The sequence below is a fragment of the Xyrauchen texanus genome, chromosome 35, assembly GCF_025860055.1.
Source record: "Xyrauchen texanus isolate HMW12.3.18 chromosome 35, RBS_HiC_50CHRs, whole genome shotgun sequence".
NCBI classification, from domain to species: Eukaryota; Metazoa; Chordata; class Actinopteri; order Cypriniformes; family Catostomidae; genus Xyrauchen; species Xyrauchen texanus.
The window spans coordinates 34,335,446-34,407,534 of NC_068310.1; the positions used below are offsets into that span (position 1 = coordinate 34,335,446).

The window sequence follows — 72,089 nt, forward strand, 5'->3', positions numbered from 1 at the left end:
TGTATAATCTTCCTCGCCTGTACTGCACACACAACAATCACATACACAGTTATGTTTCATGATCTCGCATTTACACACTCAGAGATGGGGATCTACTGTCTCCTTTTGATCATTCTCTTCTCTTTCAGATTATAGGGTGAGAGCCCGTCCCCTTGGTGTCCCATCCCACAAACAATCTCTCCCATTAGGAACAAGCCCATACACAGACATATCACTATCATTTGTTCCTTGTTTTTCAATGAAAGAGCACACACATTATCATCAGCCCTGATGGATGTTGTCTCCTTTGGACTTTGTGTATGTGTGAGTTTGTATCTGATGAATTGGATAAGGATTGCTACATTTGCGATGTAATCAAGAGGTTTGCATGGGTTTTCCAGAACCAGGAAAACCATTCCAAAGTCCTCCAGAACTATGAGTGAGTTTCAAGGTAAGGACTGTCAGTAGTTATGTGCTAAGTAGGCCTGTCGCGATGATTAAATAACCATCTGATCGCTGTTATTTGATCTAACCGCAGTTATTTGAGACAACTGTGATTATTAGGCATTCTAATTCCAGTCACATTTTAATGCCCAAAAAGGGGAATTGAAAGCAAATATAATGTATAAATGCCATGCACAGCGCATTTGTGTGTCATTCAGTTGAACTCCGAGTCAAAACGTCACTCAACTGCACCACGGACGTCAACCAGCTCCTGTCCGGAGAAGCGCGTGAAGCGCTCTGATGCACGTGCTGTCAGCAGAGGCTCGCGCCAAACTCCCGTGAAATATAAACAAACAAGTATAAACTGTGATCGTGAACGCAAAGCGCTCCGGTTTGACTATGTACGATCGTGTACACGCAGTGTAAATGATACAGTGCCACAGATGAGACGATGCATGCTTGCTCTATTTCTGTGGAGTGATGAATTAATGAAACGAAATCTCAAAGGGTTTGCTTCATGAGAAACAAGGACTCGTGTGTTTAATCAGATTATTATAATAATGTGCGAAAGTGAATTAGGACAGAAATATTTTACTATTGCATAATATAATAAATATTAGATAAATTATAAAATATATATTTATAAATTATTATTTAATTTTTTATAAAAATATATGTTCAAAAAACAAGTGTAAATGTAAAAAGTAAATACCAAACCAAAGTTGATCAAAAAGAGAAGTATTTAGAAATATTTTGATATTTAAAACTTTATTTTTCATGTCATGTTTTTAAAGCCTTAAAAAGAAATCAGTTCATCCCTATTTTATTATTTGATTTATATATTCTATGTTAAATATAAATTACGTCTTAAGGTGTATGAAGCACACATGCAGAAAAAGCACACCTTAAAAATTATGACAATTTATATGACAATTAATCGTGAAAGCCCTTAATGAAACAATCATAGCCCTGAAACAGACAATTAATCATCATAATCGCAGTTATTTGTTTCTCAATTAATTTTCAGCCAAATGTCATAACCTTGAAAGTTCACCGTCTCAACTTGAGGTCAACAAAAGCTCTGTAACTCAGTTGTTTGAGTTGAAATGTATTTTTCTCCATGAAGAAAAACACTGTATGTTCTTCATCACAACCAAACAATGACAAAGTCTGGACTAGCAGTGGCTGGTAACTGACTGTTTAATTAAGTTGTGTTGGTTAGTGCTCACATTAGTCAAACAAAATCTGTTCTGCCCTGCTATATTTTGGAGTATGTTTGTAGATTTGAGTGTGTCTGGTGGACATGGAGTGGTTTGTAATTTGTGGGATTATAGACGTGGTTGATTGTGATTGGATGGTGTGAGGTAGTTTTTTGACTTTCTGCACACAATCAAGGGAAATCAAGGGTGAAGGCTCAAATTTGACCATTGCCCATAAAGTTGAATGTTGACATCATGTGATGGTAGATTGTTCTAGAAGCATTTTCTTTGTTTTCTCAGAAAAGGCTGGATCCCAATTCGAATATTTCTATGCACTGGCTGCTGATGGGGAAATTACATGCTTTTCAGTATTTACTAAGACAGTGCCCTGATATTAGGACATGCTACCATGTCATAAAATTGTGTCTTGATACAAATTACCTCTTTGTCCCATACTGTTTTCTTTGCATGTAAGTATTAGCATTTAGCAAAAATATTTTTGGTTAACTGTTAGGTTTATGAAATCAAAATGTTGCTTCTGCCTTGCTTTTTTCACTGTTGTTCTACAAATATTCTGTGTTTAATACAAGTTTAGCTAAATCAACAGCATTTGTGACATATTGATTACCACAAAAATGTACTTTGACATGTCCTTCATTTTCTGTAAAAAGAAAAAGAAAAAAAAAGTGATGCACTTACTTTAGAAGTGAACTTTGCATACTTTGCAAACTATTTGGCATACTTTTTTCAATGTTCTATGATTTGAGATGCACCTAATCTAGCATACTATTTAGAACAGTGTGTGAATTGGGCTGCAGCCCGTGTCATTACAAACATTTTTAAGAGAATAAAAGCTGCTAAATAAACATTCAATTTGGGCAGATATTTCTCTTCTTCCCTACCATACATTATCTTGGGTAACAAAAGCACGGCTCCTGATTTACATAAGCATTTATCCGATGCTTTGTACTAAGACTTAAGCCTCCCTCTGACTCTAGCAGTTCTGCTCTGCTGCACACAGTGGCATGGAAACTGTGCACAACAGAGCCAAGATGGACAACTGACAGACAGGAATGAAAGTTAGCTGGTGTGAAAAAAGGGAGTTTACTTTAGGGGTCTCACTTGAAATGAATTTATTTTGGACATTTTCAAAATTGATCATTGTGGAAATTAATTGTTTACGTTAATATTGCAAAACGCATATGGACTTTGTGCATGTAGCCTACGGTCTAAAATAATTACAATTAATACACTTCAGAAATGCAAGTATTGTCATTTTCTCCTTAAATATTCTTAGTTCAGTTTATTTGAATACATTCAGACTATGTTTAGTATTAATTTGTGAATTATTTAATTTATATTATTGAATTACTGTTAATAATAACTTGTGTACAAGATTCTGTATACTGTATTTCGGACCTTTTGGTCAAATGTTTTTATTTGAAATTAAGTCAAATCATAACACGCTGCGTAAACACAGTAGCCCACATAACATAGCATAGCGGTGATGATGTACATCAGCTGAATGTGCTTTCCCGGCGATTGCGGACGGTTGGGATGGAATAAGGAGGCTAATAGATAAACTGTACTTGTTTTCATGTTGTACTTTAACACACTATCATGGTGTATGCAGAAGACATAATGTTCGTAGAGAAACACTCCAACACTGATTACATTGAGCCCGCTTCATCTTCAACTGTGTGTCGTCTTCTATGTGGAGAAGAAATAATATGAAGCATGCAAGCGCCCTCTAGCTGCGGATGACTGTATAGACAGCCTTATCAATGTCTGCTGGCATGATAACTGAACGCAATTGTTCTGAAATTAATTAACCAACGATCGATAAGCTTAATCGATCAAATTGTTAATGAAGATTAATCGATTATCAATGAATCATTAACATCCCTATGCGGGACACATCTTCAGTGGGTTTTTAATGTAGGATTTGTTGTTAGCCATGACCTCTCACTATATAAATGATCACAAAGCCTGTATGGAGGATGTTCCCCTAAATCCTCCTTAACCTACATAGTCTACGGCCGGATTAAAGCCTGGCATGCACATTGCAACACACTGTGAATCCACTTGTTTTGAAGAATTGGGAGTTTAAATATATATATGATGGTACTAGAGGTGGGCAATATGACCATCATGGTATAATAATGATTTTATAACAAATGATAGTTGTAATGATAGTTTGTTTTGTTTTTAATCTACCAAAAAAGGCTTCATATATTAAATCGTAGTAGGGGTGGGCAATACATTGAATTTGAACTTTAAATAAGACTCAATACCACGTTTTTGCTGTGGTATTGAAATTGGTATTGAGAACCATGTAATTTCACTGGTATCGGTACTGACAGTTAATTGTCTGTTTTAGGGATCTCATGATTATGCAGATTAATTATCATTAAAACTGTCTAATTTGTCATAGGTGTAGGCTATGTGTGCTAGAGGTTGACCAATATAGGATTTTGCAGATACCGATAGTTCCAGAAATCGTTATCAGTGCCGATTAGTCAGCAAAACCGATATATCGGCCGACTTCTAATGTGTGCTTCATAAGCCTCAAGAAGTCATTTATTCATATTCACCTTTTGCATTAGTTCCTTTAAGGCTTTAAACTATATGACATTAAAAATAATAATTTAAATGTCAATATATTTAAAAATACTTAAAATATCTGTCTCTCTTTTGGTCAGTGTTACTCTGGGTCCATTTTGCATTAACACTGATGTTGTTGAAACCTAGCCAACCTATATTATATTATATAATATTATACTTTATTATACAATGGTAAAATATTTCTTTCCAAACGTATTTACTTTCACACGTTAATTTAAGGTTCTCTGATTATACCCACAAGACCTTATTTCACATGAAGAAAACCTTTGAGATTTTGTGTTTCTGCATTCTATCTTGTCCTAAGAAATAGAGTAAGCGTGCATGACACAGCACTCTTCTGTGTCACTATGTGTCATTAACACTGCGTGTATGAGCCCACAATGACAAATAACGTTTGCCATTACACAATCATTATATTTTAGTGAAATCGGAGCGCTTGGCGTTCACTAAAATCCTATAAATTCTCTCAGATAATGCTATTAATCATACAGGGACCTTAGGGGGCCGTAGATAATGAAAATATTAATATTACAAATTTTAGTTTATCATTAGATTTCTTCTGCGCCAGTGGGCACGTACCGTTAGCAGTACATCTTGTTGCAAGATTAAAGTAATGTACGGGAGCGTTCATGCCATCAGGATGAAAGGAAGACCTCTCTTGGATATACAGTGGATGTTCGAGTAAGTTTTATTTACCCACGACCACACATACAAATTATATGCTAATGAGAATGAAAATGTTCTTGATGTTCAGTTTCTTTAATGATTCTCGAACGTGCATTAATCCGGTGATACGAACAGAAAACCTAAAAAGACTAACATTTTCAAACACTGTTTCCTGTATTACTGTTGAGCGCCACAGCAACATTGCTGCTACTGAATATACAGTGTGAGACTAGACATAAAGCACTACCAGTAGACCGATTCCCAAAGAAATGACTCTTTTGAGCTGGTTCTTTTGAATTTACACTGTGAGACATAACAAGCGACAGTGTAATTGAATTCACAAACAAATGACTATTTAGAGTCGGTTCTTTTTTGTGAATCAACAACTGTTGTCCGATTCCCAAATGCACAAATCTGTGATACGGCTCTTTAATGTACATTAAAATACAAATGTAGTTTTGTTGTAATAAGTGAATAATCTGACAATAAAAAACTATTCTAAATTGACTATCTGGCAATTAAATATTACATAAATAATAAAACAATGCAATTCTTTAAAAATGCAGTTTGCTTTTAAACATGCATACAGTACTGTTGATTTTTCTCATATGTCTGTACAATCCACTTGTAAAATGCAATAAAAAAAAACAAAGAAAAAAAAAATGGGCGGTAAGAAATCTGACTGGCTGGTAAAACAAATGTCCTCTACCATCCACCTTGGCTGGTGGGCTAAAAAGTTTATTTCGTACCCTGGATGAGGGGATTGACAGGGCATCGCAGAATCAATATTTGTATCCATCCCTAAACTCAAAAAATATTTTTTATAATAATATTTTTTAAGATTTACGCATTACATTTTCATAAAAAAATGACATCAAATTAAATAGCATAATCTTTAACTAAATGTAATTGATTAAACTTACTAATTACATTTAGTTAAAGATTACGCAATTTAATGAAATTGAAATGTGAAAATGTAAAAAAAATATATATATATTCTAAGTGTACTAGGAACCACCCAGAACACCTTAGCAACCACATAGCAACGCCTAGCATCATTGATAGGAGTGTCAATATCAGTATGTTTTGCATCAGTAGTCAGAGAATCTCATTTTGCACGTCTTGGTGACCGTACACGTTAGCATTGGCCTTGTGTTTTTAAATTGGCTCTCATGTAATCTGGGTTAAATGCCGTTGGGTCTCCCTGACCATCAACTAAATGAACCAGATCTGTGAGACACACATATACACACACACACACACACACACACACACACACACACACACACACACACACACACACACACACACACAAACATACACATGTTGGTGCGGCTATCCTTATGAGGACTCTCCATAGACATAATGATTTTTATATTATACTAACTAAAGATGCTGTCCCCTAACACTAAACCGCATTTAATACCCTTGTAATTACCAGTTACTAACCTAAAAAATTTACTTGTAAACAACCCAAACCCGTCCACACACACGAAAACACACACACACTCGTTTTTAGGCTTCACATTCTGATAAACGTGTCACTTAAGTCTCAGTGGAGAACTGATCATTCCAGGTTAGATTGTATTTCTCTCTCTCTCTGTGTGTGTGTCTTTTCCCACAGGGCTGGTAGAAACTCTGTATAATTTATCCTTCCTGACTGTCTGAAATGTGAAACATTGAAATCTTTCATCACTATCAAACCACTTCCCTCTTTTCTGAAGGATTTCAGAAATTGCCCTCATTTGAGACATGGCCCATTGTTTGTCTCATGAAAGGTGATATCTAGAGTTTTTGGCAAGAGGTAAAATGGGAAAAAATGGTTTTATGTGAAATTCAAACTATCAAAAGTGTATTATGAATGAAGTTGGAATGGGATGATTTGTTAGTGACAATCAGTCACCAATGACTTTTGATAAAGTGGTCTTTGATGGTTAGGATCCATTTTTTCCCCCCACACACCATCTGCCCATGGCTTGTTCATCTCCTCCCCCACAGCAGTATTACAGATAGCACTCTTTAAAAATCAAAGTTTTGTGGGAATGTCCATAATACATGCTAGTGCTGGGCAATATGACAATATATATCTTGGTGACAATATAAAGTTTCAATCAATAGAGATTTTGCCATGTAAATATCCATGTGTGCAACATGGGCTTATCTATCAGTGAGACTGAAAATTTAAGAAACATGGACTGGTAGAGCTGTCACAATTATGAAATTTGGCTGACGATTAATTGTCAAACAAATAATTGCTTATGATTATGATGATTAATTGTCTGTTTTAGGGCTGTGGTGATTAATTGTCTTATCAAGTGCTTTTACGATTAATAATCAAAGAAATGGTCATATTTTTTAAGGTGTGCTTTTTTCTATAATTTCTGTCATTTTTAAATATTTAACTTCAAATATATAAATACAAAAATAAAATAGGAATAAACTATGGTTTCCTTTTTAAGACTTTAAAAACTTTACATAAAAAAATTATGTTTTAGATATCAAAATATTTCTATATACTTCAAATATATCTTTTTGGTTAACTTAATGTTACATTTACACTTGTTTTTTGAACTATTTTATAGTTTTTTAAATAAAAAATATTTATATATATATATATATTCCAGCCTGTATTTTAGTTTCCTTTTCCCATCGTGGACCTTTTACTTTGTTCCTGAGTTTGTTTAATTTTTGTTCTTATTCAATAAAACTACACTTGGATCCTAACCACTCGTCTGCCTCCTCCTGTCCCACACAAGTCATAACACACCTTGGGGTAATCAGTTTGTCTTTAGTTTTACACTAAGCATCATTTTTGTATAGGGCTTTCCATCTTAATATAGAGAAAATATTTTTAGCCTATACTTGATTTAAAGTCTTATAAAAAAGCTTTTTATTAAGCCTTTTAAACTCTTTTTTTGTCAGCAAAAAGTAGTCAAAGTGAGTTTACTGGGAAGAGGAAAATTCAATTAATAAATCGGGGTAATGGGAAAAATCTACACATGTCAATTGGGTTATTCTTACACTGTTTATGACCTTACAACGATAAAGGAACACCTTTAAGTGTGTTTACATGTACGTGTGTTTTTATCTTATTAAGCATAATCAGTGTAAGAACATACATGTAAATGCACTCAGTCACATCAGTACTCATCTATTGAGTCTTATTGTAAAGTTCTGGTTATATTTTTCCTTTTCATCTGCCATTACAGCTCCCTTGAGGGTGACATTATAACAGTCTGTTGCTGTATTTGAGTTTTGAATCTGAAGATTGCCCTATAGATATGACATGGCTATTTTCCAGTGTCTGAATGTACCACATATACAGTATTATTATGGAATATTATTCGAAAACAAAATGACTAAATATCAAAATATGAGCAGCAGCCTGTGTTGACAAAGTTGTGGCTCATGCATTGATTGGAAAAGAGACCTGAGCCTTGTTGTCACTGGGCGTTTTCCAAATGGCATTTTTGCATCCTTGAAGGACATTTCGCGAAGGGGATACCACTCAAAAGGTCGTTCCAAACAAAAGTAAGAATGTAAATTTTTTTCACAAATGGCCCTTTCAGAAGACTTCTAGCGAAGGCTACATTTAAACTGTAATAACATGTTCCCTTCAGAGTGCCCACATCAATTGCTCTGTCTTTTGTAGTGAGTAGGGCATAGGGGTGGTCCCTTTTGATTGGAATTCGCCCACTGTTTCACCTGAGACCTGCGGTGGACAGGAAGTGCAGAACAGTATTTTCCCACTCAGATAAACAGTAATGAGGTACTGTAGAACACAGAGCAAAACAAAGGAACGGTATGATTTATTTTTTTTATATATACTTTTTTTTAATGAAGGCTAATGAGAGCTTAAAAGAGTGTAAAAGTCTACACCCATGTGCATGCATTTTTGCAACAGTGTTGATGTAGATGTGTTAATTTCTGCGATTTCATATTTTTTGTGTAATATGTTAACGCGATTAATGCAGTTTTTATTTATTTTTTAACGTCCTGCAACTTCACGCGATAGGAGAAAGGTATCTCAAGTTGTTCCTGCCAGGCTACTCAGCCTTACAGGCTCTGATTAGGGTGGGGGTGGGTTTAGGGCATCTGCTACCTTCCAGGAACAACCCAGGCACTTTTGTACAGTTGGCAAAACTTCACCATTGTATTTCCCCACTTTGTGGCTAAAATTGGCATATATACATTTTCTGGAGGTGCACGCTTGGCGGTAGAGACTGAGAAAGACCTGTCCGCTCATCAAGCTGCAGACAGGTTTACTTGAAGAGACTGAACGGCAGCCACAGAAAATATTCGTTTTGCAATTTTAAACTTGAACAAATTAAACTTCAGCATGTTTTATGAAATAGATGTATAGTGTCATGTAATGCATTGGCAATGCACACTTAAGTTTCTCTTACGTTTGATATGAATTGAATCTGCCCATTTGATCCTATTATTAAAAAAAGATTTTGCCAAAATTGTAATTACAACATGTCCACTGATTTTATGGCATGTATTCATGTACTTGTATAAAAGATTATTTCCTGTAAAAATGTGTCAAACTATTCACAAATTATTATTATAATTTTTAACATGTACATTATAAATGATGACTAACTAGTTATTTGAGACAAAGTATAACGTAAATATATTAATGGTGATTGTTTTTTGTGTTTGTTGTAATGAATCATGTACTATAATTTAATCATGATTAATAATAGAAAATGTACGATTAATTAATAAATAAATATCGATTCACAGCCCTAATGTTAAATTTCTTTGAAATGCAACAAATCTTTGTTTTTGTCATCAACAAAATGAAAAAAAAAAAAAAAATGATCAAGCCTTTTTTTAAATCCTCAATCCTCAAAATAATTGATAGATTACTCAAATAAACAAAATGATAGTGACAGGCTTAGATAATATTTTATTTTTGTGTTTAACATTAAAAAAACAATATGAACACAGTAGAAGACCGTGTAAGAGAAGGTGGAGGAAAATATATATAGCTTGTGTGACATTTTGGTGAGATAAATAAGAGGTGAATACATCTCACACGTGTGTGTGTGTGTGTGTGTGTGTGTGTGTGTGTGTGTGTGTGTGTGTGTGTGTGTGTTTTGGACAAATTAACATGGAGTATCTGTTGTGGGAGAGAGTGGGGAAAAGTATATATATATGTAAATATTGATCTGTCTGGATCACTTTCGCCCCCGTATGCCATATTTTTGTCCTTCTTAAGATGTGTTATGTTTATGAGCCTCGTCTCTGAATTCTCAGTGGTTCCTCCATCTGAGAATTCCCAGTCAGTGTGGCCAGCTCCTCTGAAATGCTTAGATGTTTTAAAACAATATAAAACACTTTTATTTTCACCTTCTTGGGATGAAGTCTTGATTTGGTGATTAACAAACAGCTCTGTTCTTAGAAAGCTTTGTGTTTTCTCATAATAATGCACTCTTTCTTTGTCATCCAGGCTCTGACTTCCATCTCAGAGCAGATGAGAAGTTGTCGTGGACGGAGTCATCTGCCTCTGGACAGAAAACCTACACCATTCCTAGCCCGACAGAGATGCACACCGTTACCAGACCAGGTCAGACAGACACACACCATACACTAATACCAACTCAGTTCCCAGCTTTACTGTGTGTGCTCATCTAGCATTTGTGTGTGTAGTTGCAGAACCTCTTATACTGAAGATCGATGAAAGACAAAGACTTGCCCGCAAACGGAGGGAGGAGCTGGAGAAAGAGAGCGGTATGACCCATACTCCTATACATACATTGTAAAGGCAACACAATTAACTTCTGTAATGTGATGTATTTCCAAGTGAAATAATATTCATTGTGAAATAGTGTGGGATGAGACTTTATCTATTTATATTAAAGAAATATATTTACATAATTTATTTTTCAGCCCTAATGACTTTGGTTACATCAACAGAAAAGATGTTTCAGATGTGGAGGAAGTTAGTGGATTCAAACACTATTCAGACAGAATTCATTTTTAAATTGATGTTTGAGTTACAATTGTTAACATAGGACTAGGAGGATTGCTTTAAGTTTTGTGTTTGATCTAACCTATATTTTAATTTGGATTGTTGTTTGTGTCCCATGGATTAAGATTCTGACATCTGAGACTGTCAAAACAAGCCGCCTTCCAATAACTGATCGCTTTTAAATGACACCTATTTGGCTTTTCACTGATCTTGCCTTTTTATATATTTTGCTCTTTCTCTTTCTCTGGACATGTACAGTACTGTACAAAGGTTTTAGGCACTGGTGAAAAATGTTGCATAGTGAGGATGTCTTTAAAAATAATGACATATATAGTTTTCATTTATCACTTAATGTCATACAAAGTCCAGTAAACATAACAAAAGCTAAATCAATATTTGGTGTGGCCACCTTTGCCTTTAAAACAGCACCAATACCTCTTAGGTACACCTGGACACAGTTTTTCTTGGTTGTTGGCAGATAGGATGTTCCAAGCTTCTTGGAGAATTCACCACAGTTCTTCTATTTATTTCGGCTGTCTCAATTGCTTCTGTCTCTTCATGTAATCTCAGACTGACACGATGTTCAGTGGGGGGCTTTGTAGGGGCCATGACATCTGTTGCAGAGCTCCACTATTCTAATCTGTTGTATTTGCAGAAGTATTGTTTGAGAGTCTAACATTTATATTTACTATTGACACACTAAAGCTGAAGATATAAATAACCATCTTAAAACAAATGCTTTTGTGAAACGTCTTTAGTGCCTAAGTCTTTTGTACAGTACTGTATATTTTTTTCTGTGCATGACTAACTTGATGGGGCAGGTTGCTGAGGTGAAGTGCACTTATGTTAGCTGTTGGCAACATGGTCGCCATGATACCCAGTTTTATGTAAGGGGTAAGAGACAAAAGACAGACAGGTCAGAGAGAGATTCAGAGATTCATTTAGCTCATTTTAGATTGTGTTTTAGTGTATGGTTTATTTTGTGGACAAGATTGAAGATGTTGTTCTAAGTGTTGTGTCTACTGATGGAACTGCAATTCAAAATGGTGACCATTATCTGCCCTTATTTTTATTAGACAATGATTTTATTCAGAAAGTACTTTAGAGAATGTGTTTAGTAAAGTTTCAGCATGAAAACTTCATGTATCATATAAATCTGTTTATTAATTGGTTTATTTACCTATTTGTTTTTTTTACAAATGTTACTCTGCTCTTGCCATGACATGGTATAAAACAACCAAATAAAATACAAATTAAATCTGCATTGTTTTTATTATTATTATTATTATTATTATAATTCGTACAATATATGGGCCATTCTGTTATACTGTAAATGTTGCAGACCATGTCCAAGAAACTCTAAGAAACTGTTAGAGTACATTGACAATGTAACCACATAAGTGTAACATTTTCAGGACTTTTGTTGACCAAAAGGACATATGGTTTTGCCAAGTTAAATTCTGTTCTACCCCAAATGGTATTGCATGCTTTTTGAGTGGCCCAACATCACAACTTTGGCTCAAACAATGGAATACTTTTTTTTTTCAATTCTTTTTGGTGGCTGTAATTGTGGATTATCCACAATTCATTACATGCAATAAAACAAATGATTAATTGAAATGCCTGTGTTTGTTTGCAGCTGCACAAGGCTCTAAGTGGCTGGAGAGAGAGGAGAGGGCCCGACAGTTTTATGAGAAACAGCTGGAGGAGCGCAGGAAAAAAATGGAGGAGCAGCATCTGAAGGAAGAGAGGAGACGAGCCGCAGTGGAGGAGAAACGACGGCAGAAACTAGAGGAAGAGAAGGTGAGCTTGCCAGAAAACATTGATATACAAGAGATTTCATTCATCAGTTTAATATACGTATAAACCTACCTCCTGTTTGTTTATCTTTATTTATATCAAGGATAAGCCGGCATACTGTAAATAGTAATACTGTACTATAGTGGAGAATGGAGCATGATCCGGGGGTCTTGAGATGTGTTTTAATGCCTAGGCTAGTTGCTAGTTATCCATAAAGCAGGCTAACTTACTGTAATACTGTTAGCTACTGCTTTGGAACAAAAAAATCAGTAAATGTCCTGGCTAAGTAGCACAAATGTTACAGTTGCTACTGTAAGCACGTATTATTATTATTGTCCAGACACCAGCTTGTTATCATTGGTCCATCATTTTAAAACTGACGTTAATATGTTGCATGACAAAAGTTGAACTAACAGAGCATCTTAAAAATGCAACAGCCAAAGCTGTCTGTGGACGTTAACTAGCAAATAAAAATAGCAGCTTGAGTTTGACCTGTTCTTCCTGCTTGTGCTAAACGTTTACTGTTCTCAGGCTTACAGCTATTATTTCACTGCAGAGATAGCAGTGCTCATCTATACTCATTGTGTGTGTTTTTTAGGCACGGTATGAAGCTGTTATCAGAAGGACCATGGAGAGGAGTCAGAGAGCTAGGCCAAAATCAAACCGCTGGAGCTGGGGTGGAACATTTTCTGCCAGCACCTCACACAACAGTGGTAAACACATACTCGCACACTCACACATGCACTGAATGAAAAACATTAAGATTGTATCTTTGTTTTATTGGTTAGTTTTAAATAGAGCTGTCAAAACTAATGCATTAACACAGGATTAATTAAAAATGTTTAATGCGTAAATTTTTCTTAATCACGTTTAACACATTTAACAATTTTCACATTAGATTCTGACATTTTATTCAGCTCCGTGTGAGGGCTGAACACTGGCTGGAATTGGGCAGAACCTTTGCGATGTGTTCGCCCGAGGACATCACACTAACGCACACACAACAAACCCATTCAAATCAGCATATAAATTGCAACGAACAAGTGAGAGAACGGACCTCTTACAAAAGTAATTTGTTGCCTTTGTAAGGCAGATTTTTTTTACCACAGAAGCATGTCAAGTCTTAACAATCTTAAAGGGACTGCTGTTGTAAGCTTTAGAGTTCTCCCAGTTCAAATAATTTCAGCTTTGATGGAAATAATTGCATTTTGAGAAGAGAAGAAGTGTATATACTGTAAAATTGTAGCACTTTCAAAATCTGCGATTAATCACAGTTAACTATGAAATAATTATGCGATTAATGAAATGAAAAATATGTTAATTGACTCAAAGCACTAGTTTTGATACAAGCTCACTGCAGTTTAGTTTGCATGTTTTAAAGACGGCATGAAATAAAAATTGACACTGTCAATCCCCCACAAAGGTGATTTTTATTTTTCACCCAATTTGGAATGCACTTTTAAGTCCTCGTGGTCGTGTAGTGACACGTCTCAATCCGGGTGGCGGAGGACGAATCCCAGCTGCCTCCGCGTCTGAGACCGTCAACCCGCGCACCTTTTCACGTGGCATGTTGAGCGAGTTGCCACTAAGATATAGCACGTGTGGAGGCTTTACGCTATCCACCGCGGCATCCACGCTCAACTCACCATGCGCCCCACCGATAACGAACCACATTTTAGCAGCAAGGAGGTTACCCCATGTGACTCTACCCTCCCTAGCATCCGGGCCCATTTGGTTGTGTAGGAGACCTGGCTGGACTCACTCAAGGCTGTTTACTTTCTTAATAAATGTCCCTGGTGATGATGATTTGCCAGTACATGTTTTTCTAAAGAATGTTTTTTTTTTTTATTCATAATCATTCATCGAAATTCATCCCAAAAAAAAATAAGTACTTTGCAATTTTATTAATCTAATCTTTACTATCAATTCTTCTGTAGCATTCACTAACTACGGCTGCAGTAATTTTAGACCTGATTCTTATCAGTAATTTATTGCAGTAATTATTATCCTGATGCATTTCAGGCAGTAGTGTCGCGCTACCTATTCCCTATCAATCAACCGCTGTGCTGAAGCAAGAGTTTCAACTGTTCATGACACCAGTTACAAAAGGCTTTTAAAGGAAATAACTGTCCGATTTGAAAACGTTAAAAAGCAAATACATTTACGGGTTCATAAAAGTATATGGACACAGATGACAAGCACACACTCGAGGCTCAGCTGACACAGGTACTCCACTAAAACAACCGAGAATTCTGCTCGAAATGTTGAATTTGTATTTAGATACAATTTCAGCTGCTTTATTTTATTTTTTTTTTTGACAAAACATTTTTGCGTTTTATCATGTTGCAACACAGACTAACAGAGTGATTGATGTATGTGGTCAAGTAATCAGAGACCCTCCCCTCCAAATCCGAACACAAGGGGTCACAGGAGACACATTTGAGTAACCAGGTTTAAACAAGTTCTTATTGAGTATTGTATTATGCTTTGTTCAAGTCGTTTTGGCTGGAACATGTTATGATGTCCATACGGAGCTCAGGGGCATGATTTCAAACTGAGGCTACTTTAAATCAGCCTCCCAGCCCTCTAATACAGAAAGAACAGGTATCCAGTTATTGTCCTTATTAAGTTGCATCAGGAAAAAGGTGGATCATTTCACAGCCTACTTTTCGTGATCCAGGCAATACTGATGGATGACATCAAGTCCCACCTTCCAATATCTTTCCATGAATATTCAGCTTTACATTTTATGTCAAATTAAGGCCTGTTCATACCAAGTCCAGGTTTTTTTTTGGTGCAAATGGACATTCCGAACGAGCTTTTGTACTGTAACAATGGATTTTGATGCCGCTATTCACATCTGGTCAGAGAAATCGTCTGCCGAAAATCTGAAGGGGTTTTTTTTTTTTTACAGAGAGTGCTACGATTTATTTATTTTCTTCAGACTGACATTAAAACTGACTTTTTATCTCTAGCATTGGCAGCTGTTGGGTGAAGGTTTGTAGAACACCAATAGCGCTGCCTACTGTACATGCGGTGAAATTCTTTTTGGTTAAATTTTTTATGAACTCTTGGTTAAATTTTTTACCTTCCATGGAAGTTTGCAGTACAGCATCTCAATTCTTTACTTACATCTGCCGACTCAGAGCTATGAGCTCACAGCACATTAGATTTGTTTCCCTCTACATTCCCCTCCAATATGTCTCCCTCATTCTCGCGATGAGGTTCTTTATCTGCATCCTTCTCTCTGTCTTTACCTGCTTCTCTCTCTCTCTCTCTCTCTCTCTCTCAGGTTTTGATGAGTCTGCTCTCTTTCCGTTGGATCTAGCTGGGCTGGAGCACTATCATGGTGTTTTCAGCTTGGCCCATCAGCAGCAGATTTGCTCTAAATGTGAATATGACTCTTAGTGTAGAGTAGCAGCATTAGCAAGAGCTCATAGCATCAGTCCGTAGTTCTTTTAACTAGTTAGTTTCCTGTAAATATCACCATGAGCACTTGACATGGAGACATAAACATAAAAGAACTGCTTGAACAATAGTATGTTAGATCTGACTTGTAATTATTTTGTAGTATTTGTATAGAGAGACATGGCCACACTGTAGTAACAGTTTGTAGTTTCTGTTTTAAACGGGTTGTATCACACACTTTTGTGGCCTTTTTTCCCTTTGTTTCTTGTAAAAAAAGTCAATTTTGTTTACCATGACCAATTCCACCTCTTTGACCCTTGGAATTCTTTTTCAGAGCTCCTTTTATAATTTTCTAACCCCTTACATGTGTACTAGCAACAACGTTTAGAGGTTGATTCTGGGTGATTGTGATCACTTATTTGTGTGCCAGAGTTGTGCGTCTGATGTTGAATGTTGGACGTTCTATGTTGTCTATGTGTAGATGCTGAAAGGCGGTCAGTGTCCACCATGAATCTGTCCAAACACACAGATCCAGTCATATCCAAACGTCTGTCCTCGTCCTCAGCAACCCTGCTGAATTCACCAGATAGAGGTAAATGCAAACATACACTTATTTCATTACTTAAAATCTTTCTTTCTTTTGTGTTTGTGTCAAGATGTGCATACACCATCACATAATGACTTTTATTGTGAAATAAGCATCTCACAAACAGTTTGGACTTGATTGTTTTAATGTGAAATTTAACAGGAACTTATGGGATTAGACCATCAGTTAAATCACCCCTCCTCTGAGCTTTGATATTGACCATTTTTGTTGTTTACGTGTTGTGTAATATTTGTGTGTTGTACTGTTGATCCAAGCCTTACAGAAGCAGACGTCTCTCTCGTCCTCTTGCTTGATAAAAAAAACACGGTCTAAATAACAAATCTCTAGAGAGAAGATCCCTCAAAACAAACCAGCAGGTGGATTTAAGACATGCATAAATGTTTGTTGATTCATTTCAGCCGGGATCAAACATGTGCTACACACGCAGAAATCTGCAGTCTGTCTTTCTATTCCAGTATTTGGGTCAATGATGTGATGCTCATTTCAAGGTAACTGGAGACTGTAGCTACTGCCTGCATTTGTTTGGACATTTTATTTGAATGAGAATGATATGAGTTTAGCAGGACACAGGCCTAATGATTTAAGTCACCTTTTAAATATCTAGAGGCAAACATGGCCAGTTAGAACAGGAGTATGATAAAACAGGAAGATAACTTTGTCAATAATTTGTCCATAATTAATGGAAGTTCAAACCCCTTCATTCTGAATTGTAATTGCCTATATGAAAGTTTACCATTGTTTAACAGTGGCATTTGTAATAATAAGGCAATAGCCACAGGATGCTCCTCATTACTGTGGTTAGGTTAATGTAGAGGTAGTCTTTTCTAAAAAATAAACTAATAATAATAATAAAAAAGTCTAAACATATAAACTATAATATTTGTAAGAAAATTATATATAAAAAATTATAGCCTAAACACATTTAGAAACGTTTAACTACAGCTTTCACGGTTGTAATAAAAAAAGATGTCTATTTTAAAAACTGATGTTGTGTATTTGTCTCTTTACCTCATCAGTGCTGTTTATAATGAAGGGGCTGTCTAGCAGTCTAGCGCATTATATTATAATGTTCTCAGTAGAATTCAAAAGGGTCACATCATTTTGTGGTCTCTGCCGGCCACCACAATCAAGTGAAACCCGACTGAATCATGCAAGATTCACTCTGGGCTGACCCAGAGCTCTGACGATGTTATATATCTGGAGCACGCTGATGTGCTCTGCAGCAGTTCGCACAAAAGCATGCTCCATTCTCCCCACACCGATGTGCATATTTAGTGCTTATAAGGTGCTGAATGTGATTAAATTTGCTTTTTGCAGTGGCCAGAGTCGCCTGGCATTCACAGAATTTTGCAGGAAAAACCCTGAAAACTTCACCTGCCAAAGTGGCAAGTGGCCACATTTCTACCCGCATTTGGCGTGTTGGCAGGTGTTAATTTGAAACCCTGGATGTGACAAAAACAATAAAACAGAGAGGACCCTTTCAGACCCTCATTACTGTGTGATTTAAAAAAATAAATAAATAAAATAAAACACTGATATTTTGACCTTTTTATGAAAAGGCACATTTTTTTGATCAAACGAAGGAAACTTACTTGTTTGTGAATATTTTTAAATTAATAGTTAATTTGTGTACCCTCACGTCAATTCACAGTGCAAGAAAAGTATTGTAATGCCTTTTACTTGATGGCTACACCACTTGACATTTTTCAAGTCATTAAATTTATTTATTGTTTAGAAAATGCTATAAATGTTTTTATAAAAATGTATAAAACCAAAATGAACACAAAGATTGCATTCCAACAAATTTCACATGTTTTAAACTACATTTTATCACCTCGGACAACCTTATTTGTCAATGACCCAATTACAAATGTGGTGTGTTCTAGTGTATTGTGTATTTGTGCAGTGTTCATTTGAAATGGTATAAGTGAGTTTGCAGATATCCCGTTATCCACCAAAATAGTGAGATAGTCTCTAGTTCTGCTGTGTGTGCTTAAGTGCATGCTTCATATTGGGAACTGTGCTGTCATTTGGCTGAAGACATTCCTAATAGGGATGCACTGATGTAGAAAATGTAGCCTTAATTGTTTGAATCTCATGGCCAATAACTGATATGTTGGCCTATCTTATAAATCGTTCCAATTTAGAATTGTTTTGAGTGAAATCAGCCATCAAAACCTTTTAATATGCAGTAGAAAAGATGGATAACAGTTTAAACTTACAAAATGTGGCATAGATAGAGGGTTTACTATTTGAGTTGGAAAAAAATTAAGCCTTGAAATGATCTGCTTCTGCTATTGGCCAATGATGATAATTTACAAAAGTGTTGGTTGATAGTGAAATGGTCACCAATATATCATGCATCCCTAACTGCTGTCATTATCTTTTTGCAATTTGGTTTTGCATGTTTTTTGTTTTTTATTCCTACAGCAGGTGGCAACCTTTTGTGACTAATGCTGTTAACTAACCATGTTTTTCCTTGATTAGTTGATTTCACAAAACAAAAACAAAGCCTTAATGCTTGCCTTACAGTCACCAGCTGATGTCTGTGGGTTAACTCACTCTGGGCAGATAGAGGGTTTTAAGTTGGTGAATGCATGTGATGCCATTGGGATGTAACTGTTCACTGGTAGCATGTTGAAGCTATTTGCTAAGCATTTATGTTCACTGATTTTTTTAAGAGACTGTAAATAAAAAGTAAATGTGTGTGTTTGTGCCTGTCTAGGTATGCGTCGAATGCCTCTGACCCCATGGGAGAATAATGTAGTCTGTCGACTACAGACACCAACACACTCCTATCTGGCCAGGAGTCGCAGCGCCATGTCTTTGTCTGGAGATGCAGGTAGAACACAAACACAGCAAGACAAACTTATACAAGCACACAGCCCTGAATTCTGCTGTCATATGAGATGAGTAAGGATATATAGTGTGTTTGGCCTCAACAGAAGGCAGAACAAGTATTAAAAGAAAGAGCAGGAAAAGACAGGAATGAGTGTATTGCTGAACTGTGAGAGCCGTTTCTGCTCTCAAACAAAACACCTCTTTCAGAAGGATTTCTTTCTGCAACTTGGTTACTGCTTTGCCTAGTCACTGCCCATTTAATCTTAAATTGATGTGTGTGCAAATGGAGCCGGAACTTATCTCAAATGGCTTCTGTGTGTGTGTGTTATATACTGTATGTGTGTTTCTTACTATTCTGTGCTTTAGGCGTTTTTTCTGTTTAAATATTATGGTAGTAATCTTAATTCAATTTAAGGCTTTAAAAATGGGGAACTCAATCATCACTGACTGAAATTTTATGATTTCAATTAAAGTGAATGCACACAACTTTCCAGTTCCACATGTATCTTAGGATTTGTTCAGAATGGAATGCTACATACTTCACAGTATGTACTATATACTGCATATTGAAAATAATGAGACATTATGCACTAGTAAGCATGACACATTTTGTATAAACAGTGTGTATATATATATATATATATATATATATATATACAGTATCTCACAAAAGTGAGTACACTCCTCACATTTCTGTAAATATTTGATTATATCTTGTGACAACACTGAAGAAATGACACTTTGCTACAATATAAAGTAGTGAGTGTACAGCTTGTATAACAGTGTAAATTTGCTGTCCCCTCAAAATAACTCAACACACAGCCATTAATGTCTAAACCGCTGGCAACAAAAGTGAGTACACCCCTAAGTGAAAATGTCCAAATTGGGCCCAATTAGCCATTTTCTCTCCCCGATGTCATGTGACTCGATAGTGTTACAAGGTCTCAGGTGTGAATGGGGAGCAGGTGTGTCATTGCTCACACACTCCCTCATACTGGTCACTGGAAGTTCAACATGACACCTCATGGCAAATAACTCTCTGAGGATCTGAAAAAAAGAATTGGCCTAGGCTATAAGAAGATTGCAAGACCCTGACACTGAGCTGCAGCATGGTGGCCAAGACCATACAGCGGTTTAACAGGACAGGTTCCACTCAGAACAGGCCTTGCCATGGTCAACCAAAGAAGTTGAGTGCACGTGCTCAGTGTCATATCCAGAGGTTGTCTTTGGGAAATAGACGTATGAGTGCTGCTAGCATTGCTGCAGAGGTTGAAGGGGTGGGGGCACAGACCATACGCCACACACTGCATAAAATTGGTCTGCATGGCTGTCGTCCCAGAAGGAAGCCTCTTCAAAAGATGATTCACAAGACAGCCCGCAAACAGTTGCTGAAGACAAGCAGACTAAGGACATGGATTACTGGAACCATGTCCTGTGGTCTGATGATACCAAGATAAACTTATTTGGTTCAGATGGTGTCAAGCGTGTGTGGCGGCAACCAAGTGAGGAGTACAAAGACAAGTTTGTCTTGCCTACAGTCAAGCATGGTGGTGGGAGTGTCATGGTCAGGGGCTGCATGAGTGCTGCCGGCACTGGGGAGCTACAGTTCATTAAGGGAACCATGAATACCAACATGTACTGTGACATACTGAAGCAGAGCATGATCCCCTCCCTTCGGAGACTGGGCCACAGGGCAGTATTCCAGCATGATAACAACCCCAAACACAACTCCAAGACGACCACTGCCTTGCTAAAAAAGCTGAGGGTGAAGGTGATGGACTGGCCAAGCATGTCTCCAGACCTAAACCCTATTGAGCATCTGTGGGGCATCCTCAAACGGAAGGTGGAGGAGCACAAGGTCTCTAACATCCACCAGCTCCGTGATGTCGTCATGGAGGAGTGGAAGAGGACTCCAGTGGCAACCTGTGAAGCTCTGGTGAACTCCATGCCCAGGAGGGTTAAAGCAGTGCTGGAAAATAATGGTGGCCACACAAAATATTGACACTTTGGGCCCAATTTGGACATTTTCACTTAGGGGTGTACTCACTTTTGTTGCCAGCGGTTTAGACATTAATGGCTATGTGTTGAGTTATTTTGAGGGGACAGCAAATTTACACTATTATAGAAGCTGTACACTCACTACAAAGTGTCATTTCTTCAGTGTTGTCCCATGAAAAGATATAATACAAAATTTACAAAAATGTGAGGGGTGTACTCACTTTTTTGTGAGATACTGTATATACAGTACTGTGCAAAAGTTTAAGGCACTTAAAAACATTTGTCTTAAATTATTTTTATATATCTTCAGCTTTAGTGTGTCAATAGGAAAAATACATTTTAGACTCCCAAACATTACTTTTGCAAATAGAAAATATTAGAATAGAAGAGCAAGGCACTCTGCAAGAGATGGCATTGCCCCCACAGAGCCCCCCACTGAGTCAGTCTGAGATTACATGAAGAGACAGAAGCAATTGAGACAGATTAAATAGATAGAAGAACTGTGGTGAATTCTCCAAGAAATGTGTCCTGGTGTACCTATGAGAAATCGGGGTTGCTTTAAATGCAGAGTTGGCCACACCAGATATTGATTTAGCTTTTTTATGTTTACTGGACTTTGCATGATGTTAATTGATAAATGAAAACTACTTATGGCATTATTTTTGAAGACTCTCTGTAGCATTTTTCACAAGTGCCTAAAACTTTTGCACATTACTGTATGTATTTTTAAAATGTTGATATTGCTTCTGTTTCATTAGTCACATTGGAAATGGAAGTTGTCTACTGCAGAAATAGTACAAGTAGTATGGTAGTATGCCATTGAGATCATAGCCTGAAAGTTTATTTCACTCACACATCAGTGATGATCCAAGAGTTACCTAATTTCTCTCTAGTGGTTTGTAGACACTAATACACTCTCTTTTTCTTCTCCTTCCACTGTTTCCATTACTCAATCACTCACCCTTTCCCAAACCGTCTTTTCTTCCCACCTCCTTCTCTGTCGCTCCTCATTTCCATATTGAATAAATTAATGATCTGTCAATACTCACTGGTCGGTTGGTTAAACTTGAACCGTGGTACAGTGATCCCCGTTTGTCCTCGCTCAGCCTCCTGTCACCCAATGACCTCGATGTCCTTCAAGTCCCTCCAGTGTCACAGTGCTGAGCGACCAATCAAAGCTGGCCTTAATCTCGAGAGACCCCTTAGAGCAGGGTACATTCCTCAAGGCAACAGCACTCGCAGAAAGACCACTCAGAATATACCGGTAAGCCTACTTATACATGTGTTGTTGTAAATGTGATTTTGCATGTCTGTGCCCAATCATTCCAGGTCTGAAATTAATTTGAGGCTGCTATAGCAGTGGTGCTGGACTTTACATTGACACCTATAGGTGTGGATGCTGAATCACACAAAACAAATGTTTTTCGTTCACCATGTTCGGTTCACATTCTTCAGTCTTTTTATGTATGATTGTGTTAGGTGCTTACGTCATTAGAGACTTACATTTAAAACCCTTGAACCACTGACCTGTATCAGACTCCATCAATCTGCCTTTAGGGGCTGGTGCCAGCTCCACAGCTGCCAGCTGTACCAAACCCACTGCCTTGATCCTGCTAGAACCTCAACAGACTTTACTCCAATTAAGAGCTAACACTAAAATTATGTAATTCATTGTAGATAAACCTAATTTAGTTTAAAGGGGTCATATTGTGAAAACAGGTTTCTTGCTCTTTGATATGAGTTTCAAGGCCCTGGCACACTCAAGGCAAAATGTTTCTTTGTTATTCGCTCAGAGCCAAAAAGAAGTTCGAAATAGATGAGCAATGACATACTGTTTATGAACATTCAGACATCAGCCACACTGCTGTGGGAGGCATTTAGAGAGGTATATTTACATATGATAATGCTTAAGACTTCATGTATAACATCAACTAATATAACATAAAAATGTGATATCAATGACTTCATGCCTCATTCTATGAGTAGAATTCACACAAGATCAGTACAAGAAGCTGTTTTAACTACTTGATGATTTAAAGTAATATATGCAGTAGATAATGTGTCATTTGTATATTTTACCTTTCGCATTTATGGCGATAATGTGCTAAACAATTCACTATATGCGATAATGCACCAAATACATTTTAGACTGATGTTTAGAATGCACTAATACGCAATACACAGTCATAATATGCCCTGATAACCCTGTTATTGTATTTTATATTGATACTAATGCAAAGATGGGCGTATAACAGAGTGTAAATGGGTAGAATACAGACAAAAGAATGGTGTGAACCAGTTCACTAATAATTCTGCACGCTGGCGTGTTCATGTTGACTGAACAATGTAACTGGAATTAGCTGCCGGCCTCAAAGTAGGTGGAGCTCCAGGTGAAAATCTTCAATGAACACATATATTATTCTTTTGGCTCCATCAATTGGCACATTTATTTAGATTTTTTTTTTTCTAAATGTATGTAGACATAAAATGTGGAATGGATACTTTAGTGGATCTCTTTGTCTTCACGTTAGTTGTGAAAGGATATCACATTACTCAGTCAATTTAAATATTGTAATTTGTAATAAATTATAATTATTTTAAGTGAACCGAACTATCAAGCATTTACATCTGAGACTGAGTTAATGTGGAGCGCTCACATATTGTGAGCAGCAGTGTTGAAAAAAGCAGCGCATCATAGTATGTGTGTGTGTGTGTGTGTCATTGACAGAATATTGCTTATGCACTGAAGAGTGCTGTGAATGCAGACTGTATATTTATTTATTTATTAAACGCATCCTTTGTGATTCACAAAACAATCGAATGGCTTCAAGTCTTTTGATTATAATTCACAAGCCATGTTGGTCTACTTTAATTGTGCTTTTATGCTTCTTTAATGTCATTTTGGAGCTTGATGTTAACGTGACACGTGACAACACAAAACCAGAACACTGGAAAATGCTCTTTATTAATGTGCTAATGACCAAGAGAGCAATCATTTAACTTCTGGGGATGTGAACTTTAATGTGCAACATAAAGCTTTTTCTCCATGTGAGTGTTTCTGTTACTGTATTTTAAATGTTAAACTGTTAAAATTTTGCAGCCAAGATTGTCTGCCTTTTTTCCCCCTTTCGGTTAAAAAAAATTTCAGTGGTCGAAATTTCATTGCATCCCTAATTAAAACTTATTTTTTGCTTCTTTCTGCAGGTTGACCGAAAGGATAAGGACAATGTGAGGAAGTCATGGAGCAATCTTTCTTACCCCACTCCCAGTCTGAGCCTGTTCACACCCAAGAGAGCTCCTTCACCTGTCAGTAATCGCATCAGGGTCACCAATCCATCTCCCAACAGGTATACAAGAACACAGATGCACATACAGTATTGCCTTTGAAATGCAGATATCAATATAATGTTATATAGAAACATAATATTACATTCCAGAATTTGACATATTTCAGTGTGAAACTAAATATTCAGCAGGAAATGTAGGATGGGGCTTGATTTTAATGCATGATTGTTTTTTTTGGAATTGGAATTGTCAATATTGTTTTCTCTGCCCACACGGTCTTGGTAACATCAAGAGAAAGTTTTTACATTTTGATGAAAAATTATAAAAACAAAATTTTTTATTTATTAATAAATTATAAATGTGTATTTATCATTTATAAATGTAAAAAAGATGGTCAAGATGGAAAAGAAAAAAATGTATAGGCTATAAAAAGCTAAATATTTTTTTTTTTTTCTGTTTATAATGATCAAGGGAAAATTGTGACCTCGAAACTTTGCTGTGGGTTTCATTGGACAGAATAAGAGAATAGATGAATTACTTTCCACTCACCAATTCTGTTTTTATTTTTTCTCAGGAGCTCCACTGCTAAACCCCCTCAGAAGACTCCTAACCCCCAAAAGTCCAGGTCTCCACCTCCTCCTGCATCAATGCCTCTGTCTCCTAGTAATCCCTCATTATTGCCTGGCAATCTTGGGCCCAACAGAGTGGCACCAGAGAGCCCGAGAGTTACTCCAGAGGGAGAGGGGGGCAAAAAAGAGGAGCAGGGGCCAAATTCCAACTCTCCTAAAACTGAACCACAGGCCCCTGCAACTAAACCTGAGCCCACTGCAGGTCAGTATTTATGATCAACAACTAATTAACCATCACTTTCATCACCATTAATTCAGTTTGAATTTACCAAGCATAACTTATTCTGTTCCTCTCTTTATATATAGAAATGACTGGAAGTCCTTCATCAGCTCGGCCCTCTGCAGGTACAACAGATCCCGAAGAAGCATCTCGTCTGCTGGCTGAGAAAAGAAGACAGGCCAGAGATCAAAGAGAGAGAGAAGAAGAGGAGAGGAGAAAACAGGAAGAGGCAGAAAGGTGTGTGGTCACCGCACATTGACTGTTTTACAACGGCTCATTTAATCAGTTTTTATAGATGGAAATATTTCATTTTAGGACAGAAACATATGCTGCAACTCATTTTCAAATCATTGTGTTTTTCTGTGTGCAGACGCAGCAGGGAGGAGATGGCCCGCAGAAAGGCAGAGGAGCGAGCAAAGAGAGAGGAGGAGGCCCAGCGGCAGGCAGAAGAAAGAAGGAGACAAGAGGAGGAGGAAAAGCATATAGAGGAGGAGAGAGCACAAAGGGAGAAAGAAGAGGCTGAATGTCTGCAGAGACAGGTACACACACACACACACACACACACACACACACACACACACACACACACATTAATCACACCAGACAGATGAATAAACTCAAACACATACAACACTCGCTCAAGGTATGTGAATGCAAAATTTGCCATTAGAATATATTGAAGTATTAGGCCTGTCATATTATATATCATATTTATTTATATTTGAATTGCAATTTTTCTTTCAAAATGAAGTGCGTTCAGAATAATGTAGTTTTAGTGTATTCAATAGTTTTGTTATGTGCATTAAATTGATCAATGTTAAACTTATTTATCTCGGGCAGCCCTAAAAATAAGTAAATGTAACTTGTGTATGAATGTTTTGTATTTTTTTATTGAAGATATTCTAGAGGTTTATTCAAATGTGTGCCTTTGTTTAGAAAGAGGAAGAGGAGGCCCGACAGAGAGAAGAGGCAGAGCGTTTGCGACAGGAAAGAGAGAAACACTTCCAGAAAGAAGAGTCCGAGAGACTGGAGAGGAAGAAGGTAACATCAACAAAATGCTGTGAACACAAAATGTCCTAGTTCTGTTTTTGAGTTCAGTTTATTGAGACATTAATAGAATTAAAGATGATTTGTATTTTGAGAATGCTGGCATGTTATTTGACAATTTGTGGAAAAGTAACAAGTATGTTCTTGTGCCTCACAGCGCCTTGAAGAAATTATGAAACGCACACGCCGATCTGATCAGGTAAGATTTGATACCTGCATGTAATTGCCACCGCCTCCTTTACAGCATGGTTGCCAATCATTTGAGATGCTGTCTCTCTAACACACATTCTGTGTTTCACTTGAAGAAAATAACTCCTCAGAGAAATGGTGAGGTAGGCCAACAGAGTGGACAAGATTCAGGTAAGTGAATCATTTAAAAAAGAATCGCCTATAAACAGAATGATTCATTTGCGAATCTGACATCACCAATTCAATCTCTCCTCTCTTTTTAGCGAGTACAGTATCCAGTAGCCCGTCAGTGAGTGTGTCATCCCCTATGTCTCCTGAAACCTCTGTGACAGAACGTAGTGACAGTAATGGACACACGCGCCCCTGCTTCATTACACCTATACTGCCACCTGCTGGTCACAGGTGAGTCCAGCGCACTGCTTATTTTCATAATAAATCATAATAATAAACTATCTGAGCCTTGGCTTAATGGTTAGTAGTACACATGCTTCCAATCCAATTTGCCCCTCTTCTTCCATTCTTCAATATAATATCAATTAAATTGGCAAAAAGGCCAAAAATAGTCATTAAAAAAACAAAAGAAAATCACAGATTTTTCTGGATTTAAAACGCTGTGAGTTTGAAGTAGTTATCTATTCTGTTTCATTTTATTATGAAGATTAAGTACTATCAGCAGTAGAAAAAAGCAATAATAATTATGAGATTTTTTGCAATTCAGTGTATAGTAACTCTTTAACTCTATGACTGTAATTCTTTATTTTATATTAGCGAGTTTTGTTAAAGGGGATACCTATTACACTTCTGCTCTAGCTGAACTATTTTAGTTTACTATTAAAAGTTTTCCTAATTTGTGTGGCTCTTTAGAGCAAATCATACTAATTCATTAATGCAAAGTAATGTAGAAGAATGTCTTTCTGTGGATCTGTCTCTCTTCTGCCCTCTGCTGGTTACAGTGGGAACTGTAACCCATTGCCTACTTTATAAGCTTTAATAAATCACTTTACAAAAAGTATGAGCACTGTTTAAAACTGCTTATTAATTTACTAACCACTCATTCATAGGTTTATGTTTATTATTCACAACATTTTCTTTTTTAAGACTATAATGTATTTTAAGCCATGCTTAATCAGAGAAAATACAAACGATGTAAATTATTATAGTTTGGTATTAAAGGCTCTGTATCTTCTGTCTTCAGTACAAGTGTTGCTGCCCAGCTCAGAGAAAATGGCATTGTTGCAGAGATAAAGGCCTTTGAGGAGGTCATAGAGGTTCCCATGGTGACCAAAGTGTCCCGTCAGGAAGGAGACGGAGAGGAGGTGGCAAACGAAGAGCAGGAGAAGAGAAGGGTTCCCTTCTTGGCCTTCAGAGGGAACGGCACACGTAATGTGAGTGAACTGGAGGAGAATCCAGCACTGTAGAGTGCAGGTGAGTCAATCAGGCTTTAGCGTCTTCTATCACATCAATGAACATGTTTGCATGCACACCAATATCGCGATTACTCTCGAAAATTCTGCTTATTTAAAAAATCTGACAAAGCAAGGAATACACGTTAACGTGACATTGTGAAACAGTGAAGAGGCATGCACTCAACACGTGCCACGTGAAATCATACCAAAATTGGCAGTCTTCAAAATATTTCAAATAGAAAAAAGGTCATTCTGAGTCATCTCAGCCAGAGGTCCCTGGCTCTAGTTTTTTTATATATATTTTTTTTTACTGATGATAGATGAACATAAATAATTATGAAAGCCAAAGTATTAAATGCCATGGAGTAATCTATTATTTTGTTGAGTGGGGTCAAAATGCCAATTTTCGCCTTTGGAGCAAAACTACATGCCAGAAAATAAGCACAAATGCTGCAGCATCCACGCACATGTCACCATGCGCCCCACCGAGAGCGAACCACATTATAGCGACCACGAGGAGGTTACCCCATTTGACTCTACCCTCCCTAGCAACTGGGCTAATTTGGTTGCTTAGGAGACTGAGTGGCTGGACTCACTCAACACACCCTGGATTCGCCTTGGACACGCAACTCCAGGGGTGGTAGTCGGCGTCTTTACTTGCTGAGCTACCCAGGCCCCCTATTAATGATATCTTAATATTCTTGTAGATTCTGGTTCAGAACAAACTTTACTTTTTGTGTCTTAATTTTTAAGGCCTTATATGGTTAAATCCCTGAGAGATATGGCTGTCAATGTGACTCCATGTGTATATTTGTTAAATTTGACCCATTTTCAGTTGTTGAAATCCAAATGTGTGTCACATGGAATAAAAAACGTTTTCGTTGATTTGTAAATGTGGTTTGTCAATTTTTATGTGCTTATGGCTGTGATGGAAGTTTTTTTAACAAACCGTTTAGGAGGCTAATGTTTGGTAAATGGATTGGGTAGAGGCTTTTTTTGTGTGTTGTTAACTTTCAAGGATGTAGTACATTGGACATTTTGTAGTACATTAGATTATTATTATGTTCCTTGAGGTTCACTCTCATTCTGACCCTCTTTCAAAAACGCTCGGTTTTGGTGCTGCCTCTCCTTTAAGACTTGACAGTAAACGGCCACTTTTATGATCGGCTCTCTGCTCTTGACTGACCTGCTCTCTCCTTGCCATCTGACTGCTCACCACTTCTGTGCGGGCCTACTGAAGTGGTAAGGTGAAATTGGCATTGATGTGTTGTTTTAGAGGCGGTCGGATGCAAATGTCTACCATAGTGTGACATCACAATGCGGAGGAAGCAGAGCACGAGTCATTTGGTTCAAACAAATGCTCTTTTGGCAGTGCCGAGGAAGTTTTGAGTTCTGAAACATACAGTTTTGTATTGTACAATTACCTCTTCTGTCAAAAGATCAAGAAACATTTAATTCCTCATGTCATGACCCCTTTAATATGAACTATTGGTAAAGTTAGTCAAGGAAAAGTTTTGATGTTGGCTTTACAAAGCCTTAGTCTGAAAGTTTTAAAACAGTGGATGGATGGATGGCTGACTGGCTGGCTGGATGGATATTCAAGTACCTTCAGATAAAACCATCAGAAAGATGTATAGATTTGTATTGTAACTTAAAACCAGACTGTTTGGTGTTTGAACACTCTGTCAAAGTATCTCTACTTTGGGATATTTAATAGTTCGCTGTGCAAAAACTATTCTAATCAGTTATAACATAAATAGCAACACAATTCAGAACAGTCTGAAGGTCTGTGTCATGCTTGGTCAATATAGTTTGAAAGCTCTAGAACGAGTTTATAATTTTGATCTTGGTTTAAGGAATTTGAAGAAACCCTAAACAGTCTGTAGAATAAAACACATGTCCCCATTTATCTGATTTTGATTTCCTTTAATTGCAGATGATGTACGAACACAAATAATGATGGAAGTGCTGCGTGCAACACAGGCAAGAAAAATAGGATGAGTCCGAGGTCCGACCCCTCACTGTATCTCCCTCCATCTGACACTAAGACACCTCAAACCGCAAAGAGAAATTAAGAAGGAAAAATCTCCGACCATCTCCTCACAGCAGAGACGGATCTCCTGGCTTGTGCTTCCTGTGATCCGCTCCTATCTCCCCAAACTGAAGGTGGTACGGCTCAAACTAATTATCCACTGTTAATGGAGGGGGCCACTCTTGTTGGTGACTATAAAGTCACATCTAATACTTGAAGATTAGTATTGTCTCTGTCATGGAAACTCCTGTGAAGTGCTAATCGTAAGGAATGTGTGACGAGAGAGTGGTGGTTATGTTAACACAGGCTTATGGCAAAACCTCCTAGTTTTGCTCCCATTATGCCAGCAATGGAGTGATTGAACTCTCTGCTTCATTTTTTGTAATTGGTGTTAATAATGAATAGAACATATTTTCCTCCCTCTTTGTAAAGCTTGAACAGATGTTTGCCTCTTAATTGATGATTTTTGCTACAGGTACGGTTGCAAAGATCTCTTGCTCCATTGCACCCCAGCATACTGCTGTCTGCGTAATCTGAACAAAGCAAACGTTTGAGTAAATATCACAAATCCAGGTCACATTTTCCCAAAAAAATCAAAAGAAATAAATAATAAACATTGCATAAAGAAAATTAGGCCTATTAGGACCATTAACTTTTTTTTAGCATTGTAACATTGTTTTCATTACAATTAAACACATTTTACATAACTTTAATAACAAAGAACAAGTATATATTATTTAAATTGTAAAGTATTTATACGTCATTGTTGTATTTGTTGCCACGCCAGTCATTTTAAATCAGTAATGGTTTAATTTATGAACATAAAAAATATCACTATTATCCTTTTACCCTTAATCACTTTTGAGAACATAGGCTTCATTTTCGTTTTGCAAAGTAAAAAGAAAATATTAAGATTTTGGGGTAAAATGTGACTTCGATATTTTTTCGTGAGCTTCTCTGTTGATAGTTGGCTAGCCGTGTTCTGTGAATCCAATAAAAATATCAATATAAAGAATTAAGGGTGCACCGATCGATCGAAATCGGCTGATCTTCATCTTAAATCCACGGTCAGCTGGCCGATCGTGCCTAGAATCAGGGCCGATCTTTTTTGCAGCACGGAGGGAATCGCACATACACTGCTACTCTAATGAATGAACGCTTGCTCGGCCCTTGAAGCATGACAGAGTGGCATTTGGAGTTGTTAGCAGTTTAACTTTCAGACATGTTGTAATTCACATGAACATGCTGTTTAGTTTTAACAAATGTGTAAGAATTGCACATTGCCCATTTCAAAATTGCCCATTTTCTAGAGTCATTACGGTAGTAATTCTGACTCACTGCACTGTGAGCAGTAAGAGGATAAAGAGGCAGCTGAAGGGTATAAAAACTAATTAAACAACATATACATGCGAATACAAATCGGAGTACTCGTGACAATCAGATGCTGTGTGGAGCGATAGAGACTGTTTGAGCCATCATGAGCTTTTAGCTTTACTCTCTTTAACAGGAGCGCTCTCCGGGTGCTCTCGATATTTCATCACCAGTCACTCATCCCAGCAGTATTCTGTGAGGATCCCAATTTAAATCAGATCACTGTTGGTCACAATACCACTAATAACAGATAGAACTGTTTAACCATCAATAACGGCAGCGCGTCTTCATGCATTTGCTTAATAATTAGTGATTTGTGTTACAAGATGCCAAAGACAGTAAACAAATCATAGATCTTAATGATTTCTCACTGGAGCAGTTTTAAAGCTTGTAATGGATATATTATTCTTATTTTTGAATGTATCTCTGCTGTGTGTGATGCTCTCATGGGTTTTACTGGTTGCCAGTATGTCACAATGGCATTTTGATATTGACAACAGAACTATTCATAACTGTTTCAAAACAAATAAATGTTAGCAATTCACAATTAATGTAATTTTGGTAACTTTATAAAAAGGTTCCATTCGTTGCATTAGTCAATGTATTAGGCATCATGAACAAACCAGCATTTTTTTACAGCAGAAATGCAACATTTGTTCATTGTTAGTTCATGTTAGTTCATAGTGCATTAATGTTAACCAATACAACAAATCAGAGATCGGTATCGGCCTTAAATTTCCTGATCGGTGCACCAATATAAAGAATGAAATCTCGCAAAATCGATTGTAATAAAAAATGAGCAGAATGTCTTTCAATTTTAAATGCTGCTACCAATGTCTTTCCTTTGCCTTATCAGATGAAGTAACTTTTTGATGGCCCGTGACCTCTTTATCTGTTTAAGTGCTGATTCGTTTTTTGTGTTCAAAATATCCTTAGTTCATCAATAGGCTTCCAATAAATGCTCTCGGTTTAGCCCTGTCATTGCTGCTACATCATGTATTCATTTTACTTTCATCCACGCCCTGTGTGATATGATGACAGAGGGCTTATGTAATACCAAGTATCCTTTATAGGGAACATTACTTTATAATCCACTTTGTCCTTGTAAACAACAAAGACAGACTTTAGTTACAAGAGACATTGCAAATAAAGGCAGGGATCGATTACATATCTGGTCAAATAAGTCTAAACTGACACAAAATACATTTCTAAATGCAAACAGTACAAAGCATTAATACACGAGTACATTTAAATGATGCACAAAATCTGACAGCATTATTTTGGGGAAACTGTGAGTGAAGGTTTAAGACCAGCACAACTTCACTGAGAGACAGCGATCTCAGTGAATACTTAATCTTCTGTATTATTTATGAAAAACAAATAAATCTGATGTAGCCCCTATGTGCCCTTGACCAAACCAACAGCAATCAGAAGGATTTTTTTCCAACCAATTCGATCTATATTGCATGTACAGATGATCAAAAGCAATAAAACATTTTGTTCAGAAACAACTAAGACTGCTTCATTGTGTAACTTGACATGCGTCCCTGACAGGATAAATGTCACTGTAAATGAGGGCTGTTGTTAAAATGATGTTACTAACCTTGATGAAACTTCTGCATGTATAAGCAGCTGTTTAGAAAAGGGGGTATTTTTATTGTATTTATTTTGACAAACAGTTCAAAAGCAGAATGTATTTCTGTTTAAAGTTGTTTGTAAAACAGTATAATTAAGTTTTTGATTGATATATATGTAGGGGTTTGTTCAAGTTTGGGACTTTTAACACTGTGGACTTCTAGAAAGTCAGTGTCATTAAAAACAATTTCACATTCGTAATTCATTTTTATGTCTAATATAAATTTCCAACAGTGTTTATGCATCACAGGAAATGTATATCATGTATATAATTTTTGTCATTTATGTTTTTCTCAAAGTCATGAAAAGTTTCATCACAGTGTCATTTCCAGAAGACAGGGCTAAAACTATCAAATCTATACGTAAAAGGCATTTGATAGGTACAATGAAGACATGGTAAAGAGTTTCTAATTTAGTTTTAATGAGACCCTTGTATAACAAAAAGTAAAAAAGTGGAAATCTGTTTTAATAAAAATCATCCCCTAGGACAAGAAAGTATGTAAAGTTGAAAAATAAAACGCCCATTTACAGAGTAAATAATGCTTTATTTTCTCAACTTTTAGATGCAGTGAAAATACATATTATAAGGTCACCTGAATCTTACATTTATTTCTGTATTTACATTTAATACAATTCTGTAAGTATAATAATTATGATAATGTTAATATTGAAATTAGGAGTATTACATTGACTAAGTGAGGAAAGAGAGAGCGAGTGTGTGTGTGTGTGTTTTATACATGTTCCTGGGTGAATTCTTTAATTAGAAGAATTCACTCTGGACAATTTCCAATCTGGCTAGTTGGTAGTTGTTTTTGTTTTGGACAAATCTTCTTCAGCAACATTCAACATGAAAAAATTTCCACCAACAAAGGCAGATGCTTTTATCCAAAGTGACTTACAGAGCCCTTATTACAGGGACAATCCCCCTGGAACAACCTGGAGTTAAGTGCCTTGCTCAAGGACACAATGGTGGTGGCTGTGGGGTTCGAACCAGTGTCCTTCTGATTACCAGATTACCAGTTATGTGCTTAGACCACTACACCACCACCACTCACAGGGTTTATACAGCAATGTGAAAAAGCCATCAGATGGCAGGCATAAAATTCATTATTAAGACGAATGGATACATCACAGATTATGAACCGGTATAAACCATAATCCATCAAAGTTCTCAAAAACATAATAATGTTGAATGGAGCCCAACCTATAAAGAATAACAAACCAACACAGAAAATGATTTTAATAGCTCTGTGTCGCCTCCTTGTTTGTGACTTTCTGGTTGTCCAAAACATCCTGACATGGCAAAATCCCATGATGCAAAATGCAATAAAGAAAAAAAAAATGTGCAAATAAACAACTGCATGTTTTACTTCAATGCTGTCATATTCACAGTAAAGGTTTGTATTATGTGACATGACTTTGCTGCAAAGAGAGCCTGGCAGTGCAGCCAATCCACTCAGGATCCACACGATAATGGGGGCGATTGAAAACCCTCTGCATTTCTCCCAGTCCGACAGAGGATGAACAACGGCCATGTATCGCTGAATGGTCATCAGAGTTGTAAAACCTTGTACACATGTACAGAAAATTTTAAATGAAACTTGATTTCACAATGAAAGCGATTGTTTGTTAGTGTTGTGGCTATTCCTAGTACCATTTTAAGGACGTAGCTGGTAAATGGGAGTTTCAAAACTTAGTTTACAACACACTGTAGTGCTCACAAGATTTAGCTGTTTCGGAAGGAAATTGGTACTTCACAAAAGTGGCATTCAACTGATCACAAAGTATAGTCCGGACATTACTGATGTAAAAAACAACACCATTACTATTTGAAAAAAAAAGTCATTTTTGATCAAATCTAAACAGGCCCCATTTCCAGCAGTATCACTCCAACAACTTATCCTTGAGTAATCATGCTAAATTGCTAATTTTGTACTAGAAAATCACTTGCCATTAAATCAAACACAGCTGAAAGCTATTTGGTTTGTTAAATGAAGCTTAAAATTGTCTTTGTGTTTGTTTTTGAGTTGCCACAGTATGCAAAAATCTGGCATGTCTTAAGGTCAATATTAGGTCAAAAATGGCAGAAATTCGTCAGTCAATCATTGTTTTGAGGAACGAAGGCTACACGATGCTTGAATTGCCCAAAAAATTAAGATTTCATACAAAGGTGTACAAACAGTCTTCAAAGACAAAGGACAACTGACTTTAACAAGGACAGAAAGAGATGTGGAAGGCCAGATGTACAACTAAACAAGAGGATAAGTACATCAGAGTCTCTAGTTTGAGAAATAGCCGCCTCACATGTCCTCCGCTGACAGCTTCATTGAATTCTACCCGCTCAACACCAGTTTCATGTACAACAGTAAAGAGAAGACTCAAGGGTGCAGGACTTATGGGAAGAATTGCAAAGAAAAAGCCACTTTTGAAACAGAAAACAAAAAGAAAATGTTTGAGTGGGCAAAGAAACGCAGACATTGGACAACAGATCATTGGAAAAGAGTGTTACGGATCTTAATCCCATTGAGCTTTTGTGGGATCAGTTAGACTGTAAGGTGCGTGAGAAGTCCCCGACAAGACAGTCACATCTATGGCAAGTGCTACAGAAAGTGTGGGGTGAAAGGTCACCTGAGCATCTGGACAAACTGACAGCTAGAATAACAAGGATCTGCAAAACTGTAATTGCTGCACGTGGAGGATTTTGTGATGAGAACTCTTTGAAGTAGTTTAAGAAGAAATTTTTCTTTTCAAATTTGAATAGACATTTTTCACGTTATTAATGTCCTGACTGTACATTGTGATAAGTTGAATGCCATCTTGGTGAATAAAAGTATCAATTTCGTTCAATTCAATTTACACATCACATTCTCCACAACATACCACATATTATACGGTCGCGTGTGCGACCGTCAATAATGCACGCGGATTAATGGTGTTGAAATGCCTTCACACCTGGGATCACCAAACTAGATTGCGCAGCCTTAAAGCCCAGGGCACCCCTGGGCAGTTAAGGGTCCCCTGGTAGTCAAGGGCCCCTGGGCACTGGCCCCATTGGCCCGGTCGGTAATCTGTCCCTGTCGGTGGGGCGCGTGGTGAGTTGTGCATGGATGTGGTCGAGAATAGTGTGAAGCCTCCACACGCTCTGTCTCCACGGTAACATGCTCAACAAGTCACGTGAAAAGATGCACATATTGACGGTCTCAGACGCAGAGGCAACTGAGATTTTTCCTTCGCCACCCAGATCGAGGAGAGTCACTACGCCACCACAAGCACTTAGAGTACATTGGGAATTGGGCATTCCAAATTGGGGTGAAAAAAAAATAACATAATTCATTAGTGGTGCTTGCCACTTGTTATCATCATGTTAACACATGCTAGCATCGCCTAGCGAAGTGCTCTAACATGCTAAAAACGTGCTAGCGTCATGTTAAAAATGTGCTAGCAACATGCTAACACATGCTAGCATCGCCTAGCGAAGTACTAAAACATGCTAAAAACTTGCTAACATCATGTTAACACATGTCAGCAACGTTTTATGACCATCATTTTAGTTCTTTTTAAGTTATAACATGCTATTTGACGAGTTTTGCCACTGCAAGCACCACTCACATTTTCTTCAGGAAATGTACCTATCTAGTTATGCTTGTTATCTACTGCTGAACACAAAGTGCTGTTCGGGTGCCGTAACTGCAGCATCTTTAGGCTGAGCAACTAAACCTCACGGCACTGCAAAGCAGCGGAAATGTGCTGTCTAGGTGCCGCAACTGCAGCATCTATGGGTTGACATTGTAGCAGCGCAAACTTACTGTATATATGTATATTAAAAAAATACATTCTGCAATATTTACTAATGTACTTTAATAAGGATTGCCTGTTGCCAAATCCAAACTAACACAGTTCTGCCCTCTCTCCACATGTCTCCAGACCTGAGACCCAGAACTCTTTATGACCCTCTCTTCCTAATGGTCGATGGATAACCTTTGACGAGTCATGGTTCTCCTGCAGTGAAGCAAATATGTTTACTCAAGGGACTCTGTATGCAGAAGAATACACCAGCACTCTTCAAAGCCAGAGCAAGATCTCTTCAGCACCCAGAGTTACCTTGTCTGCCATCTAAAAAAAATAAATGTTGGTTTTCAGTAGCATGTATCTTAGACCAGTTTAATTCATTCTGAATACTCAAGCGATGTATTCTGGATTGCTCAGGTGGTTGCTAGGGTGTGCTGTCAGCTTCTGTCATCCTTTTAATGCATTATATGCATATACCGTATATGTATTATATTTTGTCTTATACATACAGATGGCATATATCCTCTATTGTTTTACAAGTTCTCTCTGAAGTATTGCCAGTATTACTGTACCATTAATGGGTATTGTGCCGAACATTATTACATACTCAGATCTTTCCAGACACATCTGGATCAACAAAATGGCCAGATAATGTACAATTTTCAAAGCATTTTGAAGATAATTAGAAAACTACAGCATAGAACATATTCTGATATATTTAAATGTTATATTTTTCACTTATCAAAAGATCAGGACAAATCTAGAACAGGATTCATTACTTTCAGATACAACTGGCTGTCAAAGACATATTGCACTATACTTGAAGGCATAGTTCACCCAAAATCAAAAAATTTTACTCTCCCTCATGATATATATATATATATATATATATATATATATATATATATATATATATATATATAATATTATTATTATTATTATATATTTTTTCAGGTTATGCTCCTGTTAACCTGAAAAAAAAAATATATATATATATATATATATATATATATATATATATATATATATATATATATATATATATATATATATATATATATATACAGTATATATAATATTTTTTTTTTTTTCAGGTTAACAGGAGCATAAATGTAAGTGCATATACATAAAAGGCATGGACAATAGATGAAAAATTAAAAAAGAAAGACAAAAAAAAAATTAAACGAGACAGCCTCGATGACGTAGGCTAAACGGCAGACAAATGAGACCTCCAGAGGACGCATCCTTCCAAACGAGACACAGCCAGTGTAAACTCCACTGGCTAACTCATCTGTTGTCCTTTACCGTACTACTGTCTCGATTTGATTACCAAAAGGCTTCCCAAAAAATCATTAACCAACCACCAAAAAAAATATAAAAATTTATAAATCAGCATTAACTATATACCATGCAATATTATACTGTACATTGACGGAATGATTTGCTTTAGGTTGTAACTTAAATTCATACAAAATGCCTATGCTTTCGCGCGTCGTGTGTGCAGGTGTTCTGAAGGGCGTGTCATAGGTAAGAATAAGATCACGTGACTCTCATGAAGAGCGCCTCACTCACCTGTCTTTATAAGACCTTAATGTCTGTTTACACTCATAACGGAACCAGTCAACGCTCAGACAATCGCTGCAATTAACAATGCGGCACACTTTAATCTGGATTTACGCTGTACTTCTGTTAATCAACATGAACGTGTCTAGTCAAAGTAAGATTGTGTTTTCCTCTCGAAGTTTAAAGTTATAGGCCTATCATATGATTGTATGAGTGTCAGTGTTTCATTGGGCTGTTTTGATTTGGCTGGTAATGTCTTAGAATCTTCTGCGAACCATTTCTAAATGTTTGATACAATAGTGCTCAGTTCTGTGGTTTGATTTGACTTTACTGTCTTTATTTTTGGGTTCCCTGAGACCACAATGATTTGTGTCATTGTGTGTAAAACTAATAATAACCTATACAATAATCAACCTCTTTAAATTAACCCATATTTGCCTTTCATACTTGATGTGTTCCTCTGACCTAATCAAAACCCACTTTATAGCTATTATTAAAGCCTTAACCCTTTGTTTTACCAAATTGGCATAGACTTCACAGAAATGTGAGTGTTGTCCAATACTGTATAGTAAAAAAAATGCAATACACTTTATAAATCTGGGGTCCCAAACAGATGTAATGCATTTTTAATGGAGTTGAAATGTCATAATCCCCTCTCATAAGATTATTAAGAACTATATCCAATGTTATAAATATATATAAAAAAAACATTATTTTGGTGGCATTTTGGCCTGAGAGCCCGTTCGTTTCTGCTCTTGCTTGAAATACAAATCATCTGAGGTGAATGTTTTGTTCTGCTGTGTTTAGCCTGTCCTGTGAGTAATAATAGTGTGAAACACACCAGACAAACGGGTATTTGTTTCTACAGAGTAGGCAGATTTCACAGCGTAGACATCAGAGTTTCTCTGGACACTCTAAACATGCATAACTACACACTTGGTAATGACTCATTTCTGTCAAGTATGACTCACTCATGCATGTGAAGTAATCTGTCTGTCTGTCTATCTATCTATATATAGATTTTGAGACTGACAGAGGGTTTACTGGAGAGGAAGATGACGATGGTGTGTCAGTGACATTCACCGCTGCTAGTGTGTTGGACAGCAAGCTCACTCAGGTCTTCTTCCCAATTGTGTACATCATCGTCTTCAGTGTGGGCTTGCCAACCAATACCATGGCCATCTGGGTCTTCCTTTTTAGAACCAAGAAGAAACACCCTTCATCCATCTTCATGGCCAACCTAGCACTGGCGGACCTACTATTTGTCATCTGGATTCCTCTAAAGATCGCGTACCATTTCAATGGGAATAACTGGATCTACGGAGAAGCCCTGTGCAAAGTGTTGGTGGGGTTTTTCTACGGGAACATGTACTGTTCTACCACTTTTATTACGTGCATCAGTGTCCAGAGGTATTGGGCCGTAGTACATCCTCTTTCCCAGCAAAAGCGGAATAACAAATTGGCGGTGGGTGTGTCTGTGTGTGTGTGGTGTGCTGTGTGGCTTATCACCGTGCCTCTTTATCTTTACGACCAGACTGTGATGGTCAACAACCTTAACATCGCCACCTGCCATGATGTCACACGCCCCAGCCAATCACTCTACCCTACTATCTACTTCCTGACTATGGGCGTTGTAGGATTTATAGTTCCCAGCATAGTGTGCATAGTGGCATACATACAGATGCTACATGCTCTCAAAAGCTCTATGACGGACACCAACATTGTTCAGAAGCGGAGAAAGGCTATTATCCTCATCGTCACTGTACTGGTAATGTTCCTGGTTTGTTTCACACCCAGTAACATCATGGTTATGGTGCACTACTGCCTGTTGTCAGCTGGTGTGAAGGATGGTGGTTACGGCTTCTACATCACTATGCTATGCCTGGCCAGTCTCAACAGCTGTGTTGATCCGTTTATGTACTATTTCATCTCCGATGAGTTTAGGGAACATGTCAGAAACATATTTCTATGCCGGAGCGAACGCACTGCGCAGAGGATACGGGTGTCATTTAGCATACTGAAGTATTCTAAGAAAAGCAGTAACTACACGTCAGACTCCGCAAATACACAGAGCAGCTCCTACTAAGATTTAACTTCAGAGACGACAAGCGGTTTTAAAGGTCTATGCAGTGATACCCAGACATAGACCACTAGAAAACTACTATGACCTCTCATTAATGATATTATAAACTGACAACTTTAATGCAAGGACAGATTTCAGAAATGTGCACTGAATTGTATTCAAAGAATACTCTGGGTCCAATGCACGTTAAAGGGATAGTTCACCCAAAAATGTAACATTTTATTTAAAAAAAAATTTTTTAATTCCCTCATTTAATCACCCTCATGCCATCCCAGATATGTATGAATTACTTTCTTCTGCTAAACACAAATTAAGATATTTAGAAGAATATTTCAGCTCAAGTGAATGGGTGCCAACATTTTGAAGCTTCAAAATCCACATAAAAGTAATCCATATGACTCCAGTGGTTAAATCCATATATTCAGAAGTGATAGGTGTGGGTGAGAAACAGATAAATGTTTAAGTTCTTATCTAGTAGTTAAGTTTTTATCATAAAGTCTCTTTCCTGTCCAGCAGGGGGCAATATGCACAAAGGATGTGAATCACCAAAAACAGGAGAATGTGAAGGAAAAAGGACTTAAATATTGATTTGTTTCTAACCCACACCTATCATACTGTTCTGATGATTTAATCACCAGAGTTGTCTGGTGGTTAAGCACTTTTGTGCTGCCCTTATGTGGATTTTGGAGCTTTGACATTTTGGCACCCATTCACTTGCATTGTATGAACCAACAGAGCTGAGATATTCTTCTAAAAATATTTGTGTTTGCTGAAGAAGGAAAGTCATGCACATCTGGGATGTCATAAGGGTGAGTAAATGATGAGAGAATTTTCATTTTTGGGTGAACTGTCACTTTAAGCTCAATAGACAACATTTGTGGTATAATGTTGACAAAAAAAAAAAAAGAAAAAAACGTCCCTTGGTTGCTTAAAAAAACAAAAGAGGTAAGAATTGCAATTACAGTAAGGCACTCACAATGCAAGTGAACGGGGCCACTATATAAATGTGAAAATATACATTTGTTTCAAAAGTATAGCCACAAGTTGTAAACTTGATGCGTGATAAGACTTATGTGCGATAAAATCACTTACTAACCTTATCAGTGTAACATTATATCCAATATTACAACTTTGTTGCCATGACGATGCAACGCCAGTAAACCCTATTAGAATTTTTATCACATTGTAATAATTTAGAACAGATTTTATTACACCAAAATCATGTTAACAGACATAATGCTTAAATGATGTGGCTATACTTTTGAAGCAATGTATATTTGAACATTTAAGAACTGGCCCTTTAACTTTGTAAGTGCCTTACAATAACTGCAATATTTGTATTTTTCATGCTAATCAATATTATGCTACCAATGTTGTCCATTGAGCGTAACTTGTATTGAACCCGGAATTTTTACTTTAAGTGGAGTATCATCGCTCAATTGGGTCGAGATAAGTTTATCTTTGTCCTTGAAAACGACTTTGTTTGTTTTATTTGAATGTCCTGCTTGGGTAAATAATTTAATCTTGCCCATGTGTAAATGCCTTATGATCATAGAAGGAAATCCATTAAGGTTTTAAAACAGCACTTCCTTGGAACTCCAAATTAGCCTCTTGTATGGCAACACCGTCACCATGGAAATACTGGATAGTGTTGTCTTTATTTTGTTTCCCATTACATAGTTACAGGGTACTTATGTTAGGATTGGAGACCTGGAATTTTGTCAGATTAGGGAGCTTAACCTGAACTGTGAAACAGATTCAGGGTTTTTGTTTTCATCATCTCCATTGTTTTGTTTGTTCATGTTCTAAGTATCGTCTCTCCGATGACCTTTAGTCTAGATCAAAGGAAGTACACTAGAACACCTGTTACTGAAACCATTTTACATTCTCATTTACATAAATGGGTGTTTTATGTATCTTATAAGGAGCGTAAAAGCATGTGAGATGTGTGAATCACTCAATACGTGACCAATTTTAGACATGTGAATGTTTGCATTAAACAACAAGCATAACCTTATTGGTAGCACCGTTCACTGATTTATATGCATAATCTTATGAGGAATTTTTTTGTTCTCCTGATTATTTGTACACCGTTACCCACAATTTGTTTCAAAACCCTAAATACAGTGTACATGTTTTAATGTTATTGTATGTGTGGATGCAATTTGTATCTAATATATTTGAAAGAAATGGCTGAATATATTATTTATCAATAAACTTTTTCAATAAAGCCTATTTGTTTTTGTTTGTTGGTTGTGTGTGTGTGTGTGTGGTAGTTTTTCGGTTTTTTTTTTTTCCAATTAACCTTTTTCAGACAATTTAGTAATTTTTCATATCTTTTGAATTTTCTGTCATTTTCAAAGTTTAAAAAAATATATATTATTAGGCCTACTGTTAACACTGTAATGATAATAACAGTTAATGCTTTAGGGTACAAAGCGGCTAAAGACACCCCCAACAAAAACACATTTAAATAAAAAAAAACTACATTTATTATTAAACTTCAAACAAAGTCAATGTACAGACATAACTGCAATAATACATATATACATAGAAAAATGTACAGCCAGGGGGTAGGCTAAACATTATGTAAATATAGGACTCACATATAGAAACTCTCGAAACTCAGATCAGACTCGATTGGGACGAGCAGTGACGAGTGTCACGTGACGTCATGCAGGTGAAAGGAACACGACGCGCTGTGAGTCAAGGTGTGTCCTTCCTTCATTTAGGTCGACCGTACACTTTTGACTCAGGGAAACGACTGGGTGTTGTGCATCCAAACAACACGTCAGACGGACTTTAATTTCGTTTAAAAAGTTTGTAAACGCTGATAAACGAACACGCGGACAATGGCTGTGGCTGGAATTTATCGGGTCTTTACCTTTTCGGCTCTTTTGATATACGCATCGGCGCAGTCAGGTGAGTTGCTTTGATATTTTTACGAGACTATGTTCTTTTTACACGTCCTTAAATGCATGTTTGCACTTCTGTAAGGAACTAAATGATCGAGAATCAATGTGTTTTTTTTTTTGTTTTTCAGGTAAAGGCAAAGCAAGAGGGTTTTTTGGCATTTTGGATGAATACTTGGATCTTGTGGTCGTTGATCAGGTCACTGTAGATACTCTTAAGAGTGGTCTGACAACCATCTTCCTGCCGATCATTTACATAATCGTCTTCGCTGTTGGCTTGCCTAGCAATGCAATGGCTATATATGTTTTACTGTTCAGGTCAAAGAAACTTCACCCTTCGACCATCTACATGGCTAACCTGGCTCTGGCCGACTTGATGTTTGTTATCTGGACGCCTCTTAAGATTGCTTACCACTTTAAAGGGAATAACTGGACTTACGGGGAAGGAATGTGTAAAGTGATGGTGGGTTTCTTCTACGCCAACATGTACTCTTCCATCCTCTTCATCGCTTGTCTAAGTATACAGCGGTACTGGGTTTGTGCTCACCCACTTACGCAGCAGAGGACAAACAACAAATTGGCAATCATAGCATCTGTTTCTATCTGGATCTTTATTTGGGTCAGCACAACACCCTTGTACCTGTACCAGCAGACTGCTAAACTCTCAGACCCTAACATCACCACCTGCCATGATGTCAACATTATCAGCAGGGAGAACTTCCAGACGGACGATGCGTTCCTAGACGTTAAGAAGCCCTACTATTATTTTATGGTGATGGCAGGGCTTGTGTTCTTCATCCCAATGGTGGTCATCATCGTGGCCTACGTCATGCTTCTCCGATCTCTTGGGAATTCAGCAGTCGAGGGCAGCGCTGGGAAAAACCGCCAGCGGGCAATGGCCCTCATCATAACCGTGCTCATGACATTCCTGGTCTGCTTCATTCCTAGTAATGTGATGCTGGTAGTACACTACGCACTTCTGCGGAAGGGTTGGGCCAATAATGGCTATGGCTTCTACATCACAACGCTATGCTTGGCCAGTCTAAACAGCTGTCTGGACCCTTTCATCTACTATTTTGTGTCTGATGAGTTCAGGGAACATGTTAAGAACACGCTACTGTGCCGTAGCAGTCGTACGGTGGAGAGGATGAGAGTGTCTTTCAGTTCAATGAAATACTCGAAAAAGACCAAGACGTACAGTTCCAGTACAGCCCACACAGAAAATAGCACCTGCTGAGAGCACACCTGCACTTGTGGATATGGACCTAAAAGACTGGGTTGGGCGGGGCTTTTTTTTATATATATGTATATATTTAACTCTAAGACTGTGACACAATGGAGGGAAGATTGTCCTTGGAATTATGTAGAAACTAAGAGTGAACTTTCGCAGAAACTTGGCCTTGGTCAATCAGTGAAGGAGTGTGTGAAGGTGATATTTTGTTTGGTTGTGAGACTTTAGTAAACCAAAAGCTGATCAGCTGATGGGGCCCACGAAGGCAGAGTTTGAAAAGCACAATCTGTTTATATATGACTTTGTAATCACATGACTCTGATGTAGCATACAGTCTAAACCTCAGAAGGTCGTAAAGAGGAAGTACTCTCGCAAAACTTTTAGCCAGATCATTTAGCATTTAGCCAGATCATTTTGTTACATTTGCTAACGCTCAATGGGTCTTGTTTAAAGATATTTAATGTGAATTTATCAGCCCATTATGGGTAAAATATTCAAATATATGTACATTTTGGCCTGGATTTGTTATGTTGTTAATATTAGATGTTTTTCTACCAAATCTGATTAACTTTGTTATTAAAAAAAAAACAGTTGCTGTGACTGTTTCTTGACCTCATTATATTATATAGCTGTAAGTAGGTCAACCACTTCTTATCTATCATATAAGTTTGAGTAATATATTTTAAAGTGACACATTTGACAGTTCAGATTGAAACAAATGTAACTCTGTTAAATGAGCTTTATAATATTAATCTTAAACTTGCTTTCTAATGTCAATCATTTTACAGTCACTAGTCGGTTCAGCGCATGCCTGTGTTAAACAACTGGTTATGTTTTACCATTTTTAACCCTAAAACCACACATCTCTATTTTGTTTATCGGATGTCACTGTACCTCTTACTTTTTAAATAAATGTTTGTTTTGTTAGACATTCGGACTCCTTTGTGAAGCATTTTTAGTTTCCTATAAATAGTTGAGGTTGCTCTGATTACCTGTTGAAAACATCATGCGTGTCTAGATGAGTCATAGCTTGTTTATGGCAAAACTATGACACATTGTATCATAGTAACATAGATGAAACTTGCCACACGTAGTGACATCAGACATTCTTTATGATTGTATCAATTAAGCTTAGAAAGTTTGAGAATGTGAGAAACACTTTTAATAACTTTTGTGGAGGTACAATGGTCCTGGTTCATGAAAAATGAGAATTTGTTTTGTGTAAATTGTTCATAAAATAATTCTTATGTAAATTATCACATTTAATTATAGATAAAAAGTTACTTTTTTTTGTTGAGGCACATTGGTTGTCATTTATTAAATTTGATTAGAATGTATTTCTGATTTCTTTGCCTATGAAAATTTATGTAAGAATGTTTTTATGTTTTATTTCATGAATAAGTCCCAAAGCTTCTAGTATTCTAAACTAGTTACAACAGCCTAGACCATGTGCTGCTATGCAGTGCTGCTCATTCAAGTATGAAAGTTTTTCTTATCCAAAGATCTCGCTATGTTTGCATTCCCGGTGTTCCTGCGAAACTGTTGTCTTTGTAAATTCACACTGAGCTTCTTTGATTAGTGATAGTGCTGCATTGTCTACTCCCTTGTTTAGCAAATATGTAGCATACCACTCACTATTTTGTCTATAGAAACTGTCTGAACCTGTTCAACTGGCTTTAGACCTTTGAGACCAAAACTAAGTCCCTTCAGGTTGGAATACAGTTTTATATGTCGTCATTTTTATATCACATGAATTTGAAAAAAGCCTCCGAATTCATGATCTTGAATAAAGTAATGTAACGTTATCCATCTTTCTCTTGGACAACCACAAAGCGAATAAGTTTAAACAACTGTGACAACAACACTGAAAACACAAAAAGGTTTACTTCAGGGACACTTATTATAATGTTTCATTAACGTGTTTTGAAGAAAAGATCAACTTAATCAGTAAATTGGATCCTTCACCTAACAGAAAGTTTCATCAAGAACCTTATTTCATAAAGGCCTTTAACAGTGGAAACAAATAATCAAACGACCTCTTTTTAACTGCAAGTCTGCCAAAAAATAAATCAATAAATCAAATTTTGTTAGTCGATAAGTATTAAATAAAAAAATTAATTATATATTTCTATACGTTTGTTAAAAAGTTGTGAGATCAAAAATAGTTGAACATTTATTTAATAATATATATATATAATAAATGTGTGTGTGTGTGTATATATATATATATATATATATATATATATATATATATAATCACACACATTTATTTATTATACATTATATATATATACACACACACACAGACACATGTATCATATATATATATATATATATATATATATATATATATATATACACACACACATTTATTATACATTATATATATATATATATTATAAATAAATGTGTGTGTGTATATATATATATATATATATATATATATATATTATAAATAAATGTGTGTATATATATATATATATATATATATACACACACACACATTTATTATACATTATATATATATATATATATATATATATATATATATATATATACAAACACACACACATTTATTATACATATATATTATAAATAAATGTGTGTGTGTGTATATATATATATATATATATACACATTTATTTATAATATATATATATATATATACAAACACACACACATTTATTATACATATATATTATAAATAAATGTGTGTGTGTGTGTATATTATATATATATATATATACACATTTATTTATAATATATATATATATATATATATATATATATATATATATATATATATATATATATATACATATATATACAAACACACACATTTATTTATATATATATATATATAGTTGGCATGCCATCTCACTTTTTAATATTTTTATCAAAATTATGGATAGTTAATAGTTTTATTATGTTTATTTTTAAGCAGACCACGTTACCTTCATGATAATACAAATCTATATACTTTAGAGAAGTGTTCTGTAATATGTGCGTTTGCACATGCATTGAAGCCCTTACTAAAGTCAGACAGCAGTTTTTGGTTATAGTTTCTTTTGTCTTGCAATATTAACAATCACACACACATAAAAGGTAATAATACAGAAGCATATAAATATTTTTGTCATTTCCTGTTATTAATCATGTATTATTAAGACACTTAATTCGTACATATACCAAAAACAAAATTATAATTCATGGTAATGTATGAGCATATTGACCTGTTTCATGTGACATCACTGTATGACCATGCTGCTGGTGATTGTGTCATCTGGTGATGTATGCGTGCACGTGAATAATTTTACTTGCCTTTTCAGCAGATTAATTTTATGTGAATTGCGAGCAAGATGTTTTGCACATTATTAAAAATATAGGCTATATATATATATATATATATATATATATATATATATATATATATATATATATCAATTTCAGGAGTGGAGTGCAGATATGGGGAGGGTGGCAGCAAATGAGGAAATTATATTTAGTAAATTGGGTAATTTGGATTTGTTTGTTGGAAAGTGGGTCAAGTGGTTTGTATTCTTGGAGGGTTCTCGTGGATAGGTAGCGGAGAGAGAGTTTTAAAGGTAAAAATGATGTCATAGTTTTAATTTAAAATTGTTGCCATCCATTTGAGAAAGTAAAAATGAGTCTATGTGTAAAATTAAGGGAATGCAGGAAAGTAAAATTGTGACTTTGTAGACTTTGAAAACTTTTATGAATTAAAAGGTACAAGTTCATACAAATGTTACAATATGAAAGGGACTCTTATAAACTATTTAAAAACAGCTAGATAAATAAAATGGATTACTAAATTTTTTACTGCTTTTACAGTGTGATGAATGCTGTGGGTGTTTGCTAATGTGATCTGAGTATTTAGAGCACCAAAATGTGGTTGCTAAGGTGTTGCTATATGGAGGCTTACTGTCCCATGTCAAAGAGCCCAACCCAATGTGTATGCTATTCTGGTCCCTAATGGCTTGCATCCCCCCTTTAATGTAAATCTATGAGATTTTTTCCACCTTCTTTATTGTAAACCAAGTGTAAAGTCTGATCATTTATAAAAGTAGCACGTTATGATATATGTAACATCCTCAACCAGCTATCAGGGACAGTTATTTTGTCTTGACAAATCCATTATTTATTCTACAGACTTTTTCTTATATCCCTAAACCAAGATGATTAAATGTAACTGCTGCAGCCTTCAAGCTACATCCACCAAACATGGCACAGACCTTCAGGCTGTTCTGACTTGGTTTAGATTATTTTAACTCATCAGACTTGCGGTTTTCCTGAACCAGGTCATCAAAAATCTACTATACTTAAATTGATGGAACATTTGAACAGGCCAAGACCATTCAAATGCTTTCATGAGTATAAAATTTGCTTGAGTGGGCTTCAGTTCGCTTATCAGATAACATCTTAAAGTGTCCATTCAGCTGTCTCAGCTCTTCGTTGTTCTTTTAAATTTCCCTCTGTCTCTGTTGTGTGGGGTTGGATATGTGTAGACTCCATGCAGGGCTTTGCCCAAATGCAGTCTTTAATAAGACTATCTCTCTCTCTCTCTCTCTCTCTCTCTCTCTCTCTCTCTCTCTCTCTCTGTCTCTCTCTCTCTCTCTCTCTCTCTCTCTGATGTCTGCGTGTATTGTGTTTATTTATTAATGTGTGATTTGAGAATGATGTATGAATAGCCCTTAGTGTTTTGCTTATGTTGCTTAGGGCCACACTTTAGAAACATATGGCAAGTGTGCTTTTTCCAACATATGGTGTGGGTGAAACTTTATATAAACTCAGTGACATTGTCATGTAGTGTTCTGCATTATACAATTTTTCTGAATGTGACATTGGACACAGTTTAAATTGTACCTCTTTTTTTTTGTTTTTTAAGAAAATGTGAGTGGTGCTTGTCTGTACAAAACTTGTTACAACAAGTTTGGGTGAGTGATTGCTTGGGTGTTGTGAGTGGTTGTTAGTGCATTGCTATGGGGTTGCTACGGTGACCTGGGTGGTTGCTAGTTGGGTACTCAAGTTAAAAGAGCCCACTCACTAGTCTTAATGATATACTGGTCCCTAGATATGGCCCATTTTTTGTTCACCACTTACCACGCTGTAGACTGCACACTCCAGAGCACCTTAGGTCACTTAGCATTGCCTTACCTTAGCCCCTCTCCATCTCTGTTGAAATGTGGATCTGCCAGTCAGCTGTCAACAAAGCTAACTTCATTCTGGCCTTTGCCAGTTAGTCAAAACCCAATGTTTTGGCTCTGACTGAGACATGGATCTGCAGAGACATAACTGCAACTCCCTCAGCTCTCTCAACTGACTTAACTTCTACCCACACCTCTCGTCTGACTGGGCAGGGTGGGGGAACCGGTTTGCTAATTTCAAACTCATGGAAATTAACTCCGCTTTTGCACTCCTCTTCTCTCTGCAATAACACAACTTTTGAATATCATGACATTACTGCCACCAATCCTGCTAAAATCCACTTTTTGGTCATCTATCGCCCCCCAGGTCAACTAGGCACCTGTGTTGAAGAGCTAGATGTGTTGCTGTCCTCATTCCCTGAGGATGGCACTCCGCTGGTAGTCCTTGGGGACTATAACATCCTCCTGGAAAAACCTCAAGCGGCTGATTTTCTATGACTCTCTTCTGATCTCGTTTGACCTTACAAGACTGCACACCCCTGCAACTCACAGAGAAGGGAAAGAGCTAGATCTCATCCTTACACATAATTGTATTTCCAATAATCCCCTCATTACCCCTCTAGATATCTCTGACCATTTCTTCATCCAGTTTTCTGTAACTCTCCCTTCTTCTTTACCTCTTACTCCACCTATGGTCTCCTTCCACTGCAAACTTTGCTCTCTCATACCCACTCGCTTCTCTTCCATAGTCTTTGCATCCTTTCCCTCCACTAACCATTTCTCTTCACTTGATTTAAATGAAGCTACAAATGTTCTTTGCTCAACAATAGCATCTTGCATTTATTGGGTCTGTCATCTTACCTCCAGGCCAGCATGTGTCACACCTTCCAGCCCCTGGCTATTGGAGACACTTCATGATCACCGAAACGAGCTGAGGGCTGAGGAGAGAAAGTGGCGCAAGTCAAATGACCCTGCTGACCTGTGTTGGTATCAATCACTTCCATTTTTCCGCAAGAGTTTCTGCTGCTAAAATGTGTTATTACCAGAACAAGATCAGAAACACTTCAGATTCCCATAAACTCTATCCTCCTCCACCACATTCTACTACTTCTCTGACTGCTGATGACATTGCCATGTTTATACTGACAAGGTAGTGAACATCAGCAGCCAGTTCTCTACATCTAACACCCAAAGCTTCTTCCAACATCCTATCCTTGGTTATCCTTTTTCTCTTCTCTTTCTTAGACTAAGATGTATGAGATGTGTGCAATTAAGCTGGTCATCTACCACCAATCCCAAGTTTCGGGATGTTATGTTTGGTTTAAGTGTGGTTGAACCAAGATGAAAGTTCTGTCTTGGTCTGGCCTTCCAGCTAACACAATTAAGCCACTGCAGATGGTCCAGAATGTAGCAGTACAATGGTCTTCAATCAGCCAGAAAGGGCTCATGTCACCCCACTCTTGATTTCACTCCATTAACTACATGTAGCTGCCCGCATCAAATTCAAGGCTTTGACTCTGGCTTACAGTACAGTCAATGGAACCGCACCCTCTTAATTCAATTCACCTCTTCAGGTCTATGCTCCAACTCGCTCTCTACGGTCTATGAATGATGCCTGGTTGCCCATCACAAAGAGTCTCAAAGTCTTTTTCATGATTGTTCACTTTCTCTGCTCCTCTGTGGTGGAATAACTTCCAACCTCCACACGGTCTGCTTTTACCTTTTCAACTTTCACGAGCCAGCTGAGAACCTGCACTTAATGTACAAAAAAATGTATAGCAATGTTTAAAGAGAACGAAGTTCCTATGTCATAACTCTGACAGCACAGAAGACATTACTTCTCAAACAAGTCACTTGTTTGTGTGCACACATGTACGGACTGAGCCATCACCTGAAGTTTAAGATTATGTATCTCTTCTCAACACAGCTATGTATTGTTCAGACTGCTGTGTTTGCATGTGGGTGTTGGAGGTCTTAAGTCTTTAGAAAATGTCTGTTGTTCTATATTTCAAAAATAGGACCAGTCTGTGAATGTGTGTGTGTGTGCTTAGTATACACAGCAACTGGTCAAACCAGTTTAAAGAGCATGTTGATGTCTGTTGATACTGTAATGTAATGGCATTAACATGGTAGGCTGATCCAAGGTACTTTAAAGAACACCATGTTCCTAACTGCTACATTTCCAAAAAGCAATGGCAGAACCATATTACTTGGTTGTGCTTTTTTGTTAGCTCTGCCAACATGCTGCTGAACTATAAGTTACGGTCATGGTGCGAATTACGTTGGGTCTAGGGGGGTGTCAGACCCGAGACCCCCTTGAAAGATAATTTGCGCATTCTTTGAGAATTTTGCCCATTCTTTAAATTCATGAGATTGACCTAATTGGAATCGGAGCTGATCAAGAGATGAGCAGCAGCACTGCTCTCTTCCTCTTTCTCTCTTTTTCTCGCTGGTCCCCGCCTCAACAAGCTCTCCGCAACAGACTTCACACAACAAGTGCTCAGCCACGCACCGGCCCAGTGTTGTAGTCAAGACCGGCTGAAACAAGACTCATTTAGGCCTAATTCAATCTTAATGAATGCATTAAATGGACTGTATTATTTGCTTGAGTGAATGTTGGTTTAAACAATATTACAATTTGAGAATAAAAATGAAATAAATGCTACCTCCTAGCTTAAGTGAACACAATTTTAACACAATTATGACATGTCAGTGCTAAAATTCTGTCAGTCAACTCAAATGAAAGGTTCAAGGTGCCTATGGCTTAGCATGGCAATACAAACCACCAGCTTCTGCTTTCTATTGTAATGAATTCATTGTAAGTCAAGTAAACTTCCGTTATACAAAATACAGTATTACTGTATTGTAACTAAAATGGAAAAACCTAACAATGATGAATTTAATATAAAGTGAACTTTTGGCCTTCCAACGTGTTTACAATTTCTTGAATTGCACTTTAATTATTTTCCATCCATTGTAAGCAGTATATATGATGTTCAAAATACAGTCTTACTGTATTTCAGTTTGTATAATTTCAGTTCTTGACTGCTACAGCAGGGAAATAATACTTTTCAAAGATACACTTTTGCTCTATGGCCATTTATAATAAAAGGTTAAATGTTACATCTATGAGAAGTAAAGAAAATATTTACTACAGGAACTGAAACTAAAAGTTCCCACTAACCTTTGTGTCAGCATCAGATACGATCAAAATGTGCTTTTAACACTGTGCACTGTAAAACATAGTTAAAAAACACTCTTTTAGTCCTTTAGACTTTCCATTGTTTCGACATGTGTTTTTTTATGCTAGTTTAAAAAGTTAGCAGGCTAGAGTCTGGTCTCTAGTACTACAACACTCTAGTAGGGTTAAAGGTTTTGTTGTTGTTGTTTCTAACAAATTATGAGCATTCATATTTGAGAGAAAAGTTGACAAATTAACATGAATTTCCTAGTATTTTTTTATATTCCCCTTTATTTGAATGGCAGCATGCACTCAAGCTGGCACAGACTTTACAAGTTTATGCAAAACCTGATGATTCATATTATCCCAGTATGATTTGAGAATGAGTATTGTGCGCTTTAATGGAAGCAACGAAACCTGACCTTTCGTTCAAAGGAGATAACATTGTCAACATCACAAATTTGCTTCCATTTGTTTACCTTTGTACCTTAATACAAAGTGGACCAACCGACATTTGTTGAGGTAAATGTGTATGTACTGTATGTCATGCTTTCTCAAGTAGTAATCAATAAACCTTTTTCACATAGCACCATATTTTATTTATGAAGTGATTGGAAACAAGGCATTTAGAGATAGACTTCATATGTATAAAGGTCCTAGATCACATAAAATCTTTAAAACTTTAATTAAATCATTTTTAATTACTTAACTTTTTGAGTTGAGATTCGTCTTCCGCCACCCGGGTTGAGGCGAGTCACTACACCACCACGAGGACTTAGAGTACATTGGGAATTGGGCAATCCAAATTGGGGAGAAAAGGGGAGAAAAATCTTTTGTAGTTGTCATGAAAATTCAAAAAGGACAGCTCGTATTATTTTACATTTACATTTACATATTTGGCAGACGCTTTTATCCAAAGCGATTTACAGTGCCTTTATTACAGGGCCAAGCCCACTACGCTGCCACAACTCCTATTTTACATGCAAGCTCATTAAATAATGGAAATAAATGTTTTTAATTAATTTGTCATATCACATTTTTAAGAGTCTTAAATGTGATTAAAATAGTTCTAAACACAATATATTGTGTGTGTGTGTGTGTGTGTGTGTGTGTGTGTGTGTGTGTGTGTGTGTGTGTCCACAGGTACAACACCACCACAGAAATGTATACAGAATACGTTAGACCGGAAAATCAAAGACTTTTACAAAGTCCATTACATTGTGATCAATGAATGTTGAATCTGCTGTTCAAATCCAGTAACTGCAGCACCTACGATTTCTCCTGCATGGCATTGTTCAGTGGCTATGTTTGAAATGGAATATTAGCATACTACATACTGACAGTGGTATATACTTCTAAACGGCATAATTTTTTTAAATAGTATATAAAAAAATATGCAATATACAATAAATGTTGAAACAGTAATATGCTACATTAATTATGCTGACCTTAAAATGTTGCTTGTTTAATGCAAAGATAATGGGAATCTAGCTGTGTTATCATTTAGTAAATAAACCGTTGGCATTTTTTTAAATAGTTAGTCTTCAATTTAACAAAGAGTTCATGGTCGGGCACATTGTGGGAGATATTATTCTGTCCTATTCATGTAATTGTAAATATGGAGTGGTGGTGGTGTAGTGGTCTAAGCACATAACTGGTAATCAGAAGGATGCTGGTTTGATCCCCACAGACACCACCATTGTTTCCTTGAGCAAGGCATTTAACTCCAGGTTGCTCCGGGGGGATTGTCCCTGTAATAAGGGCTCTGTAAGTCGCTTTGGATAAAAGCGTCTGCCAAATGTGTAAATGTAATGTAATTAATTTGATTAAAAATTGTAATCGATTGACAGCCCTAAATGCTGTAAACCCTATAATCAAGGGTGTAGCAGACACGTCCCGTGTTGTGGTTTCTGCCCACTTTGTGAAAAACTCACTCTCAAAGAAAGTTTTTGATTTCAGAAGAATAGACTTTATTATCAGACCATAAAGCCTAGTTGCCTGCAGAACAACTAACATGTCTTGAGTTTGCACCAGCTTACATAGGTCTCACAAGGCTTGGCTTAAATAACCCACATCCTGTTTCTATCATGTTTTGAGCAGAAAAAGATCTTTGAGGCCCCACCACTAAATCTTCTCTAGTGTCAAACCATGAGACTCAAGCTTACCAATGAGTACTCAATGAGTACCATATGTAGTCACGCATTGCATTCTGAGGGGCCTAATCTTCACAGGCCTCTTTACTCTCTCACACACACACACACAGTAAAATACATACTTGACCATAAGAAATATTTGTAGAATTAAATGGCATTGATTATACTTGATTAATGTATACTTAACTTGATAAAAATACACCTCAGCCGTCGCACTTTTTCAACCTAAACCCATACCGAGTCCAAATGGTGGATTTGTATACAGTATTACAGGTGAAACTCGAAAAATTAGAATATCGTGCAAAAGTTCATTAATTTCAGTAATTCAACTTAAAAGGTGAAACTAATATATTATATAGACTCATTACAAGCAAAGTAAGATATTTCAAGCCTTTATTTGATATAATTTTGATGATTATGGCTTACAGCTTATGAAAACCCCAAATTCAGAATCTCAGAAAATTAGAATATTGTGAAAAGGTTCAGTATTGTAGGCTCAAAGTGTCACACTCTAATCAGCTAAACACCTGCAAAGGGTTCTTGAGCCTTTAAATGGTCTCTCAGTCTGGTTCAGTTGAATTCACAATCATGGGGAAGACTGCTGACCTGACAGTTGTGCAGAAAACCATCATTGACACCCTCCACAAGGAGGGAAAGCCTCAAAAGGTAATTGCAAAAGAAGTTGGATGTTCTTAAAGTGCTATATCAAATCACATTAATAGAAAGTTAAGTGGAAGGGAAAAGTGTGGAAGAAAAAGGTGCACAAGCAGCAGGGATGACCGTAGCCTGGAGAGGATTGTCAGGAAAAGGCCATTCAAATGTGTGGGGGAGCTTCACAAGGAGTGGACTGAGGCTGGAGTTACTGCATCAAGAGCCACCACACACAGACGGGTCCTGGACATGGGCTTCAAATGTCAAACGTCTTATCTGGGCTAAAGAAAAAAAGAACTGGTCTGTTGCTCAGTGGTCCAAAGTCCTCTTTTCTGATGAGAGCAAATTTTGCATCTCATTTGGAAACCAAGGTCCCAGAGTCTGGAGGAAGAATGGAGAGGCACACAATCCAAGATGCTTGAAGTCCAGTGTGAAGTTTCCACAGTCTGTGTTGGTTTGGGGAGCCATGTCATCGGCTGGTGTTGGTCCACTGTGCTTTATTAAGTCCAGAGTCAACGCAGCCGTCTACCGGGACATTTTAGAGCACTTCATGCTTCCTTCAGCAGACAAGCTTTATGGAGATGCTGACTTCATTTTCCAGCAGGACTTGGCACCTGCCCACACTGCCAAAAGTACCAAAACCTGGTTCAATGACCATGGTATTACTGTGCTTGATTGGCCAGCAAACTCGCCTGACCTGAACCCCATAGAGAATATATGGGGCATTGCCAAGAGAAAGATGAGAGACATGAGACCAAACAATGCAGAAGAGCTGAAGGCCGCTATTGAAGCATCTTGGTCTTCCATAACACCTCAGCAGTGCCACAGGCTGATAGCATCCATGCCACGCCGCATTGAGGCAGTAATTAATGCAAAAGGGGCCCAAACCAAGTACTGAGTACATATGCATGATTATACTTTTCAGAGGGCTGACATTTCTGTATTTAAAATCCTTTTTTTTATTGATTTCATGTAATATTCTAATTTTCTGAGATTCTGAATTTGGGGTTTTCATAAGCTGTAAGCCATAATCATCAAAATTATATCAAATAAAGGCTTGAAATATCTTACTTTGCTTGTAATGAGTCTATATAATATATTAGTTTCACCTTTTAAGTTGAATTACTGAAATTAATGAACTTTTGCACGATATTCTAATTTTTCGAGTTTCACCTGTATTTGCATTTTGTTACTATGGGCTGATTAAGCAACCATCCATTAAATCACAGGTGACTTCCATAAGCTGAAACATCCCTTACGTAATAGGCCGTCAGTCAGACAGTCAAATCATCCTGGCTGCATTCATTGCTTTCAACAATGCTCATTTATCCATGTTTTTATCAGCATTGATGTTGATCTAATTTAAAAATCTAGAGATGAGGAATACACAGACGAGAGATATGTATTGGCATATCATCCTTGATTGGCAGCATAAAGTGAAACGCACTGCAGAAAAAAAAACAAAGGACAATCCTTCTTTTAAGCACCCATTTAAAGAGGTGTCAGCGACTGTGTGAAGTTATAAGCAGATTACATGATCTGTTAGATATGTAAAGCCGTTTTTAATATCAGCTCCAGTTTTTTACCTCTATATTGGTGTGCAGTCAACAAACTGGAAAAAAGATAGATCTGATGTGTTCTTAGAACACTTGTGCATTTTACTGAAGTCAATAAATATGTAGACACACTTTTTTATACATGAAAACGTACGAATGTTATTGAAACTCATAATTATTATTAGACTATTATTGTTGTCTTTTGATATAGATTTGCTTTGTTCTTATAATGCTTAAAACCTCTACTAAATTATCTTTGTCAGTCTGTAGACATACACATTTTAGGATTAAAATGTTCTTTTGATTGTTGATTCAGTGACTAACTCATATCACACAAGACATCACGTCTCTGAACTAAACATTATATGGATGTGAATGAATTTTGCTGAACGAAGTCAAAACACTCAAGCCACTTGGATACATTTAAATCCCACAATGCACAAGCACAGAGCAAAACATGTGCACATGCACAATTGTCATTATTGTAATTGATTAAATAATTTATTCAGGACCAGCTATTTCTCAGTCTTTTATTGTCATGTGTGAAACAGATACAAGTGCTCCACAAAATACCCTTTATTTTTGCAGCTAATTTTGCAATTAATTTGCATTACTTGAATATTTAAAATACTACAAATACAAGTAAAATAAAATGGGTTTTACAATTTATTTAAGGAGTACAGAAAGGTTTGATCCATAATAATAATAATAATAAAATAAAAAATACTATTGTTACGTTGATTATTGAGCCAATATGAATAAAGGATAATATAATGTCTGACTTTATGCAAACTAACACAAACAGATGGTAAGTAGACAGCTGATTATGGTCGCGAGTAAAGCCTCAGTACAGTATCACCTACCTTTTCAAGTGTCTCCTCCAAATATTCCACAATATGGATAATATATCAGTGTAAAAAGTAAAGGCCTCTTGCCAGCTGATTAGCCAGATTCAGGGCCTGGCATGTGTCCTCACAGCCTGGCCCCGCCCTCCTCCTCGTCATAATCAAGTATGTTACAAGTAACTTTTTTTACTTGTATAGACACGTGCAGTTATGAATAATGGGGCAGAAATGTTGCGAGAGTGCACGTGTAATCTCATGCGGCCTCTGTAACACATTGAATATTATTACACAGTCATTATAATTGAATATTAAATTCCGTAATCGATGCATTGAAGTTACAGCATAATATTGATGCATTTGACACACTTTCATACTATTATTAAGCGTTAAAAAAAAGTCATTTAATTTGGGTGTGCAAGCTTTCATTTTTGGTGGCATTTGAGGGGCACCTCAGCAAAAGGGCAGGATCTCCAGAACCACCCTAGAACCACCCCTCTGCTTGGGTCTGTAGTGTTCCTTTTATGAGCACGCTCGCATATTGGACATAGTCTTCATAGTCCTTTCATCCTTTATTCCATGAAATAAAGAGTGAATGGTGACTAAGACAAACATTCTGCCAGACATCTTTTGCTTTCTACAGGGGAAAGAAAGTCATACGGGTTTGGAACTATGTGAGCATGTGTTTTATATTTGGGTGAACTATTCTGATTTGCACAAACAGTACCTTCTGTGAGTGCAGTCTTAGAGATTTCTATCAATCACTATGAGCCAACAGTGTTAGCCAATGTGTCTGTGGGTTCACACAGTGTTACTTCATATACTCCTCTTCTCTAATGAATATAACGGTCAGTGCTATTTTGTCAATGGAATTAAGTGGAATCCAGTTTCAAAGAATACTCAAGTGCATATCAACACATTTTATACTCTACAGAGAGCTACAGAGAATGCAAGGTGGGCTACTTTCCAAAACACAACACTTAACAAACACCAGAGCATTTTATTGACCCAAGTTTAGAGAAAAGTGTCAAAATACAATAAAAAGCATAGGAATTCAAGCCATTTTGAACACACAAAATATCAACATTTCTACAAAAAAGGCCAAAACTAGTAACCTGAGATATCCCACAAAACCTCCATCAATTGGCCAAAAGAGAGGTTTTAGAAAAATGTATATCAATTTGCAAGAAAAGACCATTTATACATTCAAAAAAACAAACAAACAAAAACAGAGGACTGAGATGCTTCCATTCAGAATGTTCAGCTCAGCTTTTCCGCTACTTGTTTGTTAGTAAGACACTTGATTTGTAGTTTCGAAGAAATTAAATGGAGAACTTGGAAAAGATGTAACTGATAAGGTTGGGGAAGGTGCGAGATAGGGTAAGGCGAGAAGGCGTAAAAGAGCAAAGTGAGAGATTATCAAGAGATGATTAAGAGGCAGAGCGAGAGTGTGAAAGGGAAAAGAGAGTGAGTTAAAAAGAGCCTCAGGCTTCCTTTTCATCCCTTTCTCGATGTGTTTTTGTCTTCGTAGGGGCAGGCATGGTAGCGGTGCCCCCCAGCCAGTCCCAGTGCGCAAAGAAAGGGGCAAAGTTAGTACCCGGCTGCTGATGGTGAGCATCGTGTCGCAGAGCTCCCCCCCAGAGGCCAAAGGGAACCAGGCGGTGCATGGCCCAAGGAAAGTCATACCCACAGTGGTCTTCTGTAGACACCCAGATGTTGAAAAGCATGAACGCCCAGGCGGTAAGACAGTGGCACTGGAGCAGCAAGGGATCCACCGTGGTCCAGAATCCAACGCTGAACAGCTCCCAGGCAGACAGGTACTGTGTAACCAGGCTGAAGGGCTGGCGGTACTGGTGGTGGACAGCATGAAAGGTTCGATACAGCCAGCCCACGCGATGATGCAGAAGGTGCCACAAGTAGTACTGGAAGTCAAACACCACCATGCACCCCACAATGCCCAGCAGGAAAGCAGTGAGTGTAGGTGCCTCACGGGGCAACGGCACAGGCGGTCGCCAAAGCCACTGGGCCACGGCGGCGGGGAAGATGCAGAGCAGATGGTTGTATGTGGTGAGAGCCAATGTGGTGCCGATGTTGGACCAGGTGACAGAATGGTCATGATGGATCTGATAGCGGCGGATGGAGGGCCAGGTGGGAGCCTGAAGATCCAACAAGGTGTAGAACAACACCAGAGCCAGGTACATCGACACTGAGAGGATGACAGGAAACAGCGGCGAGCGCAAGCTGCTCTTGTGGTTCTGCTGAAGATAATTCCATATGGGCTGCAGCACGGAGCGCTCGGACAGATCCCAGGATTCGTTACTAACGTCCAGCACGCTGCTCAATGGCTCCATGTGCATACTGCCTGAACACACACCACTGAGATCACTAGCTATGTGTTATTGATGCAACAGCCAGCTGCTGTTACGCCTGCAGTGGGGTGAGGATGCTGGCAGTGACCGGTTGTGAGTTTCTCTTGTTTTTGCCCTCTATTGGCTGAGTGGCATGTGGGTTTTTTTGTAAAAGATCTGATCTGCACCAAATAAGGCAGGCCTTTCAAATCTGTCCAAGCACCACCTCCTGCATCTGTAGCATATCTCTTTCTCTCTCTCCTACCCCCTACACTTCCCATCTGTTGCTCTGGTGTGTGGTGTATGTGTGAACGCTCTTTTCATTGGTAGTTAGAGAGTGATCCAACATTTGACCAGCTCACAGTTAAGTCACTCCACCACTCATTTTTGACCCAGAAATGAAGAGCGAGGGAGGAAAAGAATGATATATCTCTTGCTGATCTCTTTTTTAACAACTGCTTTGTACTTTCGATTCACAGATGCATCGCGATTCTTAACCGTTTTGGATCCATCCACAAAAAATGTATAGTCTGAATTTTAACTTAACTATTGGTAACTCTAATGATCTCATAAATTGATCATTCTCTTGCTCAGCCATAGAAAACGAGACAAAGTTTAAGGTGGCTCTTCTGTGGCAATTCTGCAGAGCCACATCTGGTACACATCTGTAGATTGTAATTTCCCCTTATTCTATTTATATTGACGGTTAAGAGCCTACAGTTAAAGATATTTGGAATCGGATTGTGAGCCACTGGATCTAAACAGAAGTTCCTGAAGTCAAACACTGGGCACATTTACATGCACAATCTTAAACCGATTAGGCTTAATAAGCAAAAGTGTGTGGTCTTCTAAATGCTTTAAACGGCTTTCTTTTATTGGGGTAAGGTCATTAAAGGGGTATTTCGCCCAAAATTTAAAATTCTCTCTTCATTTACTCATCCTCATCACATCTTAGATGTGCATGACTTTCTTTCTTCAGCAGAACACAAACAAAGATTTTTAGAAAAATATCTCAGCTCTGTTGGTCCATACAATGCAAGTAAATGGCGATCATACCTTTGTGGCTCCAAAAACATGAAAGTAATCTCCAGTGGTTAAATCTATATTTTCAAAAGCAATGGTTTAGGTGTTGGTGAGAAACAGAACAATATTTAAATCCTTTTTTCCTCTAAATCTCCAATATAACTTTCACTTTAAGATGTAAAAACCTAAAATGGCACCACATGTGACTTTCAGATGCAAAAGTGAAGTTAAAATGAGTTAAAAATCTCCTTCTCACCCACACCTATTATATTGCTTCTGAAGATATGGATTTAACAACTGGAGTCTTATGGATTACTTTTATGTTCCTAGACCCCCACATTAACTGCTTTAATTTGCATTTGTATAACGGACAGATGTTGAAACATGTAGAGCAACTGACTTCAACATTACAACAACATTTTTACCACATCATCTCATTTCCTGTTTAATATATTACCATAACATTTGCATACATTTTAATTACACAACACTTGCAGAAATATGCACGTATTTGTCTGCCTGGATTTGGGTAGAAATGCATCATTAACAACCAGGGTTGGGAGGGTTACTTTTGAAATGTATTCCACTACAGATTACAAAATACATGCTGTAAAATTGTATTTTAATGCATTCCGTTAGATTATTCAAGGTCAGTAACATAATCAAATTACTTTGGATTACTATTTCAGCATTGGTAGATTTTTTCATTTGTTTTGACTATATAAAATCTGCCAGTACAGTAAGACAAAATACACATGTTATAAATACATTCTCTGAAAAACCTAAATATTTTATGCAGTGTTGTTTCTAAACAAGATAAATCAAATTGATCTAGTTTTAAGGATTTTAAGATATTTTTACAGGAAAACAATACAAAAATCATTATCAAGAATATGATTATTGCCCTAATATTAAAAGTCTTACTAGAACAAAACATTTTTTTATCCACTTTTCTCCCAATTTGAAATGCCCAATCTCACTATTTAGTAGGTCCTCGTGGTGGTGCGGTTACTCACCTCAATCCGGGTGGCGAAGGACAAGACCCAGTTGCCTCCGCTTCTGAGACAGTCAATCCGTGCATCTTATCCTATGGCTCATTGTGCATGAGATCGCAGAGACTCCGCATGTGGAGGCTCATGCTACTCTCCGCGATCCACGCACAACTTACCACACGCCCCATTGAGAGCGAGAACCACTAATTGCAACCATGAGGAGGTTATCTCATGTGACTCTACCCTCCCTAGCAGCTGGGCCAATTTAGTTGCTTAGGAGACCTGGCTGGAGTACTCAGCACACCCTTCAGTTCAAGCTCGCTAAGGGGTGGTTGTCAGTGTCAATACTTGCTAAGCTACCCAGGCCTCCAATGTGAATTTTCTTGATAAAACAATATGATCGTGCCCGGTAACATGTGCATGTAAAATGGCTAGAAGTAGCATTTTAGCTTAGCGTAAAGCTGACAATTTACACAAGGTTTATTCATATTTCTTCTTCTCAAAACTTCAAACTAACTTCTCTGTCTGATTTTGTGAATTTTCAGACCAGGACGTTGCAGTTGGGTGTCACTGTGGTCATGCATAAATCTCTTTACAGAATAAAGATTTTTTGTTCGAACAGAGAAAAGCAAAGAGCGGGACAGGGCAGACGGCCACTGAGCTGGTCTCTATGGAGTCAGTGATGACATTAAATGCATTAAATGTCAACAACATACATTTTTGATGAACTTACCTTTTCCTAAATGTGAACTTACCCATCTATCGCAAAATGTCATTAGTTTGTGGTAATGCAGGAAATAGTAAACATGAGAATTTGGGGACTGGTATTATTTTTTTATATTAGTTGCAAAATAAAAGAGTAGAAGTAGCATCTTTCTGTTACTTGAAAATGCTATCACGTACAAAGGAAGTTTTAAGTCAGATTAAACGCTTACATGTTTTAGCACTCTGTGGCACTTTTTGTTCTGGTGAGTCTTGAACTGGCATTGTTTTTCATCATAGCTGCACAATACAAGACACTAACGCTGGATGGTTTTTTCAGCCCGCTTCAGGAGCACCAGGATTAACTGCCTGGTCCTGCGGCTTGGTTGCTCATTGTCATCTTGTTGAAATAGTTTTGGACAGTGTGAGTTCTGCAATGTTCATTGAATCTAACTTGTGAAGCACATGCTTGTTGTGAAATTCCAAACTGCAAGATGGTAAAGGGTGTTGAAATCTCTCTTCTCCAGTGAAACAGGGTCTGACATTACAATAGACAGTGGCTAGAAATTCTGGATATAAAAATTCTGCTGATGGCACCTAAAATTGAGGTCCAACGGTCACTGAAAGAATGTAAAGCAAACAATATGTGCTGATGACAATAGGTGCCTAATTGAGGGTTAAAATGGATAGTTCGCCCAAAAATGAAAATCCTCCCATCATATAATCACCCTCATGCCATTCTAGATGTATATGCATTTCTTTGTTCTGCAGAACACAATTGCACATTTCTAGAAGAATATATCAGCTTTGTGGGTCCATACAATGCAAGTGAATGGTGATCAGAACTCTGAAAGAACAAAAACGACATAAAGCAGACAAATAAAATCCATATGACTCCAGTGGTTAAATCCATATTTTCTGAAGCAATATGGGTAAGAGATCAATATTTAAGTCCTTTTTTACTATCAATCTCCACCAATTACCAGCCCCAACCAGTAGGTGGCTGAATGTGAAAGTGAAAGAGGAGATTTACAGTAAAAAAAGGACTTAAATGTTGATGGGTTTCTCAACCACACCTATGATATTGCTTCAGAAAATATGGATTTAACAACTGGAGTCTAATGGATTACTTTTATACTGCCTTTTGGACCCATTCACTTGCATTGTGAGAACCAGCAGAGCTGAAATATACTGGAACGCCCAATATGGTGGATGTACTGTAAAAGGAAGTCCTGCTTTACAGGTAAAAGAGCCAATCACTTTTTTTTAGATACAGACATCGGCTGTCAGTCATCTCAAAAACACATATGCAAATTAGCTGGACCAGCCTGAAAATTTTTTGTTTTAGCATGATCTGAGCTAGAGAAAATACAATTGTTGTCAAATTTTACTGCTGATTTTAAATGTGTGCTTTGTCCATTATCTTGACCAACCATTTTGGAGAGTTTGTTTTTTTCACCATTCAAGTAGGTAGGAGCTGTGCTTTTATGCCGACTGTATCCATAGATAATAGCTGACTAGATGCGCTCCAAAAATGACCACCGAGTGGACTGACTTGCCTTGAAAGGGACTTAAAGGGAGTTAAACTTAGGCTGAAATCAAAATATTGCCTTCTGGCGGCCCTAGCACAGTTAGCAATCAAGAATCTCATCTTAAAATATTTAAGAACACGTTTTTATGATATACTTGTGATAGTTAAATATGTAATAAAGTGAGAAATTTCAATGAGAGTACTTACATTTTGACGATGTTATGTCCAAGATACCAATCCTAACGGAAAGCTTTCGATTTATAAAAATGTAGAGTTCTGGTAAATTTGCCACTGAATGAGCTTTGCCAAAGCTCGCACACAAATGAGCTTTCATTTTTGCCACAGGTTTGCCACAGAAGTGTTTGCCAGTAGCAGCAAATTGTCCAGTGTTGGCAAGGTTTGCTACAGGTTCACCACTTTTGGTGAAAAGCTGCAAACTTCCTGGCAAGCAATTGCCACTGTTTGACTGTTGTCAATACATGCTAAGTTTGAGACTGCTATTTTGCTAGCATTGCTTTTTGCAACTTGATGTTCTAGAACTCTTCAAATCGCTTACAGCAACTTTAATACATTAACGGTAGTCACTAAGAACATACACTGATGCGAGTAAAGACACAGGAGGCCGGAAAATGAAAATGGTCTGTTATGAATCGTGGAACACTTCTGTGTTAAGGGGAAAGTTAATATGACTAACTTGAAATTTGACTTTTGTGGCTACTGAAACGTTTGAAAATGCGGTTGAAGTGTTCGTTATGTACTATGTTGAATAAAAACTGCTTAATTATATGTATGTACGTATCAGTGTTGTCAAAGTGTTCAAAACTACAACTGCCCACAACCAACCAAATCCAATGCCTCAGGGTTGGGACGCTGTTGCAATACCACAGTAAGCCGCTAGAGGCCAGTAACGCATTACCATCCAAGGGTGGGCTGCTGTCTACGATGATGATTATGATACTGTGGATGGAAACAACACTATTTTTTCCTCTTAAATTGTGCATTGTGCTATATGTTTGGTCTAGAAATACAGTATGAATACTGACAGTTTATGCCATGAACGAAGGATTTCCTGTGACTATAAGGGTCAGTGGCGTCAAAAACAGCGAGTTCAAGAGATTTTCCTCTCTCTAATACACTTAGCACTTTGAAGGGAAACATTTCATCATCTTAATGAACGGAAAACACTTTTAGCTTGGAAGGATGGAGGCGGTGGGGAGAGAAACACACCTGAGTCTCATCCTAACCCCCCTGCACTCTCCCTCAGGTAAAAGCAGGAGGCAAAAAATAGATTCACCTTCATCCTTTGAGAGAAAGACAGATCTCGTAACAAAACCACACTACAAGTTGGAGCTCTGGAAGTTTGTTATTTAGAAAGACTATCATGGAATTGTAAAGCTCCAAATAAAATAAATTCAGTTTTTTTTTTTAAATTAGATCTTATGTTTGAAGTTTTGAAGTAGACTTATGTTTGAAGTTTTCTTAGAAGTGTTCTCTCCGGGATTGTTGTGGTTTTGGGAAAACAAGTACACCGTGCACGTCATTGATCTTTCGTTCCTTTGAGAAATAGTTGTGACGTAAGCACTTTTGCTTGGAGGATGTTGCCAGAGTTTCCAATCAAAGCACTGAACCTTTCTGAAACGAGTTGAATAGGCCGACCAGACAACCAAAAGCAGACATAATACGGTACAAGCAACTAGCAAGCAAAGCATGCATGACTTTACCAATCAAAATTCAGCATCACAACTGAAAACCTAACCATACATCCAAACAAACAATAATGCTAAATAAGGACCTGAAGACATACCCATCTTTCTGGATGTCATTGAGTGTTCAGTATATTCAGATTCTTGTACCTGTCTTCTAGGAATGTGTCACTAATAACTCCATGATTAACTATGTGAGATCCAGTCAAGAAGCTTAATAAAAGGCTATTATATCTCTTATTCTGCTCTCGCTCTCTCTCTCTCTCTCTCTCTCTCTCTCTCTCTCTCTCTCTCTCCCATCAGAAGCAAGCTGAGGTTCCTGTTCTCTAATCTTACTTACAATGAATTCATGATATTAAAGCACTTTTGTATGCATCCAGGTCAGATTTTTGTATCCCTGCTGAAAAGACCAGAATGAATTTCCATGCTGGTCTATTCTGGTTTATGCTGGTTTGTTACTGGTCCTGCTGGATGACCAGCACGCTCACTTTGAGAAAGCTATTTGATCAAGGAAGACTGGTTGGTTTGGGCAGTGGTGGCTCAGTGGTTGAGGCTCAGGGTTACTGACCAGAAGGTTGGGGGTTCAAGCCCCAGCACCACCAAGATGCCACTGTTGGGCCCTTGAGCAAGGCCCTTAACCCTATCTGCTCCAGGGGCGCTGTATCATGGCTGACCCTGCACTCTGACCCCAGCTTAGCTGGGATATGTGAAAACTAATAAATTTCACTGTATATATGCAAAATAACTGTGTGTATAATGTGTGACCAAAATAAAGGATTCTATTCTATTAAACTATTGGGGTCACCAAGCATGCCAGCATCCAAAACACAACGTATGTCTTTTCAACATCAGCGTTAAAGCTGTTGACAAAGGGATTACGAGGATTCATTTCACAGTTAGAGAGGCCCCAGTATGTATTTGGACACTTAAGCCACACTTAAAAATGTATGAATGTCATTGAATTAGAAAACAAAATATCCATTGTATTTGGGGCTACTGTATGTGCTCTATAAAAAGAGCCAAATCCCCCCATTGGCCCTTATCAATCATGGCATCCTAAGAATCCCCATCAATGAACTGGCTCTATCAATCCACTCTCTCCTCTTCACCAATAGCTGGTGTGTGGTGAGCGTACTGGTGCACTATGGCTGCCGTTGCATCATCCAGGTGGATGCTGCACACTGGCTAGGTTTAGGAGAGTCCCCTGTTGAGTATGTAAAGCACTTTGAGTGTAGTGTCAGAAAAGCGGCATATAAATTAAAAGTTCATTCATTCACTCTGTATCACTCTAATTGTGTGATGGTGGATGGGGACACCTGCGCCGGTGTGTGTGTGTGTGTATGTGTGTGTGTGTGTGTATGTGTTTAGAACTCTCAGGGTGCTTCTGCTCTTTTATTTAGAGTGTGCTTTCCGTGCAGGTGATGTTTAGCCTATCCAGTATACTGTAAGATCACAGGGTAACTATGGTGCAACACATGAGCTACCATACATCGTCATGACAACAGAGGAGGGTCATTTTCATGCGCAGGTTATCTCATAAACAACTTCACTCACTCTTCAAAACACTTTGTTAGCGAACACACCCAAGGTTCACTTGTCTGCTCTGAACAAGGTAAGACGGTTTTTTTTTTTAACTCTGGACCTCAATTAATAATTAAGAAAGTTTAACTTATTTATAATTAGTTTTTAATAATTTTATGATCAGGTTTTGTGTTCTAAAATGTCAAATGCTCAGTATAACATGCTAAAAGATTGACTTTTACCAAAAGAGCTGTGGCAGGGGCATAGTATAGTGATGCGATTTGATAGTAATACCTGGATATATATACTGTGCTATGGTACTGGATGTTTATATTTGTATACCATGGCATTTACATGGTACTCCAAGGTAATGAATAGCCATGGTACATGTCCAAAAACATGGTATTACCATGGTTCTTTTTTGGTACATATTTGTTTGTGGATATAACCACTTTAGTGTTGGGCTAGAACTGTAACGTTTGTTAGAACAATAGCAAAAGTATTATGATAGCTACATTATAATTCCACAGGTGATCTGCTGTAGCCATGCCCAGTAAACTGGAAGGAGCAATGGACGCACTCATCACAGTCTTCCACAACTACTCAGGGACTGAAGGAGACAAATACAAACTCAATAAAGGAGAGCTGAAAGAACTTCTAAACAGTGAACTTACCGACTTCCTCATGGTTAGCAATCTGAATTTTCTCAAAACTTTAATAACTTGTAAAGGATATCTTACACAGAAATGTTTCTCTTGTGAATAGCGTACTGTAACAAAAAAGTACAAATGCTCGGTTGTTGAAAAAAGGGCCTATTTCTGCCTGATGCGACCCTTGAAAATTACTTTAATTGGTGTAACCTAATGTATTCAAATTGATTTTTATCATATTAAATCATATATTTGGAATTTAAGTAAATACTTAAAACACATCTTGAGATCCCTTAGTTTGGATTTGCGCTCCATCAAGTGTTTTGAAGGCAAGACCGTAATGCATGTTTGTGTTGTGCTGCTTGCTGAAGGGTTGTTTTCTTCACTACGGAAGCCCTGAACCACAAGGTGAAAAAAAAAACTGAGAAAAAAAAATGGTGTAGTAAAAAGTTAAACGTTTTTTCTCTCTTAAAATTTTTTTTTCTCTCTTCAAATAAAGTTTTTTTTCTCTTCAAAAATATTTTTTTCTCTCTTCAAATTATTTTTTTTTTTCTCTCTTCAAATATATATTTTTTTCTCTTCAAAAATAGTTTTTTCTTAAAAAAAAATGTACGAATTAGGCTCAGGGAGGAACTGAACTGAACACCTTGCGGTTCAGGGCTTCCATAGTTCACTGTATAAACTGCACGTTGCCATACAACTGACGTTTCAATTACTGCCCTCTGGAGTAAACAGGTGGTACTACAAGCTTGCATTTCTCAGGAATCTTCCTTATTACGGTCCAGAGGCATTGCGATTAATTGCGTACATTTTTTTTAACGTGTTATTTTTTATAAAATGAATCACACTGAATTAGCACGTTAAATCGACAGCCTTAATTAAAACAAGTTTCAGGTAAACTGAAACGATATTTTACAGTGCAGTTAAAAAAAATAAATCACAGGTCAATAACTTTCGAGCGTTAATGGAATTAAGATGAATTTAGCTTTACTGAATTTAAATAATAAAAGTAATGTGAATTAAATGATAATTTGAGTGTTGACCATGTGGGCTATAATATGAAGAGTGAAGAGATATGAAGAGCGTGATTTCTTGGCATTGAGTTCAAAGGACACGCTTTCCTTTGAGAAAACAGCTCATAACATCACCTCACTGAATGCTTAGTCAACCCAATGTAATCCTTTAATTCCATTTATTAAGATTTTGGATTTGAACTTGACATCCAACTTAGAGACCACTGATGTTGCATGTATTATTTGTGTGAATGCATGTATGAGTGAGTTTTTGGCTTCAGTGTGTTGATTAGTGATAGTGATTTGGTTAATTTCGCCATTAACTTTCCTGCTTGTACATTGTGTTTTTGTTTAATTCATTTCCTGTGTACGCATCTGTGTAATTCCTGCTCGCAGACTTGGAAAGGCCAGTCAGACTCTGAGAAATTAATTGAATTAATTATTTCTATCCCATCAGATGCGATATAATTCCATGAAACTAAGCCCATTCATAATTAGGAAACTTTTTCTGACACTAAATGAATCGAAAGTTCAAGAAAACAGGTTCATGGCCTTTGTAGGGGGGCCATGCAAAATGTAATTTCTCATTGTTTTCTTTTGATTATTTTGGGATGAATTGTGACCTGTCCATGTTTTCGTGCGATTCACCCTCTTGGATGCTGGTCTCAGCTGCATCATCAGAAGGAGACTGCTGCTTACGTATCATCAATTACTGCCTGGAACACAGCCCAATATAGATTCTCACCTCTCCCTTGCCACAACCCTATGTCTCTCTCGGGAGTGTGTATACTGTAACATTAGAAGGCAGAAAAAGTAATGATTGAAATGTTAAATAGTGTCTGGTGGCTTGCTATGTTAACCACACACACACACACATGTTGGTGCGGCTATCCTTATTAGGTCTCTCCATAATGAGTTTTATTCTGTACAAACTATAGATTCTATCCCCTAAACCTAACCCTCACAAAAACATTACATTTTACATTTTACATGTGTTTTTTAAGTGATTTGAATTATGATGACACTAGAAATGTCCTCATAAACCACATTTATAGCATAATACCCTTGTAGATAGCCAGTTTGTAACCTCAGGGGCGTAGTTTTCAGGGGGGGATGGGGGGAGGTAACCCCCCCCCCAATAAACAAAGCAAGCTAGTACAACCCCCTACTGTTTTTCAGCTTCTGCTGAAGCCATCGGTCCACGTTATTTCAAATTCATTTAAAAAATCCTATTTAATAGTGGAATTCCCGGTGAAGAACTACAATACCCATGATCCTGAAGGGAAAGATCCACCAATCAGAGAATCACAGGGAACAAAGCACGCCGAAAGAGCTCTGTATAGCGACTGCAAACTCCCATGATGCACTGTGAATGACACAGCTGTGTCTGTCTCCATACACTCTCAAACTATTTATCTGAACATTTTGCAATAAACTTAAAATATATTCTTTCTATACTTATAATCAACAACTTTGATCAATAGTTTTATTTTTTTCCCCTTCGTTTTTAATTTGAATGCATCAGTCGCAAAGCTTGTAATTCATTCCTTCATCAAAGAGGTTTAGTACACAGTCTTGTGCTTTTGTCTATTCACCTCGGAGCTGGCTGGTTTGGTTTATGGCCAAGATGTTTTAATAAATATTTTTGGGGGAATTCCAAAAAATTATGGGAAAATACTCTCGGAACCAAGACGGCTGAAAAAGTGGGCGCCAATAGAAACCTTCCAGAAATCTTAATGTTTTAAAGTATTTTTGCATTATTTATGAACTGATTTTTCTGGAATGACATTCAGGATATCTGTTAATGTCCCCAAAGGGAGGTTTTGCTTGAAGATTTAGCTCACTTTTGGGGACAGTTTTGTACATATACACAGAGACATACAGTAGTCAATCATACAGTAAAGCCAGAGGCTGATGGAGTCGGATGGCTTTAAAGTCATGGCTCATTGGTTACTAATGCTACCATAGGGGTGCATGGCCACTGGGGTTTGCTCAGTTGTGGCCACATGGATAGGAATGTCAGGATAGATGGATGGATGCCCATGAGACGGATCTGTTGTTCTTTTCTGAGCAGTCTGGAAACAGGTTAATGCTACAGTCAGCCTGACAGACCAATATGACA

At 37.3% G+C, this 72,089-nt stretch overlaps 6 protein-coding genes across 8 annotated transcripts in view; 4 read left to right on the forward strand and 2 right to left on the reverse strand.

Annotated features, from left to right (window-relative positions):
- Positions 1 to 281: 281 nt before the first annotated feature.
- On the forward strand, positions 282 to 33,493 carry map7b (microtubule-associated protein 7b). The gene is made up of 18 exons (XM_052105807.1): positions 282 to 430; positions 10,372 to 10,488; positions 10,572 to 10,652; positions 12,533 to 12,696; positions 13,292 to 13,406; positions 16,583 to 16,693; positions 19,434 to 19,550; positions 22,654 to 22,811; positions 24,752 to 24,894; positions 25,407 to 25,663; positions 25,768 to 25,918; positions 26,052 to 26,220; positions 26,618 to 26,722; positions 26,886 to 26,927; positions 27,034 to 27,088; positions 27,181 to 27,319; positions 28,113 to 28,342; positions 30,260 to 33,493. The coding sequence occupies exons 1-17, from the start codon at positions 415 to 417 to the stop codon at positions 28,333 to 28,335; spliced, it is 2,163 nt and encodes a 720-aa protein (XP_051961767.1). The 5' UTR covers positions 282 to 414; the 3' UTR covers positions 28,336 to 28,342; positions 30,260 to 33,493.
- On the reverse strand, positions 30,808 to 37,474 carry LOC127628586 (chemokine XC receptor 1-like). The gene is made up of 4 exons (XM_052105358.1): positions 37,463 to 37,474; positions 37,255 to 37,360; positions 34,417 to 34,928; positions 30,808 to 30,888 (listed from the first exon to the last, which is right to left on the reverse strand). Exons 1-4 carry the CDS (start codon positions 37,472 to 37,474, stop codon positions 30,808 to 30,810), a joined length of 711 nt encoding a protein of 236 aa, XP_051961318.1.
- A 1,323-nt stretch (positions 37,475 to 38,797) lies between these two features.
- LOC127629211 (proteinase-activated receptor 2-like) lies at positions 38,798 to 42,868 on the forward strand. 3 transcript variants are annotated; one of them, XM_052106339.1, is made up of 3 exons: positions 38,801 to 38,875; positions 39,450 to 39,458; positions 39,741 to 42,868. In XM_052106339.1, the coding sequence occupies exons 1-3, from the start codon at positions 38,801 to 38,803 to the stop codon at positions 40,797 to 40,799; spliced, it is 1,143 nt and encodes a 380-aa protein (XP_051962299.1). In that variant the 3' UTR covers positions 40,800 to 42,868. The 3 variants fall into 3 exon arrangements, with proteins under 3 accessions (XP_051962298.1, XP_051962299.1, XP_051962297.1); XM_052106338.1 differs by lacking the exon at positions 39,450 to 39,458 and having other exon boundaries at positions 38,798 to 38,867; positions 39,733 to 42,868; XM_052106337.1 differs by lacking the exon at positions 39,450 to 39,458 and having other exon boundaries at positions 38,801 to 38,891; positions 39,733 to 42,868.
- Positions 42,869 to 43,524: 656 nt separating this feature from the next.
- LOC127628873 (proteinase-activated receptor 2-like) lies at positions 43,525 to 46,479 on the forward strand. Its single transcript, XM_052105822.1, has 2 exons — positions 43,525 to 43,718; positions 43,840 to 46,479. The coding sequence occupies exons 1-2, from the start codon at positions 43,649 to 43,651 to the stop codon at positions 44,943 to 44,945; spliced, it is 1,176 nt and encodes a 391-aa protein (XP_051961782.1). The 5' UTR covers positions 43,525 to 43,648; the 3' UTR covers positions 44,946 to 46,479.
- A 13,004-nt stretch (positions 46,480 to 59,483) lies between these two features.
- Positions 59,484 to 60,951, reverse strand: LOC127629218 (cholesterol 25-hydroxylase-like protein 2). The gene has a single exon (XM_052106346.1). The coding sequence runs from the start codon at positions 60,839 to 60,841 to the stop codon at positions 59,969 to 59,971; it is 873 nt and encodes a 290-aa protein (XP_051962306.1). The 5' UTR covers positions 60,842 to 60,951; the 3' UTR covers positions 59,484 to 59,968.
- A 7,404-nt stretch (positions 60,952 to 68,355) lies between these two features.
- Positions 68,356 to 72,089, forward strand: part of LOC127629012 (protein S100-A1-like) — a 4,009-nt gene continuing 275 nt past the window's right edge. The window contains exons 1-2 of the mRNA XM_052106019.1: positions 68,356 to 68,395; positions 68,835 to 68,991. Of these exons, the coding sequence (XP_051961979.1) occupies positions 68,851 to 68,991 (141 nt within the window). The 5' untranslated portion in view covers positions 68,356 to 68,395; positions 68,835 to 68,850. The remainder of the gene's footprint in view (positions 68,396 to 68,834; positions 68,992 to 72,089) is intronic.

What these genes read in the sequence shown, in the direction of transcription:
- map7b (XM_052105807.1), top strand. An exon ending in GCACACCGTTACCAGACCAG is followed by an intron (nt 10,489 to 10,571) that starts GTCAGACAGACA and finishes TTGTGTGTGTAG; the next exon opens with TTGCAGAACCTCTTATACTG. An exon ending in AGAAACTAGAGGAAGAGAAG is followed by an intron (nt 12,697 to 13,291) that starts GTGAGCTTGCCA and finishes TGTGTTTTTTAG; the next exon opens with GCACGGTATGAAGCTGTTAT.
- LOC127628586 (XM_052105358.1), bottom strand. An exon ending in TGGAGAGAGGGCAGAACTGT is followed by an intron (nt 34,929 to 37,254) that starts GTTAGTTTGGAT and finishes CATGTGTACAAG; the next exon opens with GTTTTACAACTCTGATGACC. An exon ending in CACATTGCTGTATAAACCCT is followed by an intron (nt 30,889 to 34,416) that starts GTGAGTGGTGGT and finishes TGCTTTGTTCAG; the next exon opens with ATTACGCAGACAGCAGTATG.
- LOC127629211 (XM_052106337.1), top strand. Translation starts at nt 38,801, where the DNA reads ATGCGGCACACTTTAATCTGGATTTACGCTGTACTTCTGTTAATCAAC. An exon ending in GATTGTGTTTTCCTCTCGAA is followed by an intron (nt 38,892 to 39,732) that starts GTTTAAAGTTAT and finishes ATCTATATATAG; the next exon opens with ATTTTGAGACTGACAGAGGG.
- LOC127628873 (XM_052105822.1), top strand. Translation starts at nt 43,649, where the DNA reads ATGGCTGTGGCTGGAATTTATCGGGTCTTTACCTTTTCGGCTCTTTTG. An exon ending in ATACGCATCGGCGCAGTCAG is followed by an intron (nt 43,719 to 43,839) that starts GTGAGTTGCTTT and finishes TTTGTTTTTCAG; the next exon opens with GTAAAGGCAAAGCAAGAGGG.
- LOC127629218 (XM_052106346.1), bottom strand. Translation starts at nt 60,841, where the DNA reads ATGCACATGGAGCCATTGAGCAGCGTGCTGGACGTTAGTAACGAATCC.